Source organism: Martes martes (assembly GCF_963455335.1).
Source record: "Martes martes genome assembly, chromosome: 14".
Lineage (NCBI taxonomy): Eukaryota > Metazoa > Chordata > Mammalia > Carnivora > Mustelidae > Martes > Martes martes.
The window spans coordinates 7,743,562-7,813,775 of NC_137902.1; the positions used below are offsets into that span (position 1 = coordinate 7,743,562).

Below are 70,214 nucleotides of genomic sequence, written 5' to 3' on the forward strand. Positions count from 1 at the left end.
AGGCAAGTGTTCCGGGGGCTTGGACATTAAGTATCTAGCTAATTGCTTCCTTTTACGTGTTTAGACGCAACTTTTAAGGAAATTTGAAAACTTGGGGTGCCTGGGTGGCTCAGTTGGTTAAGTGATGCCTTCGGCTCAGGTCGTGATCTTGGAGTCCTGGGATCGAGTCCTGCATCCGGCTCCCTGCGCAGCGGGGAGTCTGCTTCTCCCTCTGGCCCTCCCCCACCCCCCGCCATGCTCTCAAGCTCTCTCTCTTTCAAATAAATAAATAAAACCTTAAAAAAATTGAAAACCTGACTCTACTTGGGGGAACGGATGTTACCATATATCTAATTTTGTCTCCCCAAATTCCCGACAGCCGAGGCTTCACGTTCAGAGCTCAGCTGCCCAACACGTAACATCCTCCCCCCGGCCCTCCTTGTCAGACTCGAAAGTCACCTTAGGTTTTGGGGCAGCCTGACTGACCTTTCCTTACTTGTGAGATGAGAGCTTCAAACCGGACGGTGTCACAGGTGTCCGGTGCTGTGCTGGTGGCTTCCGTGCCCGACGGGAGGGCAGGTCTTAGAAGGTCCGCCCAGACGTCGGCTCTGGTCTGCCTCCCTCCGCCCGGCCCAGCCCCGGTGACAGAGCAGCTCGGGCTGGACGAGATGCCGCGGTTTCCCTGATGTGAATGGCAATGACCAGCCAGAGAATATCCGTAAAAGATAAGCATCTGAGCTTCATGCTACCTTTGAACAATGTTCCTAATTTCTTCTTTGAAATCCCCTAAGAGGATTTTAAAGAGGCCTGAAGTAGGCTGCTCGCAGGAGTCCTGGCACGTTGGCAGGTCCTGGTGTGAGTGCGGAATATGGTGTTCGGAGTGCTGCTGTCGCGTCGCCGGGGCTGGGGGGGGGGGGGCGGCCGTGGGCCCAGCGACGCTCGGAAAAGGCCAGCCGGTGACTCTGGGATGTGCAAACAGCTCTTCTGCTCCAGCTGCAAAGCCCCTTTGTGGGGTGGCGGGTGGGGGGTGGGGGGCGAATGGGGCAAAAGCAGGAGGCTGAAGCCGAGGTGTGTGCTAACGCAGGCTCTGTGGCCGGAAGGCCCTGGAGCACAGGGGGGCCGGGGGGGGAGCCGCCCTCAGGAGGAGGGTGACCCGCAGTCTAGGGAGGGGGCCGCCCTGTCCGAGCCGAAACGGCCCTGTCTCTTTTCCAGGTAGTGAAGTGAAGGCATTTGGCCGTCCCCAGCATCTCGGGGATTTGTTCCCCATCCTTCAGTTTAGCCTCAGGTTTTACGACGGCAGAAAGTGTGTGAAAACCTCAGAAAAGCTGAGTCAGCCACAGACGGTCCAGCCAGGTCGTAACTGTTTGTCCTCAGAAGGTGGAAGGTTATCCCGGTGCAGGAACATTTAGAAAAAAAAGGTCAGCCCCCATTGCTGCGTGAAAGTGTCGAGTCGTTTCTCCCAGGCGGCGTGGTGAGAGGAGGTGTGGGTGAGGCCTGGGAACAGAGGCAGAGGCAGGGACAGACATGGCCTGGTGGCCAGGGTGGGAGAGAGCCCCGGGTTCGAGCCCCAGGTCGTGTGAAGCGCCCTGGGTTCAACCCCCGTGCCCACCCCTCTGCCGGGGAGCAGAGCCAGTCCCCGCTCACAGGCCCTGCCTGCCCCAGCCCTGTCCCGTGCCACCAAGAATCGTTTAACCCCGAGCTAGTTTCCCGCACCCGTGAAACCCAGTGAGTCCCCCAAATTCATGAGAGGGAGGAGCGCATCGAATCACAGAGGGGACGGGTGTTGTCTCTCTTCTGAAGTAGAGGAGAGGGGCGAGGAGCAGAGGGACCATGGAATTCCGAAAAAAGGAAAGAAAGAAAGACGAAGAAAGGTAATCCGGATTTTTAGTCCACTCTCCGTGCTTGACGTTTTGGAAACCTTTCCAAGCCCTTTACAGGAAGGGAATGAAAACTATCCGGAGGGAGCAGGGTCTTTCTTTCTTTCCTTTTGTTGTGAACGCAGTTGGGATTTGCAGCATTGTGCAGAGAGATGGTGGCGTCCAAGTGTGTGCAGAAATTTGCCTGAAAGGGGATCGTAAGAACTGAAGTTGGGTAAAAACGGAAAAAACAAACCTCTGGCCGCAGATGAGAATCATATAATTTACTAAGACATATCATTTTGTGTGTTCTTAAGCATGAAAGCTAATTTAGAAAAACGAGGGTTGTACTTGACATTGGCGGGAATGAGATGCAGTCGCAGGCCCCAGTGGCCTTGGCTTCTGCTCCCAAGGAACTGGGGCAGTGGGGGCGGCTCTTGGAGGCGTTAGGAACCTGAGGCCGAGGGGGCCCGGGCCAGCCCACGGTCCTGTAGTGGAAGCCTGTGCCCGCTGCCGGCCCAGCAGACACCAGGAAGTGGGTTGACATAAGGACTCATCCTAGAGAGGCAGAATTTCACCGTGCAGAATTTTGAGTTCTATTTTAAATACCACCAGCCCCTGCATTTATTGGGAATTCTCTATTTGCGATGTGCTATATTTTTATATGTGTTTCCTGCCTCCTGCCTTCCTTTCTCATTTTCTTCCTTTAGGAAATAGTGGTACGAGTGAATGAAGAGGCGTTCTAGCTGCTGTGGAGATCCGGTACGTGGTCAGGGTCGGGGCAGCCCAGGAAGCACACGCAGATGGGAGCTGGAAGGGGTTGGATGGATGAGCGTGGGGTCCGATTTGGTATGGTGTCAACGGGGGTCCTCGGCTGACATCTGAAGGGTGACCGGAGTTCATGAGCCAGTGGTGTTGGGGAAGGTGGTAGGTGGCCTGGGGAGCTGGGGAGTGGCAGTGGGATAAACAGTAGAGGGGCAGAGGGGGCACCCAGGGCCTCTGTTTCTCCCTTCGTCTTCCTATAGCATGGTGGGAGAGTGGGTGATGTCCCCCATTTACAGCCCAGTGGCCCAGAGCTCAGAGGTTAGGTGGCCTTCTCAAGTCATCAGCTGGTGTGGTTATTTCAGGATCTGGTGGTGTCCCTGGGCTGCAGGTGCCACCAAGCCCCGTGCTCCCGTGCTCAGCCCCTATGCATTCCTGTGGACTCCAGATCCAGTGCTCGGGCTTCGGTTCCACAGCCTCTCCTGGGCTTTTGCAGGGATGAGGAAAGCATCACGTAGGCACTTGCGTTGTGTAGAAGAAAAATTCTTACTGACTGTGAGCAGCCTCAAGGTCTGAACCACTGTGTGTTTTAGCCAAATATTTATTTTGCTGAAACAGAGACCAGAGCACTTCTTGATAGCGAGTCAGCCATAAGGACTTCGTTAAAGTCAATTTTTTTTTTAAGTTGAGACTTTTTTTTTTTCCTCTCTGCAGACAAGTCCCGACCTTTATAACGAGGCCTGAAGGCTTCCCAGATCTTTATGAAAAAGATTCCACTCTTCTCTGGGTCCTTTGACGAAGTTGCTTTGTTTACAACCTCTGTTGTTGGGGTCGAGAGAACTGAGGGTCCAGAAGCGTCTCGAAGCCCAGCTGGCTGATTTCCTACGCGGTGTAGCTCCCTCCTGTTCCCCTGTCCTGCTTTCCCTGCTTGCAGAGAAGAGGCCTCTCTCCTGGGTGAGCAGCAGCCCCTGTTCGCCAGCCAGACCGGCGGAGAGGTGGCTTGCGAGAAACAGAGATGTTCTAGGAGGACGTGACCTGTGCGATGACACTTCAAGTATTGAAACTCGGAGGGTTTCTGAAAAATAGAGGCCACTCAACACTTTGAGAGTGTCTCCGCTTCATGGAAAAGAGAATTCCTTTTCTGTGGCCTGGCCGTATCCACGTTCCGTGTCTGGTGGGGGGGGGTACTCATCTATAAATAACACCTGCTTGACCTGTTTCTCTCACCGAGTTGGTCCTGTGGATACGAGAGTGGAGGGAGGTTACCTGAAACAGAGTCTGTTTTCTTCAACGTTTAAAGGAGGCTGTGATACCACTAACTTGTGACTTGATTCCTTCTGGGGGTCTCTCCATCCATCTGAAAAGAAGCGCTCGGCTCCGGGGGTCCTGGTGGCACTGGAGTCTTCGTCACCATGTCACCACGGGGAGGGCTCCTGTGCAGGCCTATTTCGGTCTCTTCAGGCCTGGCCCATACGAAGCCTTTGCAGCTTTCCTCCTTCCTGCCTCACAGCCAGACTTGGCTGGGTCTTCACACACAGTCTGGCATCCCTCCCCCCCAGCCGGGATCCCCACGGCAGTGGAGGGAGGGAGAGGAGGAGGGGAAGTGAGGATGGTGGCTCGGTTGCTGCTCCCTGGGCGCTGGGCGCTAGCAGCTAGCATCCCGCGTGGATTATCCCCCTGAGTGCCTGGGGCAGTGTGGTACCTGTGGCCAGTGTCTCCATTCTCCAGGTGAGCAAACTGAAGTCCAGAGGGGAGAGCAGTGTGCCCAGGGACGCACAGTGACCAGATGGGCATGCGTGTATGCTCACATACTTTTTCGTCTTTTTTCTCCGCCACCACATTCTTCTTTCCACGAGGCCCATGTGCCCATTCGATGCCTGTGTGCTCCTGTGATGCTGGGTCCTGGGTCTTCATCATCGAAGTCTCATTTGGCATCAGGAAATAGCACAAGACAGTGTCCTCCAGGGACCCCTGGTGCTCTTTTGGCCAGTACGCCGGCAGGATTATAAATTATAAATGAGCACGCCCGCTCCGGGGTTTCCATAGCAGCGGCGGGAAGGCGGGGTGCACTCCTAGGCACACGTCATTCCGAGATGGGGATGAGTTTTTTTTGTTGTTTTAAATGACAGTGGAGCATTATGGTCGGTCCAGTGGGAGGACGCTATCCATGCAGAGGTAACTTGGGAGATGTCGGGATGAAGTGGAGCTTGCGTGTAACGGCCCGTCGGTGCTGTGCACAAAGCCCTTTGTGCCGCCAGACCCTGCCTTGAGGGGCCCTGTGGCCTCTGTGCCGTCCCTCCAGGCCACCCGAGCTGGGGATGGGGACAAGAGTGCACTCTTTCCCCACAGAAGGGGAAACCAAGGCTCAGAGACGAGAACTTCTATCTTGGGGGTCTTGGCCCGGTCCATTTTCCACCGGTCATGCCATTTTATTCCCTATTTATGATTATTATTTCATCTTTACTATCTTTGTGGTGACAAAAGGATGCTTGCTTTATGTGAGGAGACTCAGAAGGCAGATGGAGACGTGTAAGTGGAGAGCAAATCCTTCCCACAGTGCACCCCCCAGCTGGCGTGTCCGAGTGTGCGTGTGTGGGGACGGGCAATGTCCATTCAGCTTGTGTTTGAACCCAGCTCTGTGTCTTATTTCCTGAGTGATTTAGGATAGGAGATGTCACTGCCCGGAGTCTCGGTTTTCTAATCTGCAAAGTGGGGCAATTACATGTGCCTTTAGCACAACCTCGTCATCAAGGGAGATGGGAGGCAGCACAGTGCCCACCACAGAACAGGTGCCCCGTTCCTGTGGGTTCTCCTCCCCCTGCTCTATGGTAGTCCTTCTCAAACTCACCTCCAGGGCACCCTAAAGGCAGAAGACTGTTCTCAGTGGGGTGCCCCAGCTGGCGCCAAGCAGTGTGCAGACAGCAAGGCAAGCTGTGACTTTGGGCAGATTCTGTAGCACTTAGTGATAAATCTGAGCTTAACTTTACTTAAAAACAATGCTTTTTATGTTGGAAATGTTTACATATTTTGAACATGGAAGCTTCAAATTGTCTTGTAGCTTCCTGCAGCCCTTGGCGCACCTGCCCACACCCTGGGGGCTGGTGTACCCCCATATCCCTGGGGGGCTGGCCCACCTCTCCATATCCCTGGGGGGCTGGTGAACCTCCCCACACCAGTGGGGTCCATACACCCAAGCTAGGGTTGGTGCTGGAGTGGTCCTCGCCTCTCACCACAGCTAGTCAGGGCCAGGCCGGTCGGCCAACAGTGAATGTTCATCGCCTGCAGACAACACCCTGGAGAAATACCATCTCACCTTGTTCTAAAACCCTCCTGCGGACATGGTGAATCCATCAGATGGTTCACTCTTCTCATCAAAAAGAAAGAAATTCCAAAGAAGTGTTTTCAGGAGGTTCTTTGTATTCAAGGGTTAACCAGATTCTTATTTTGCTTATCTTTGGAAATAAAACAATGTTTAAAACTATTCAGATCAGCAAAGCCATCTGGTGGGGAGTACGCAGCTGCTCTCCATTCAATTGTGCCGCCTTTAATTTATTCATTGAAGGGTGCCGCTGTACATCTGCAAAAATCCTTATTTGCACTTGGTTTTGAAAATGTGAGCTATGTGTCTATGCGAGACCTCCCTCTTCTTCGCCCGAACTGAAGGACATCTGGGTTGGTCCTCCCCTCTTCCTGAATTCGGTCCGAGCTGGCGGGAGGGTGCTGGGGGCTCAGCTGGGGCAGAGCCACCTGGCTCCTTTTGGCCCTGAGATGTCATCTCTGTGCCTTATACTTGGAGCTGCTGCTCCTTTTCATTCACTTTGCTGTTTATGTTAAGGGAACACTGTTGAATGGCAGCTAGAACCTGGCACTTGCTGGAACCCTTGAAAGTGTACAAAAAAAAGAGTAATAGTATATCGCATAGCTAGGTTCCTGATTACTGCACCGTGCGCCGTGTCTGCTTTGGGAAGAAGAGGATGAGGGTCTGAGTGGTGCCGGGGTTTGCCTCCAGTCACGTGGCTGATTAAGGGGCTCAGCAAGTGCTCTGCCCAGGCCTACTGATCGCCAGGTCTGCTCTGTCTCTACTCTATGACATATGGAGGAGGAGGGATGGGGCATCACGTTCTCCGGGCCGCAGTTTCCCCACCTGTGAAGTGGAAATGCTAATAGAGCTTTCTTCTTAGATTGTCACGATGTACAAACAGGGTGATTCGAAAAGTTCCAGCCTGGTGTCTGGGCAAAAGGAAGCCCTACTAAGCTGGAGCTCATGTCACTTGTATTGTTGTCACTAAGTGGCTAAAGCTCTGTTCCGGGTATCTGCTGGGAGTTTGCTCCTTCACTCATTAACTTAAAAAAAAGAAACTTAGTGGGTACCCAGCCGGTGCCAGACGCAGTAGATATCGAAGCTTGTGTGGGAGCTCTAGTGCCTGCACTGATTGGAATTTGGGGCTGGACATTCCTGACTCTGCCTTGAAGAGCTTACAGGGAGACAAGGTGGTGGGTGGGTTGGCCGATGGCTGCTCTTACAGAATCTGGCGGCCTTGATTTCTAAGCAGGTTTCTCCCAGAGCCGCTCTCTTACCTGATGGTGTGGTGTGGGAGAGAGGTCATGGGCTTTGCAGCCAAACAGGCTTGCAGTTGCATTTCGGTCCTGCCGCTGGCTAGCCATGGTGGGGTTCTAGGTATGCATTCACCCCAACTGTGCCTCAGTCTCCCCTGTGTAACACAGGGGTCACAGTGCTGACCTCAGAAGATTACCGTCAAGAAGGGAACCCACATCAGGGCACCTGGGTGGCTCAGTTGGTTGAGCGTCTGATCTTGATTTTGGCTCAGGTCGTGATCTCGGGGTTGTGAGGTCGAGCCCCGCATCAGGCTTCGCACTCAGTGCAGAGTCTGCTTGAGATTCTCTCCCTCTCCCTCTGCGTCTCCTCACCCACTCTTTCTGTCTCTTTCAAAAAAAAAAGAAGGGACCTCACGTGGTGCACTCATCCTCGGGTCCCTGAAAACCGTATTTTGGGTCTGCACAAAGGGCGATATTTAAGTTTGCATTTTGAATGCCTTAAGACAGACCGAACTTTGTTTCCTTGAAATTCTTTACCTCGGGCGACTGTCATTGCTTTCTCGCGAAGGGGCATTAGGTGCTCAGGTTTCGCAGCAGGCTGTGGGAGCTTGTCTCCCGTAGGTTCTACCTTAGTAGAAAACCGCTGTCGGTAGATCTATAAGCCTGAGTGGGAAATCTAGTACCTAAACCTAGTGTGGATTTGCATTACCCCTGGCAGTAAGAAAATGAGCCATTGGAAATCGTTTTTCCCCCCAACTGGTTTCAGAAAAAGAAAATTGTCAACCATGTCACAAAGACCTTGCACATCTCGTACACACTGAAGTCATCGTGTGATGGCAGCAGCACGAGCATCAGAGTCTCCTGTCCACCCTTCCCTTCTGAGAACATCCCCTCGTGCTGCGTGTGGCAGAGAGACGGGGGTGTCTGGCTGTGACCCTATTGGAAAGCCACCAGCTCAGAGAATATTAAAAAGATCCCATTCGTTCCCCTCCTCCCCCGGCCTTCAACCGGCAGAGATCCCGTGGGTCCACGTCCCTGTCGTGAGGCCGCCTCTCTGCTCCGCAAACCAGAGCTGGTTCTCCTGGGGTCTGCAGACTCTTGGGGCTGGGGGGGTGGAGTGTGAGGGGCTGGGGACAGCCCTTGAAATGGGATATGTGATTCTGAGTGTGGCCATGTTTTTGGAGATTTTGTTCTAGACTTCGATGGAATGTTCCAGAAGTCTTGGGCTGTATTTCACATGTTTGTTGCCTCAGCAAATGCAGTCGGTGCTTGATAAACATGTGCTTAAGGGCGTGGGCTAAGGAGAAAACACTTCTGTGTCTTTTGAGCTAATTGTGCAGCTTTCTTTTTTTTTCTGCCTAGCATAAAGGAGGTATACCCCAGCTTCTCAGTGCTTGCTACAAGACCACCGGCTTCTTAGCAGCCTTAGAAGACATAAAAATGATGCCAGTGGGTCTGTATCAGGGAAATGGTCCCTTCAAATCCTACACCTGTGAGTGTCTGGGCTGAAAGAGGTCGTGCCGGCTCCAGGTTTTACCTACGAGGAAACAGGCCCAGAGATGCGGTGACTTGCCGTGGGTGACCAGCCAGGTTAGTGCTCAGGACTGGAGGGAGAACGTGCTGGGGAGTACCTGCTCAGGGGCCCCGTGCACTAGCTTGCTGCCTCATTGGGAAGGTGGCACTTTTGTGGCTATAAAATTTCAAAGCACGGAGTGGAGGTTCCAGGCTTTTCCCTTTGATGCGCAAGAACAAAAGGGGCTTCGGTCTGCCTCCCCGCCCCATGGGGCCCTTTCCATTCCTCCCTGCTGCTCTGTGAATGGACCAGCCCCCACCTCCGTCCCCTGCCCCACACTTGGCACCAGGCCAGCCTCTGCAAACCTGGTCCCTATCCCGCCCACCCCCCCCCCCCCCGACTCCCCGTCCTCCCGTGGTGCCCGTCATACTTTGCAGCTGGAGCAGAGGCGCCTGCAGGATGAATAGAGTCTGAATTGAGACCATTTAAGACTCGAGGCCGACAAGGCCGACAAGGTCACTGAAGGAGGTACCTGCCTTTCCCCGCTATGTCCGCCTCCCGCACGTCCAGGGCCCCCTGTCCTGTATCTCTGTGCAAATCTGTTCTTTAGGAGAGAGTTTCTGAAGGGACAGGAAGGGACTGGGAGGAACTTCCAGACTGTCCAAGGCCAAGCTAGGGTGATGGTGGGCAGAGCTCCCTGTTGACGAGGTGCGAGGCGGGGTGGGGGGAGACAGGGGTCAGGGTGCTAGCTCTTTACGAGGAGCTTCGTGTCCTTGGGGAAGTACAGAATCCCATTGGGCCTCGGTTTCCTTGTCTGTGAAATGCAGGCCTGGAGGAGCGGGTACCCGCGGTTTGGATTCCCTTGAGTCCGTCCGGGTGGTGACCTGGGGCCTGACTGCCCTCCGTCCCTCTTGCAGTGTTCCAGGTCTCGCATTGCTTGAAGGACTTCACAGTCAAAGTCCCCAGGAATCCTCCACCTGTTCCTTTCAGCTCTGACCTCCCATCCGTAAAGCCGTTAGCTGAGCCCAGCCCTTTAGACCTTTGGCGATGGGCCTGTTTCTGGAAGACTGACCCTTCATGGTAAGCACTGAACAGGTTATGGATGGAGGATCCTTGTGAAGGGGCTGAGCTTTTCCCAGGTTGCACCTCCCGCTGTCTTAGACTCCCCAGGGCTCCCCATCCTGGTGTCCAGGGCACCCGAAAATCCCAGTCGGGTCTGCTCGTTAGCATCTCATTTCTGCTGTAAAACTGGGCTGTTCCCTCCTCCTTCTCTGTGCTGCCTCTTGCTGCCCTTGCCTCTTCGCATTCATTATTTCAGATTAGTTGCAGACAGGAAGATTGGACACCTGTGCCTAGCATTACGTATACATTGTGAGCAAGTCGGCCTGGAGCGAGGGCCTGAGAGCTTCTCCTAGAACAATATGCAAAGAACACCCGTCCCATACTGGGTCTGCCAGGTGCCAGATGCCGGATGAAGCTTTTTATATCTCCTATGTCATTTCCCCTTCACACCCATGCGAGGTGACACAGATGGTTTTGCTCCCATTTTACAGATGAGGGAATAAAGTCACAGGATGGTCAAGTCACTTGCCTGGGATCATACAGCTGGCAGGGAGAGGAGTTGATGGAAATGCAGGTCTGCCTCACTCCAAAGCCTGTCGACACTTTGGATTGGTCAGAAAACATTTTTGCTACATCCCAACTTTCTACCGAGTTGGGAATCATCTGGCCTCTAGACCAGATGCAAGGGAGGCTGGCTGTATCCTGTGGAGATCTGATCACAGAGGAAACGCCTGTTTCTTCCCTATTTCGTGGGACGTAAGACTAGTTACATACCCTAAGGCTTGGGAAATAGTTATTATTAACAACTATGTTGATAATGAATTTACAATACAGTCAAGTATGCTTTAAAAATAGTTTTTAAAAACTGCCTGTGTTCTCACTGACACACCTTTTGGGCACACCAGGAAGACCCTGCAGGTCGCACAGTTTGAGACCCCTGTTTTAGACAAAGCACGGTTGAGGTGTCTCCATCATCGGGAAAGGGACAACCTGGCAAGGACATCCTAAGGACTAGGCTCTGGGAAGGGCTTTGCTCAAGGAAGCACTGAGGAAATCACAGCGGCCCCAGAGCGAGGCAAGGAGAAAGGTGTCTTTATCAGGAAGTGGGGAGAATGGGGTCAGTTGTCCAGATAACAAAGGAGAACAGCTGCGGTTGTCATAAACCCACATTTTGCCAGAAAGTGGCCTGGTGCATGACATTTGGGCAGTTATGTCTTGTTCGAGAACAGCTGCCATCTGGGTTTCCAGCACTGTTTTGGCATATCTGCTTCTGGCATTAGCCAAGGGGTTCTATTAGGCAAAAGCATTGATTCAGTTGGGTCTGGGTCTTTGGATGTATTGCTTTGGCCTGAATCGCTCATGATTCCCTTTGCTCATATAAACACACTTTTTGGAACTTAAAAAACGTAAAACTATACCGGTTTAACTTGGTAACGCCTAGTGCTTATAACCCGTGGAAGAGTGTATCGGTTAGCTTCTATCACGTACCAAGCCCTCCCGCAAGCGCCGCCAAGCCACCATGTTCTTCCCATGGTGACGGCAGAGGTGCAGAGGGTGAGCGGGTACATGTGATGAGTCTCAAGGCCTGGGCTTGGGACTAGCACGTTGTCACGTCTGCCTCATTCCGTTGGCTGAAGCCGATCTCCACACTCTAGCTAAGGGGTGGAGACTTGTATTCCACAGTTTCGTTGAAGGGGCTGCACAGTCATTCATGTGAAGGAAGGCAGACTACAGGGCAGGTTGATAAAGGAACCAATAATGCAATCTACCGTAAGCAGTAATCAACTGCTCCTCACCAGATAATTCTCGTGGTCTAGGACTATGTCTATATAAAAAGAGCCAACATTTAAAAAAAAGATTTTATTTATTTATTTGAGATAGAGTGAAAATGAGTGAAAGAGAGAGAGCATGAGTGGGGGGTGGAGGTAGGGTAGAGGGAGAGGGAGAAGCAGCTTCTCCACTGAGCAGAGAGTCCAATGTGGGACCTGATCCCAGGACCCTGGGATCATGACCTGAGATGAAGGCAGATGCTTGACCATCTGAGCCACCCAGGGGCCCCCAAAAGAGCTAAGATTTATTGAGCACTTACTATGGGCCACTCTTCTAAGCACTTTATATGAATTGATCCCTTAATGCTCGCAGCAGTGCTCTGCTGTAGGTCCTGCGAGTGTTCCCCATTTACATGCAGGGAAGAAGGATGGGAGGAAGAGAACGACCTGCTCAATGTCAAAGCCGCATCTCGCACCTCTGACACCCAGGCTCCAGTTTTGCTTGTGATCTGTTACTGTCAGGGATTTCTTTTGAGAATCCAGACACCCAGATCACGCTGGGGACTCACCTAAAGTCTCCGGATAGACACCGCGTTGGTGTCCTGGCCCACAGACCTGCTGACTGGCTTCCTTCCACTAGACTATAGCCAGTGAGGATCATTGAGGCTCGTTGTTTTATTCTGGTGATTGACTGCATTGTGATCAAAAGCATAAAACTCCAGCTATAAGGTCGAAACTGGTCATCTGTTGTTTGTACAGGACTCTCCAGGCTTGCGGTTTCTCACTCTCGGGGACAATCTTCTATCTTTGAGTTAAATATGAGACATGTTCCTTCTTATACTTGTTGATGAATGTTCCTTGAAGAAATGTATTTCCATATGCGTAGCCCAAAGAGAAATGTCAGCAGTTAGACATGCTAATCAGAAGAAAGCCTCGTGTTTTAGTAAAGGTCACTTAAGACCCATCAAATTTTTTTTCCCTTAAAACATTCAAGTAAAATAATGTAATTAGCTATTTTTTTTCCTTTCTCCTCCCCGAGGGCAGATGTAAATGGTCTACCTAAATGAAGCTATTTATTTAAATCCATCCAGATTTCTTTTGAAGTTTTGTACATCTTTCTTCTGCTGTATCAGCTCATAGCTACAATAATTTAATAAGTTTTTCCTAGGGTGAAATTGGATGCCCTTTATCGATCTTACACCGAGGGGGCATTCAATTACTTACTCTAAAGTGGTATTTCTGGGTCTCTCAATTACAATTTTGTTATAAATGGCTTGCTAATGATGCTTGGGGTGCATAGGTTAATAGGGGGCATCCTAGCCAGGGCTGGGTAATTGAACGCTTTCTATTTTGGGACCAGTCATCTGATCTCGCACAGGGGTCCGGGTTCCCACACTTGCTGTCTGCCTCTGTCGGGCACAGCGCTGAGCCAGGGCTGGGAAGCGAGCTCACTGAAATGTACACCTGAGTACTCTGGTTTAGTACCCGCATGGGCGCGCCAGGGGTCCTGACTCATCTGAGTCGACTGGCACCAAAGCGGGAACATTGCAGACAGGTAAAGCACAAGGGACGTGTGCTGCTTGTTTTTTTTAAGGGAGAACCACCTGAGTGTTCGGCTCCCGCAGCACTGTTCTCAGGATGGTTTGCGGCATTTGGGAAAGGCCAGTTCAGGAGTATAACAGCAATCCCTTTTCCCTTCAAAACAGTCACATTAATTCAATTTTTCTGCACTGGATTATGTTAGTTAATAGTTATACGTCTTGTAAAGGTCCTTTGGAGAGAATATGTGGCGTGCATGCTTTTTTGCACTTGGACAGACGTCAGCCCGGACTCCTGCCTTCCAGACCCTACAGGATCTGGCTTCTGGTTCCTAGCCCCCATCTGTCCCAAAGCCCAGGGTTCTGTCCTCCTGGGGGTCCCCCTGAGGTTTGCTCCCCAGCTTTTCTCCTTCACAGGGTCTTTACTTCTCCTGAGCCCCACGTGGCTGGCTTCCTTCTCATCATTCAGACGTTACCCCTCTCCCCCAACTACTGTTCTCTGGACATCCTGCTGCCAGACCCCCTTTCCTGTTGGGATGCAAGTCTCACCTGGGGATGGAGGTCAGTGTACAGAGCAGCCCCTGACTACAAGAATGATCTGGGCCTAGTGCTGCATTAGAGAAGGCCTGTCGCCGCGGTTTCCTTGTACTCTCCCTTTGTGTTTCCTTCACAGTCTTCATGGGTGCCTGACATTGTCATGGTCATTGGCTCTTGCCCTGTAGCCCCTAACTCCTGGCGGGGCTATAAGCTCCGGCTGGGGAAAAGCCCCTCTGTCCTGGTTTCTTCTGTACAACTCCCCTCCATTCAGCCAGGGCTTGGTCCGGAACCCTCAAAGCACTGACAAGGGCCACAGCCGCGTATGGGATATGGCCATGGGACTTATTTAATCAATATCGTCAAGGGGTATTTTCATACTAGATACTGGTCATATGTTTCGGTAAAACTTGTAAGGTAATTTTATATTGTTTCCATATGACAACAAACTCCAACTCTCCAGACACCAGCTGAATTGCCCTACAATTCAGTTTAGTTCTGATAGTAACTACCCGGAGCTTGCACAGGCCCCACAAGCTAAGGGTTCAGGATTACCCCACTGCAGATGCTGGTTACAAGCCTCGGGGTCCGAAGGGTACCCAGCTTCTGTCTGATCTAGCTGCCAATTCCAGGGTTCCCACAAGGCCCTCCTTAGGTCTGATAATTCCCTAGACCCATGCCGAGAACTCCGGAAAGTGCCTTATTTACTATTATCAGTTTGTTACAAAGGATACAACTATGGAAGAGCCAGAGGGAAGACACGCCTGGGGCAAGACCTGGGGGGAGGGGCGCGGAGCCACCCTCCCGGCACCTCCACTGAGTTCACCAGCTAGAAAGTTCTCTGAATCCTGTCCTTTCAGGGGTTTTTATAGAGATTCTGTTACATAGGCATGATTAATAAATCATTGGCCTTGACAATTCACTCACTGGCCTCCCTGGAGGTTGGGGAAGTGGGACTCTAAGTTCCAACTGTCTAATGGAGGCTGGGACTTTCTGGCCACCAGCCCCATCCTGAAGCTATGGGGGGGGGGGTCCCACAAGAGTCATCTCATTAGCATAAATTCAGCTGTGGTTGAATGGGGCTTGTTATGAATAACAACAAGATGCTCCTCTCACTCCTTCACTGAGGAAATTCCAAGGGTTTTAGAAGCTATTTGCCGGGAACTGGGGACAAAGACCACATGTTTATTTTGTATTCTGTTCCCCTCTGTCTTCCATTGGCTTTGGGTCTCCATGACCCGACCTCACCTTCGGCACTACCTGCCCTAGGCTTGCCTTTCAGAAGAGATCTGCCCAGCAGAAGAACAAACAAGTGAATGCGTTGTCACCCCAGGTCTCGGCTCCCTGTTCTGTGTTAAGAAGCGAGACTGGAGTAGGTCTGGCTGGAGGGTGCAGCCTGCCCAGGGGTACGAATGATTGGGCTCACCACGTCCCGGAGCCTCGCTGTTGAGCCTGTCAGCTTCCCCGACAACCCAGTTAGTTGGCTTGTAAGAAGAAACCTTTGTTTTTGTTTAGGAATATTTTGCCCATTCTGTTGGGTCCAGATTTTGTACATTCTTGTCTTGGAGCTTCAAAGACTCTGTTTTTTTTCTTTTTTAAAAAATCTAATTAGACTTTCTGCAGCCAGAGGCACAGAAGGGTGTGAACACACTCCCCGCTGAGATCCTGGTTGGAGCCTCCTTTTAGCCCCGCTTGGCCTTGTCTTCAACATGTAAAAAAATGTTTTCTTGGCTTAGCGATAGGATTTTCAAGTAGGGGATCTTGCCCTTTTGTTTCTTTGGTTTGGAAGAATTGTTTGTACCAAGTGATGGGTCAGAGGTGGTTGAGCGAGTGGGAGGCAGGGATTTGAGCCTTGAGGTTGCTGTCACGTCCCTCCAACTTCTCTCAGAGATGAGTGGGCGGCAGAGCCCCGGGTGTTGGCCTGGTTCCAGAACAGTTTGCTCCCGCACACCCCCGCTCCTCTGCTCTTCCCAGAACTGCCTTGACCCCAATCTCGGCCTTCCTTAACTAGCATTTCTCAAGCTGGTTCCTTGTGACATTAGTGAGAATTCCATGGCCAATTATGTTTTGGAAATTTTGCATCTTCTAGTCTTGTCCTGGGGACTCACAGGGCTCATTAGCATATTCAAGGCCCCCAAAAGTCCTGTTGTAAAGAAGTCTGATTGTGTTCATCTTACCTTTTCCTTGAGTAATTTAAGCACAGAGCACATATCAACAAGATGCAGAACATTGAGAGGGAGACGTTTTAGGAAGTGCTACTTGGCTTTTTCTTGGTCAGCGCATTTTGATAAAGCAGGGGCCTTTCTGTCCAAGAGAAGGGAAGGTTCCTGCTGGTGAGTCCTCATTGTTCAGCCTTCCAGCCAATACGAGCAGGCTTTAACGCAGAGTTGGTTAATCCTACCTTCTCTGGGGACCAGTAGGATCGTTTGAGGGCTGTGTGTGTGCGCCAAGTTGGAGGTGAGTCTATGGCCTTTGGGTAACTCTCAAGCCCTAAGGAAAAACAATGGGATGGGATCTCCCATCTTTGATTCCACTTTCAACATTCTTGGCATTCACTGACAATTAAAAATCATAATCTTAACGGTCACTGATGATGCTGTTATGAATGTTGCCTACCTTTTAGGGGATGCAAATAACTATGGGTAGGCATTAAGCAAACTCTTTATGTGTGTTAACTAATTTAATACTGGCTTCAAGCTTGTAAGTGAGGTACTCTTGCCCTGATTTTACTGGGGAGGGAGGCAAAGCTCAGAGACGTTATATGGCCCCCTGGAGGTCCCACAGCTAGTTAGTGGTGGTCTGCCATTATTGGAAATGAAGTCTCCTTTTTTGCTGTTTTTATAGCATCTACAAAGAAGTGTCATCATTTGGGCAACAATACATTTTCTAACCACAGAATTCTGTTAATGTATTTTTAAGAATCATGTTTTCCCCAGGATGATGAAAGTGAAAAATGATTTCAGGGTCTGAGTGTTATGTTACTCAGGGGAATACAGCACGTTGGGTTTAATTGCTTAATAACTTAAAGTCAAATGTTTTTTTTTTTTTTTAATATGATGCACTCTACTGAAGGAGAGAATCATTTTAGTGTTTCTAAATTTTCATTAACTTTTGCCTCCTAAACCGATAATAAAGGTTAGTTCTTGGTTACAGACTATGGGTGCTATTGGGAGAGGGGAAACACATTTTCTCTGCACACTCCTCTCCTCACTGGGCTGTTTCTTGGATATTTTGTGGATTTAAAAGCATGGATACTTAAGTTCATCTCTCAACTTAAAGTCACTGACCGTGCACGCATCTGGGAATGACTACGAAGTCTTGAGATTCAGAGATCGGTACTTAGCTGTGGTGTGTCTGGGCATTAGAGGATCTAGGGGCTGTGCAAAAAAATAAGGTGTTGGACGGGGAGCTCCAAAAGCTCTCCTTTTATCCCACGTGATTTTCTGTGACTTGCTCATGACCCAGCAGAATGACTGAAACCTAGGAGTGGAAAAGAGAGCTTCTCTCCTGGGAAAGTGATCCCAGGGTTATGGCTATCATCACATCATGTAATAAAACCTCTTTTCTTTGTTGTTCAGGTAATCTGACATTTTAAAGATTTTGCTCCCCCCTGAGGAGGAAACATTTTAAAGGAGTGTGGGATGTAGAAGAAGAAATCTTCACGGGGCTCTCCAAGGATGGCGTGCCAACCTGTGCCTCACTGAGACCATGACCCCTTCCGATGTCCTGAGTGTCTCCATGTCCTCCATCGAGAAGTCTTGCACTTCATTTTGTGCCATGGGAAAAACCTGAAGGACAGGCAGACTCGCTCCCACACTTGGGGACTTTTCCAAGCTTGCAGGGCTGCTTACAGAACATGACAGTAGGAGAGCACGTCTTTCTGTCGTCTTTCGGAGTTGAACCAAAGAAGGCCCTTCCTCTTTCTCCAGGGCTTTGGTGCCTGCTCATTTTTATATTCTATTTGTGTCTGTTGCTTGTGCCTTAAGACCATCTCATCTAATCAAAAGACATCCTCAAAGTTTTTCCAGCACAACTTGCACGCATCCAGGCTCCCCAGGGGCTCGCCCATGGCTCTGGGGGCCAGCTGTCCAAGGGCATTACCATGAGGCACTGTATTAATTGCTGCATCCAGTTGTTGCCCAACAACGAGCACAAACAGCAGGTCGGCTGCGGAGGGGGCCCCCTTCACGGTCACCCGGAGTGCCCCGCCTGCAAAGGAGAGAACAAAATTGTGCTCCGTGTAGACGGTAAGCAGATGAACTTGCTTGCTGTCCTCGAGGTGAGGGCCGAGGGGAATGAGAGCTGGGGCAGGTTTCTGCGCTTCAAGAAAGGGAAGCGATGCAGCCTCGTGTTTGGATTGATGATCATGACCTTGGTGATGGCATCTTACATCCTTTCTGGAGCCCACCAAGAGCTTCTGATCTCCTCGCCTTTCCATTACGGAGCCTTCCCCAGCAATCCCAGCTTGATGGATGGCGAAAACCCGAGTGACACGAAAGAACATCACCACCAGCCCTCTGTAAATAATATTTCATATGTGAAAGACTACCCAAGCATTAAATTAATTATTAACAGCATCACCGCCAGGATCGAGTTCACGACCAGGCAGCTCCCAGACAGAGAAGATCTCAAGAAGCAGGAATTGCACGTGAGTAACCTTGTGCTAATCTGGATGGATTGACGGTTGGATTGATTTTTAAAAATAGATGCTTCCTTTTGCTGTCACCATCTTTGGGAAACACGGTGAAGAAAAATGACCAAAAAATTTCTGAGGTGTGCAATGAGGATAGTTTGACAGCCTCACAGATGAGAGGGCACTGGGAGAGGGCTGTCTGTTCACCAGATGTTTACACCAAGGAGGAAATTCGAGGTACTGGATGCGACGCTCGACACACCCAAGGGCCACCCCTTCTCAGAATTCCGTTGCAGGGACTTGACTCGCTGCCATGGTCGTTCAGCTTGTTTTTGTAGATCACCATCATCCTATTTTTATTGTGCCCTAATTAGCATTTTTGTCTCTAATGGTCATTTAAATACACAACTAGTGAAGAGATTCCAACTGTGAAATTTAATTAGATGGCGGTGCGTGCCGGCGTGTGCGTGTAGGCTGGATTTTGAGGAAGCTTTTATCTTGTCTCTCCAGATTTTAGTTTTATTTTGGGCTAAGGAAAAACACGGCCTCGGCCATGCACCACGTTTTGCTTTGTTTCAGTGTTTCGTCCTTGTCAAATAATACGTCACGTGTGAACACCGTAGCGGGGATCAGGGCAGGACCGCGTCGTGGTGAGAACGTGTTTTTGCTAACTTCCCGCCTTCGTCTGTCTCTCCCTCTTTTTCTCTTTCGTTGCAGATGTTTTCAGTAATCCCCAACAAGTTTCTTCCAAATAGCAAGAGCCCCTGTTGGTACGAGGAGTTCACGGGCCGCAACACCTCCGACCCGTACCTGACCAACTCCTACGTGCTCTACTCCAAGCGCTTCCGCTCCACCTTCGACGCCCTGCGCAAGGCCTTCTGGGGCCACCTGTCGCACGCCAGCGGGAAGCACTTCCGCCTCCGCTGCCTGCCGCGCTTCTACATCATCGGGCAGCCCAAGTGCGGCACCACCGACCTCTACGACCGCCTCCGGCTGCACCCGGAAGTCAAGTTCTCCGCCATCAAGGAGCCGCACTGGTGGACCCGGAAGCGCTTTGGTGAGCGCGACGGGCGGGGCCAGCGTGTGGGCGGGGCGAGCCTTCCTGGCCCCGCCTCCTGTCTCTGTCCTCAGTTTTTCAGTTTTTCCTCAGTTTATGCTTGGCCCATATCAGTCTGGCCGGGCCAGGCAGGATGCTCAGGGCCGCCAGGGAGGCAGGGCAGGAGGTGAGGAAACATCCCGAGAGACAGAGAGCAGGCAGTTGGCTAGTTCCGGGCTCCCCACACAAATACGCACGGGGCTGGATGCAACTCCCAGCCACCCAGAGAGCATGTATTGAGTGCCAACTGTGTGCAGGGCAAGGGGAAGGGTGCAGAATGGTGGCTCTTCTTGCCCTGAAGAGCTTTGCTACACCTGCCAGTGGTGAGTGGTAAGTGCCAGGTGCCAGGTGGGCGTTTTTCTGGGGCTGTCCCCACCCCAGCTCTGCATTGTTGTCCCCGGGGCTCCCCACCCCAGAGGGACACTGCAGGAAGAAAGGTTGCCACACGGGGTGAGTTTCAAGCTTCTGGCTGGCTCCTTTGAGAGCTGTGAGTCTTTGGGCCTCATTTTTTGTCCGACCTGCTCTGTCCCCCTGCTTCAAGCTCAGAAGGAAAATCACATGGACATGATTCTGGGCAACCTTGCTCACCAGGGTGACCGTGGACATGACCCCCACGTAGCCTGAGCCACCCCACAGCCCTCGGGTCACTGTTTCCTCTTCTTAACCTTTTCCCTTCTGCCAGGAGACATTCGGTCACTTTGACAAATGCCAAAGCTGGGGCGGGACTCAAGGGCGTGTTTCATGTAAAGGACCGGTTGCTTAGAAGGGAATTTTAAAAGTTTTCCTTCGTAGAGCCTAAGTTGAGACCAAGTCCTGCTTGTTTCCTGACAAATTGACTTAATCAATTTGATGTTTTGATGTTCTTCCTGGAGTGAACGAACAGAAGGGTAAATGTGTCTTTTGTGGTTTGGCGGAGGCAGCTGTGGGAGCCTCGCCGTCACGTAGGGTGCTCTCCCTGCACAGGTCACCATTTGCCCTAATGAGAACCAGCCTCCCACTGGTGGGGACGAGGAAAGCGCAGGGGCGTGGTTTTCGGATCCTTTACTCAGAGTCTCCTTGAACCTCTTGCTCTTGTGCACACGGACATTTTCTCTCCACTTTCTGTTAACCTTGGTAGCTGTGGTTTGGGGGCAGTGTGTTGTTAATAGAGTTGCACGTGAAATTGACCCACTTTTAAGCCAAGGGGCAAATTTCAGCTGCATTGACCAAAGGCAGAATAACTAGTGGGTTCAACCACGTGTCCCAGGATTCTGGGATGATTACCCTTGTTTGGATGGACAGACAAGCTGCTTGATCAAACAGGCCAGAGATAGGAGCTCAGATAAAAACTCTCTTTTCTGGGGAACTTGGAGGGCTAGTCAGTTAAGCATCTGCCTTCGGCTTAGGTCATGATCCCAGGGTCCTAGGATCGAGCCCCACATCAGGCTCCCCACTCAGCAAGGGAGGCTTCTTCTTCCTCTGCCCCTCCCCTGCTCATTCTGTCTCTCTCTCAAATAAATAAAATCTTTTAAAAAAGTAATAATCCTCCCATTCCTTTTTGATACACTGTGTGTGTTGCTGTTCAGCCACTTCACCCCCCTCCCCCGACCAAGTGCACCTGTCAGCCAGCCCCAAGCCTGGCCCTCCGAGCAGGTGCGTTGATCGTTCTCTAACAGGTGTGCCATCCTGGAAGCCGCCACTTGCAGCTGAATGGTGGTCCCCACCCCTTGAGGGAGCAGGTGAGAGGACGGCCAGTTTGCAAACATTCTCACTGCGAGCCCCTTCTCTCAGCTCACATGGGTAGAGCCTCGGCTGCTGCAGCTGGGCCCCTGGGGCCTTGACATCCCTCTTGGCCGCTCCCCAGGAGGCCACCCCCCAGCAGTGGCCACTTCATCCTCAGTAACTCCTGCTTCTTGGTTCTCATAGGGATTGTCCGCCTGAGAGATGGGCTTCGGGACCGCTACCCCGTGGAAGATTACCTGGACCTCTTTGACCTGGCCGCACACCAGATTCATCAAGGCCTGCAGGCCGGCTCTGCGAAGGAGGAGAGCAGGATGACTAGAATCATTATCGGTAGGGTTTCTGGGGGGGTCCCCAGAGGAGCCGCTCTGGCCTGGGGCCAGCTGTGCGTTGTGATTTCTTGGAAAATCTGATGCAGATTGCATCGAATTTCCTAATGAGGGTCAGCTTCCCCCAAGGACTCCTTCATCCCTGGTGCTTTTCAAAGGGAACCATCTAGTACCTTCTCAGCGGGCCTTTAAAATGCCACAGAGCTGTGTACCCTGAGCAATGTCAAATATCATGAAATTGGGAGGCCAGATGCTGGGAGAGGGGGCCCACCCCACTGGGCGCCCTCTGCTCTGGGGCTGGCCCGGCTTTTGCTCTGGCCTGGGGGACAGTTGCAGGATGCCTGTCCCCTTCCTAACCTGGCTCTTAACGCCATGTAAAATGTTTTCATTATTGACATAGTTTCTGTAAAGCAGAAATGTTTAGTGGACTTTTTTAGTTCTGTGGAGGCTTCCTTGTACCTGAAATGGTTTTTTCTAAAAATTGACATTTTTTTAAATTTAAATTAAGCACACATGGCTTGGTTTCTTTTTATGTTGTACTGATCTAAGTTTGGATGGGGGATCATAAGCACAGTTAACCAAGGAGTCATTGATTTACTGCTCTGGCTTTTGGAATCCTTGGCCCCAGGACCCTGGGAAGACAGAGGCCATCTCTCCAGAAACAGATAGCCCTAATGCATTGTTGGTGACTAATTGCTGTTGAAAAAGCTGAGCCGTTGTCAGGTTAATGCCTTTAGACATTCAAAATGAGGTGGCTTGATTAATAATCTTTTTTTTTTCTTTTTTTAGTTAAGAAGAACGTTTTATAAAAAACCTACCTATTTGTCTTGGATTCAGCTTAGGAGAAGACATTTACCCACTTAGACCTTCTGAAAGAGTGAAGTCTGGCCACATAGGTTCCTTAAATTGGTTACCTGAGGCAGTGATCTGCTTTTTAATTTTCCTAAATCTATTACATTTTGATTCTCCAAATTTGATGACCTGTTAGCAACCAAGAGGAATTGTAATCAACCATCTGAAAGATGGCTCTTTGCTTTTGACTCTTCCTGTTCTAGGAGATAGGCTTATATGCCTAAGTCCTGATTTATTTATTGTTTTGTTTTTTTAACGCAAAGAAATGAAATTGTGAGAGCCAGATGAGGTCCCATACCACCCCGGCCCTGGTGTGAATTGGCTACTAGTTACTTTCTTGCACCCTTGGGTCCACACACCCCAGATCACGAGTCTAATTAATATTTGACTGTGACTCCCACACAGCACGCCTCTGGGAGAATCTTGTGTTCTTATGAAAGAGCTGAAAATATGCATCTTAGGGCTAGGAGATTGAGCCCAAGATAATGAATGAAAAAGGAAAGCCTTAGTTTGGTTTTCTAATTTTACTTACTTCTAGATTTAAAAAGGAAAATTAGAGAAAAAATTCACCGCTCTGATATTTACCTAAAGCAGAGTTTGGGAAGTTTTATGTAGAGGAGAGGCGTGGGGAGAGCTGGCAGCTAGCCCCGCCCGTGCCACCAGCCAGCTCTGGGCCATGTGACGAGAGTTGTCTACGTGTTCCTGAGTTCAGCCTGCACATCCGTGCAATGGGCTGGTTGGACCAGCTCCATTCCAGCTCCTCCCGGGCCTAGAATGTGATTCAGCACTGCTTCCGCCTCCTCTGATTAGATCTTTGGGAGAGCAGAGGGATCTTTCTTCTCAGCTCAGGGGTCAGAGAGAGACTTTCCTCAGTGGTCTGGGCTAATGGCTGGGTGACAAAGGATTCGAGGGGCTGGGTTCTTGGGGGTGGGGCTCTAGACACACTGAAAGGTCCCCGCCTCTGCTCTCATGGCACCCGGCTCTGCCCTGTGCACGTGCTCACCTGGGGAGCTGGTTGTGTACGGAGTTGCCGCTTCCGCCTAGATTGTAAGGCTGGAGAGGAGAGGGGATTGTCTGTCTTATTTCCCTCCTTATTTCCCTCCTAGCACAGTGCCAGGCACCTAGTAGACACCAGATGAACGCTTTCTGGATGAATGGATGTGAAATGAACAGAGGATGAGTGGATAGATGTACGGACAGATGGATGGACTGGTGGATGGACAAATGTTTCTATGGTTGTAGAAGTAGTCCATTTATGAGATCTGACAGAACTGTGTCAATTTTGTTTCAGATCCTTCTCTTGTTCTAATATTCTTGTATTCACTGTGGGTAGAATTTTCAGAGGACTTCTGATTGACTTGTCTTTCCTGTATCTTAAGGTATTATTTTTCAAAAAAGAGAAGAAAAGACAGACCAGAACAGAAATGCTCACCTCGATGTGATTGCACGTCCAACAGAATAGACAGGGCCCGGCCAACTCCCTGCTTTATTGTGATGCACTCATCACTGATCAAAGACACTAGTCTTTTGGCTCAGATTTTCCCTGAATAAGTGACTTTGAGATGTATCAAATACCCATGTAAAATGTCGGGAAATTGAATTTGTACATAATTGATCGATTTGCCTTTCTTTCTAAACCTCTGATGAGTCTTCTGAAAAAAAAAAAAAAAGTCAGGGAATTGGTTCAAGTATCTGAGTGAGAGATGTTGAAATGTGTGGATCTTGGTCGCATGACTGCCCTCGAATGTGTATTACATTTCATCCTTCATTCATACAGACCACAATGAGAAAGGGCTGGACCCATTCCCTGTCCACCCAGTCAGCGTGGACTGAGTGCCAGCTGTGTGCAGGGTGATGGGGCGGGAGGGCACGCAGGACACAGCACCTCCAGACGGAGGTCCCGTGAGCCTTCCTGCAAAATCTTCTTCTTGCTTGGTCTCAGAGCATGCCCGGGGCCAGCTGTGCGTTGTGATTTCTTGGAAAATCTGATGCAGGTTACATCGAATTTCCTAATGAGGGTCAGCTTCCCCCAACGACTCCTTCATCCCTGGTGCTTTTCAAAGGGAACCATCTAGTACCTTCTCAGCGGGCCTTTAAAATGCCACAGAGCTGTGCACCCAGAGCAATGCCAAATATCATGAAATTGGGAGGCCAGATGCTGGGCGAGAGTTTTTTTTGTTTTGTTTTGTTTTTAACATATCCTGGAGAGGAGCTGGGAGGAAACAGGTGCTCACTGTTGCCCAAATCACCTGGATTTCCAGACAGAGAGCTCTGGGCGGGAGCCGGGGAGGTCGCGCTGGGGCAGAGAGGCCTTGCCAGCCACCTCCTCCTGAAGTCCCGTCTGCCCTCGGTGGGTCCTGGTTTGGTCCCTCGCACAGGCTGCCCCGTGGGAGCCCCTGACGCGGCGCTGCTCATTCTAGGGGTTCTCTGCTTCCAGGGGAGGCCAGCGCTTCCACTATGTGGGACAACAACGCCTGGACCTTCTTCTACGACAACAGCACGGCCGGGGAGCCGCCCTTCCTGACCCAGGACTTCATCCACGCCTTTCAGCCCGATGCCAAGCTGATCGTCATGCTCAGGGACCCCGTAGAGAGGTGAGCACTTTGGGTTTCTTGTATTTGGGGCGAACAGGCGGTTTTGAAGGACAACTTGCCTTCTCATCGTGAACAAGATCTTCCCTTTTTTTTTTTTTGAAATAAACAAGCTTAACTTGCAACGTGACTGCTATTTCCTATGTAAATGTTATTGTTGGTGCGATCTCCACTGGCTCTAAACAAATAGAGGATTGTTTTCTTAGACCTTCTGACCGTGGTCTGTGCGCCTTCAGCCTCTGGCCAGTTTGACCTGGGGACGTGGGACCCTCCTTGGGGACTGTCAGGGCGTGCGAAACCCGCTTGGAATCGGGGACGTCAGGGTTTGCCGAGGGATTTGGCTCCCGTGATTCCTTACATCCCGACCTGGATGAGGCCTTTAACCCTGTCAACTCTGAGTGTTCCGTCTCCAGCTTTCCTGGAAAGACCGAAAGGAGGAGAGATGATGGGCGGGGCTGCTTTGCCGTAAAAAAGGCACAGCTCGTGTGAGACTGGACGGCGTGGGGGTGGCCGGGTCGGCACTGGCAAAGCTTGAGTCATAATGAAGCCGGTGGGGATGGCGGAAGATGGGGTCTTCCGGGACCTGAAAATCAGGTCGGTCTCTGCGGTACCGTCCCATCAGAGAGGGGAGCCCTCAGGCCACTCCAGGACCCTCAAGTGGCAGTTCCCCACCCACGATGAGCAGTCCAGCTCTGTGACAACACTCCTCCTGCTTTGAAATCAAGTCTGTCTTTTGGGAGCATCTCGCTGGATCCGTTTCTTCCCTGTAGAGCCGCATAGACCCAAGGGTCACTCTCCCCAAGTGGGAGAGGCCACTGGGTATCGAAGCAGACCTGGTCCTCTGTGTCTCCCTTTTCTACCCACCTCTTGTGAGGGGTTGAATCGTGCCGTTCCCAAGGATGCGTTGAAGTTCTAGCCCCGTCCGTGTGATCTTGTTTGAAAACATGGTCTATGCAGGTGGCCTCAGGTCAAGATGAGGTCCTACCGGATTAGGGTGGCCCCAAAGCCGGGGGTTGGTGTCCTTGTGAGAGGAGGACATTCGGACACAGGGAGAGCGTCATGTGATGATGGGGGCAGGATTGGAGGGACATGCCTGCAGGCCAAGGAACGCCTAGGGTTGCCAGCTGGCACTGGGAGCTGGAGACAGGCCTGGAACAGACCCTCCCACGGAACCCCCAGGAGGAACCCCCCACTGCCGACACCCGGATTTCAGACTTGCATTTTTCAGAAGTGCCAGAGACTAAATTCCTGCAGTTGCAGACCATGAGATTGTGGTAGTCTGTGACAGCGGCCCCAGGATCCAAAGGGACCCTGAATACCTTCCTTGGATGGGCACGCATTTCCGGCCGCACGTCCTTGCCAATGGCAACAATAAGACATGTTGTGGGAATCTGAGGGAGTACTGGAAAGCTACAAAGGAGAACTGTTATAAAAAGCACCTATAGTCTCCCGTCTGATAGCTGTTATTTATATCGGGTATGTTTTCTTCCAGACTGCTTACCTGTGCAGCTAAGTGCAGTGTGTGTGTGTGTGTGTGTGTGTGTGAGAGAGAGAGAGAGAGAGAGAGTGTGAGACACACGATAGTAAGCACATACAATCTCACATCACTTCATTTGTTTCACGCCGTTGCCCCCAAAAGGACAGGCCTTCACGTCCCTGCCCTGCTCTTTCTCCTTGAATTTCTCTCTCTGTCCCTTCAGTAGAGCTCTCCAAACGGCCCTTGTGGCTGTGAATGTGATGTGGTCAGAGGGGCTGGATTATCACCCCCATCTCCGTCCCGGCAGCCCTCTTGGTGCTCCGCCACAAGATGTGCCCCAGATGGTTCCGCTCTGGTTCTGTCCCCCTCTCCGCCTCAGGAATCCATCTGGCCCGGTGCTGAGGCAGCCGCCGCCCTCGGCGCAGCTCGCCTCATCCTACCTGCTAGTGCCCGCACTTTGGAGGCAGGAGTTTGGCCCTTCTGCTCACGGAGTGGGTTGGTCCCCCTCAGGCTAAGAACAGTTGACACAAACCAGTGGTGCTCTCGTGTAGACGTGATTATGTAACTGTCAGCCTTGAAAGGAAGGGCTCAGTGACTAAGTGACCCCTCTCCGCCCACTGAGGTGTTTTCACAGCTGCTCTGCCTCCCTCCCCCAGACAGCCCCCAGCTGCAGTTCACAAGGTTGGAACATTCTCTCAAGAGTGCGCTTTCTGCTCACTGAATGTCTTCCTGTCACATCTCCCTGGTTCCTCGTTCTGAGGAAGGTCACTCTGCGCCTCAACCTCAGGGGGCCCAGAGAGTGAAAACTGTGACATTTTGTCACTCCCTGGGCATAGAGCAGTGGGAACTGGTCTCTGGGCTTTCTGGGTGTGTGTCAGTCCTGTTCTAGGCCGCGGGCATGGGGAGCTCACGGCTGGTTGCGAGACAGGAATGGCTGTGGTTCCTATGGTCCGTGGATCCAGCCGGAGCAAGAGGGAAGATACGTGGCCCAGAAGAGGGAATGAGCTTCAGGTAGGGAAAAGTCATTCTGGAGGAGGTAAAGCCAGGCTGGGTTTTGAAGGATGAGTAAGAGTTTGCCAAGTCAACGAAGAAGGAATGTGGTTGAGAGGAAGAAGCATTCTGAACAGGGAGATCAGTGAGGACAAAGGTGAAGACCATGGGCTCTCTTGTTGGAGAGAGGAGTCAACCTCCCTACATGTGTCCCTCTCTTTCTGCAGTCCCGATTCTACCTCTGAGAACACACCCGCCATAGGCGAGCCTTTGAATGGGGAGGGCCATGGTGCTGCCCAGGTTCAGACAGTGAGCCAGAGGCACGACCTACCCAACTTGCCAAAAGCCCGCCTTCCTTTAGAAGGCTCAAAGGCCACAAGATGTCACCAAGTAGTCACCCCTTTGTTTGCCTGCTTGCTTTCTGGGTCAAATACTCCATTTATTATAGGACCCGAAAGTGAAGATTTCTTGCCTTTCTCATCCTCAGTGGAGATAGTTCATCAATTCAGACATTTTTTGAGCCGTGACCACACGCTGGGCATGGTGCTGGGTGCTGTGCACGCACGTATCCATGAAGGCCCACCCAGGGCTTACCCTCTGGGAACGGGCACTTCTACATAGAAGTGAGGCCCTCCCTCCCTCATAGTGGACGTGGTGCCGAGGAGGGGGTGGTGGGGTGCCGTGGTGGCGGCTTGCCTCAGGAGGCTGGGCCGGTTGTTAGGGTGCCTGCTACGTCAGCCATCAACTGCTATGTAGCAAATCGCCCCAAAACTTAGCAGCTTAAAACACTACGCACTCAGGATTGCACCATTTCTGTGGGTCAGAATCTGGCACAGTTTACTGCATCCTCTCCTTCAGGATCTCTCCCAGGCCTGCAGTCAGGGCTTCCGCACGGTGGGGTCTCATCCAAAGGCTGGACCGGGGAAGGCTCTGCTTCCAAGCTCCCGTGCTCTCAAGCTCACTGGCCAAGTTCAGTTCCTCAGTGGCTGTTGGAACGGGGGCCTCCATTCTTTGCCAGCCGTCGGCTAGAGGCTGTCCTCAGCGCCTTGCTTCTGGGCCTTGCCAGCATGTCTGCTTGCTCCTTCAGAGCCAGCCAGGGAGAGAGACAGCGGGCAGGTCAGAAGTCACGACCTTGTGTCATCTCACCACTGGAGTGTCAGCCTATGACCTTGACCACGTTCGGTTGATTTTGAAGCACGTCCTGAGGGCCAGGCCACACTCAAGGCGAGGAGATGGCGGGGCGTGCGTGCTAAGGAACAGGGATGGTTGCCTACCACACCGGCTCCCCATTTCCCTGTCTGATCGTCCAGGAGCCTAAGCCCCAGTGGTGTGACCGGGAGCAGAGAGGCTGCGAGCGCGTCACCGTGTCGAGGCAGAGCCTGCACATGCACGGTTGGCGGGGGGGCGGGGGGCGTTCGTGCACACAATGTCTGTGTGGGTTACTGACAGCAACAGCTGTTCCGTTGCCTTTTAAACATTGATTTAAAAAAGTATGCAACAATAGGAATTTCTTTTTTGAAACCCGTGACTCATGGCCTAACTTAAATGTCTGGCTTATTAGCCATCCCAGCTGGAAAGGATGATAGATACTCAATGTTTAGGTTTTTTGAAGAAACAAACACTTGGAAGCCCCGTCCCCGTTGGTCTAACTGGGTTACGGGCCATCAGCCCGCTTGGGTCGTTCCATGACCTCGCTCTTCTGCAGGGGAAGGCTGCAGGGGTTGCTTTCTGCCCGTGGGATTAGGCTAAACTGTTCTTTCCATCTACAAATTGGCAGGGGTGGGGGTGGAGTTTGTTTCTAGTTTCAGATTCACATTTAACCTTTTTTCTAGAATTGATCCAACGTCGAGGGTTGTTAAAGGGTTGGGATTGCACGCAGAATCAAATCCATCACTTTTAAGTTTCCAGAGAGAGAGGTAAATGGTAACGTTTGTTGTTCCCCCTTCTGGAGGAGAGCAGAGGAAGAGTGGAAGGCGGGTTCTCGTGGCCAGAAGGGCCAGCCAAGTTTCACGCTGCAAGTTTCTCCACGTAAGAGATAACGGTAGCTTAAAAAGTGAAACATTTCTGGGCCAAATTGGCCTAGTTAATTAAAAAGCAGAATTTTTCTTCCTTTAATTCGACTCTAAAGTGGGAAAGACTGTTCTTTTCAGCACATCTCCCGGTAGCTTCCCATCTCTTCGTCTGTGAGTTGTTGACAGAGTTGGCCTCGTAATTCAGAGCCACCGTCATTCACTGGGACAAATGGCTGGAAGGTGCTGACATAGTTCATTCAGGGGACACTTGGAGTGGGGTCACGTGCCATCTGTTAAGGATTTTACTCTGTCTGTATTTTGGGTTTAAGTCTGTGCATCGTCTTACTGCCGGGGAGGGCAATGACCAGCACAGGATGCTGGGTGCTGCTCACGTTTTATGATGATGGTCAGATCGGGAAGGAGAACCGAGCTCAATTAAGAACGAGAACTTGATTTTGACCTGGGCACCTTGAACCTTGACTCCTGGGGCATTGTTTTCTTCATCTGCTTGTAGAAACTGACTTTTTAACAATCCACCGGACTGGGTCAGTAATTAATCTATGATGATGCACGAGGAAAGGAGGGAGTGAAGCACTTAATACAGTGTATCCGTTTGCACGCACTTGGTCATTCGGACAGAGTAACGAGCGATGCTAAACCTTTGGACAGGAATCCCGGTTTCATGGATTTTACTCCATCTGCAAAGTGGGTGGTAGGACGTGTGGGTAATAAGTGGCAAAGCACGGTCACCTTGATAGAATCATAGCCTTGGGGGACCAGATGGTCCCAGCTCTGCCACTGACCTTGGGGCAGCTACTTGACCTCTCTGTGTCTCATTTCCTTCTTGGTGAAATGGGGAGAAATAGTCCTGCTCTTAGGGTTGTAAGAGTAACATGATATATGTAACGTATTTAAACAGTGCTGGACAAATGCAAAACATTATGTAATTGGTAGCTATTATTACTAGGTCACCGTAGTAGTAAATAATAACAATAACGCGAGTGAGCGTGCATTTGCTCACTATACACAGTTATCGGACACCTTTGAAGGGCTGGCAGTGAGACGACCACTGAAGGGCAAAATCCTTGTCTGCCCTCCTGGAGCCTATGTCTAATGCAAGGGGTGGGGACAGCCCTCAATTAAGTGACCTTGGCATTAACTCCAGGCTGCCTCTGTGCTAAGCCCTGTTCAGGCATTGCCTCATTTGCGCTTGGCAAGCCGGTGTGTGGGCTCGGTGGGGCTCAGTCGCCTACCCACGGTCACCTGGTTAGTAGTGACCAGGCTGGGGTTGAGCCCCTGTCGGTTTGACTGAGGACTCAAGCTGTCCTCCCTATCAGAGCCTGGTCCTCGGGATGCAGAGGTGGAGACAGCCGTGTGTGCAGGAGGTTTATGCGGCCCGTCATGGGACAAGCTGGGGCGGGGGTGGGTGCCGACAGCGTGAAGGGGTGGGCGGTGACGCAGTCGCACAGAGGTCTCCCTGACGCCATCAGGAGCCATGTGGCTGGGACCGCCCTTCCGAGATGGCGCCGCCGAGGCCTCTCCCGTCCAGCAGCCACTGTTTACCGTCTGTCCTGGGGAGGCCTGCGCGGAGCAGGTCTTTCCCGCTGACGGCAGACGCTGCGCGGGACGGGACCGTGAGCCACCAGCAGGATGACTCCCCACTTCAGCAAGGCTCTGTGAGCCATAAGGACCCCTGTCTTCCTGGGTGGCTAAGCGTGGACTCCACACCGGTGAGAGCAGGGTACGGATCCCAGGGCGACATCGAGCTCAGATGGCAGGAAGCCGTGCCCACCCAGGCTTCCGAGTCGCTGTAGACCTCTTACCCGTGGCAGGAATTTCTCTCGTAGTTCAGCCTGTGCTGAAAATCTTCTCCAAACAGCTCAACGTCTCTGCGTCCCTGGAAGCACTGATGTCGTGCCGTGGATACTCCCTGCAGCGGGAGAGGGGAGCTGGCACGCCAGCGTCCCGTGATGGGCTCTCTAGCATGTGTTTGCGCCAGGAGTAGGGGGCTGGCTGTTCCCTAGCAGGGGTGGATTGGTTAGTAACATCTTTGACCTTTTTTTTTTTTTTTTAAGATTTTATTTATTCATTAGAGAGAGAGAGCTAGAAAGAGTGAGCACAAACGGGGAGGGGCAGGTAGAGGGAGAGGGGAAAGCAAGATCGACGCGGGGCTCCGTCCCAGGACCCTGGGATCATGACCTGAGCCCAAAGCAGACGCTTAACCAACTGAGCCACCCAGGCGCCCAACATCCATGATCTTAAAGGGAAATTCGGAGAACTCTGGGCAAGGGCTGGAGTTGGGGGGCGGGGGGTGGAAGCCACGGAGCATAGAGGTCGTGAGGCCGGTGGTCGACTCCACGCCCTGCCTCCCTCCCTCCGGCTCCTGCTCTCGCCTTTGTCTTTAAGACCCTGGAGGATGAAGGATCAGCGGCGTCTGCAGGAGACTAGAGTGGCTCTCAGTGGCCTGTTCCCTGGAAATTTGAGGCATTTCGCGTCTCAGAAGCTGTCTGTCTGGGTGTCATTGGTATGTCTTTAATGAGCCCTAAAAGTGGTGTGAGGTTGCGTTCATAGGGCCGAACTGGGAGCCACCCCGGGGCCAGGGAGTCAGCCTCCGCCATCGGAGCGGGAAGGGTGAGCCGGCCAGGGCCGGCCAGGACAGTGCGGGGGAGGCTGCTCAGTCCACTCCAGACCGCCAGGTCACTTCAGGAACCTTGGATTTGTGAGGTTGGCAAGTTAAAGCTGTTTAGGGGGTGGGTGGCCATGGCCGCGCTCCGTGGTGGCGTCCCCCAGCCTGGGATCCAGGCCTGACTTGGCCGCTGCTTTAACCAGGGGTAGCCCAGCAATTCTGGGCGCTTCCTTTTCTTCCCTACCAGAGACACCTGCTGTCAGGATCACCAGGAAACTGTGTGAAAGTACTTTGTGAACCATGCCGGGCTCGTAGACCAAGGGGATTTTTGGTCTCATCTCTGAGAGGATCTACGCTTGGTTCCATGAACGTTGACCAAGGACCAATGACTGGATGCTCTAGAAGAAACAAAGGTGAACCCAGAACCCTACTCCTGCTCAAGGGGAAGGGACGACCCAGCCCCAACACGAGCCCCGTGGGCTGGAGGTGCTGCGTCCACGTGGACATGTTTAGGCCCAATCCTGGATTTTCTTCTCTGGCAGAAAACGAGCCTCAGCAGTGTCACCTACGTGTACGGCTTCGGGTGACTCTCGACTTTTCCTCCAAGGGAACCAGCCTAGCCAGTCCTGCTTGGTTGTTCCTCGTGATGGGAAGGTCACAGCTTATGATTCAGTGAGACAGAAGGGCCTCCTTCCTGGCCACGTCAAATGGCCTTTATTTCCCTGTAGGAAAAATGTACGTAATCCTTATTGATGGCACCATATCAGAGGTCAGGAACTTATTGATTTGAATGTGGATGCTGGCAAATGGAGAATGATGAAGGGATGCTCTGGGTTTCATTTTTGTAATCACCCTTCAGGTAGCTGCAGAAAGGCAGAGATGTCACGGGGTTGGGGGCTGAAGTGGAGGACGAGAGCGTGCCCTCATTTTGGGGGCTCCTGGCTGAGGAACTAGGGCCGTTGCCACGTGTGTCATTGAGAAGCCGGCTGGCGGGGGCTCTGGGTGCACAGCGACGTCTGGGCCAGCACAGCCCGCGCTGAGCCCCGCCCCCCAGGAGCCGTCAGCTGCTCCCCACCGCCCCCCACCTTGGGGTCTGCCCCCAGTCGTTTCTCACAGCCCAGCTCTCCCAGATGTCTGGTGCGTGGAGCAGTAGCTGGGAGGGATGGCACCGCGCAGGCTCTCGAGACGCAGCTGATGCAGTCGAAACTTCCCTGTGCCTTGTGGGCCTGGGATCGCCGTGACCTCTCCCGTGAGCGACTTTCTGGGGGTGATGCGGGTCTTCTGGAATTGGCTGGTGGTGGGGCTTGTGCAGCTTTGTGTGTCTGCTAAAAACGACTGAATTGTTGGTGTGTGGATGACTTCTCCATTTTAAAATGGTACGAACAAAACCATGACAAGAGGAGAACAAACCAGCCTCCCTGAACTAGAGACATTGGAGCTGGAACCTGCCTGGGTCTCCTGGTCACAGGAAGGCCGACCGACAAGCACGTCGTCACTGAGGAGCTAAAACCCTTAAAATCCAATGAGCTGTTGCTGCAGCCAAGGACTGTCCACTTAGGCAGGTGCTCAGAGGTCGCTCCGGGAGCTCTGAGATTCTAGCAAATACCTGAACACCTGTTTGTCGCTGCCATCATTTTCTGGATGCCCAGTGTGGTGCTCCATAACCACGTCGGCTTTCCCAGGGCAGCGAAGCTCATCATGTTGATCCTGAGCATTTGTTTGCTGCTCTGTGACACGTCGTGATTGCTTTCTGTTTGCTGCCACTTATTAACTGGTTCTCAGCATTCCGAATCCCCGTGCACTTCTGACATTCAAAACATCAAAATAAAACCCCAAACCCTCTGGCTCCAGTGCCTCGCACCCTGCTCTCGTCACCTGTTGGTTTGGCACCGTCCCTAAACTCTGAGACCAGGGGCCGGGGCTGCGTAACCTTGCGAGGCTCCCTGATCTCTCCCAAAACCAGTCTTGTCCTCCTGAGACAGGGTGAGGACACTCAGCTTGTGTCCGGGGGCGGGGGGGGATGCAGGTCGTGAACACAGAACGAGGACGTGCACGCAGTGCCCAGTGCAGGGCCTGGTGAGGGGCGGCCGGACCAGGGCTGGAAGCCATGAGGACGGAGGCAGCTAAAGGCCGCATCTCTTGTGCGAGCCTGGCCCACGAGACCAGCCCACGGAGTAGGGGCTGCCCCCGTGGTTGCGGCGCTCGGTCCCCCCACCTCTGCTCACATAGGTTCGGAGTGACACCCTCTCAGTGTCGTTGAAGAGAATGACCGCTGGCCTTGGTATCACCGTCTCGATCTTCAGTGGTGGCCCCAACAGCCACTCGTCTGTCCCCCTGAGAGAGATGTGGTCCCTTCCAGAGGCACCAAGTCGAGGGAGCCACCCCCCTGTACACACATTCTCCCCAACTCCCCCTCGCAGCGGTGCTGGCTCGCAGGACCCCCATAGTGCCCAGGCAGGAGCCGAGCACACCTCCATGAGGGCCGACTCGCCTCATGGGGGCTGACCCTAGCAGCCTTTTCAAATAAGCCTAGCACAGAAATAAGCCTTTTCAAATAAGCCTAGCACAGAAGGCCTGGAATGTATTTGGACTTACATTGGGAATTGTTCTTGGAAACAGTCCTGGCCAAATGTAACACCCATCTGTTTGGGATGGTCGAGGAGGAAGAAAATGAGGTGGTTCAGCAAAAGGGGGCTTGGCAGCCCCTAAGCCGCAGGGGGCTGGCTGGGCGTCAGGGTCAGCCGGCTCGCACTCAGCCCCGCCAGCCTTGACTGCCCCTGCCTCCGGGGCCGCTCGCTTCATGCTGGACTGTCCCAGCTGGAGACTTTTTCCCTTGCCTCAAACCAGTTCCCGAACCTTCTACCCACTGGTCAGGCAGTCCTTCAGGAGCAGCGTTCAGGTCTGCTTCCAGCCCAGGACAGCCTTGTAGCCACTGAAACCTGTTCTTCCTTCTGGGTCTTGCTTCTTCGGATGGAACGGCTCCTTCCCCCCGCCCCCCACAATTCAGTACCTAGCACTGAAGCAGGCAAGCATCCTTTGGGGTCCTGACCTGTCAGGGTGGAGCAGAGTGATACCCTTCCTCATTCTCCATGCCATACCTTGGTTAATACATCCTGAGATTTGCGTACGTGTCCGGGCAGCTCTGTGATGGTTCATTACGAGCTTAGGTCCGCCAGCACCTGCTGTGTGTTTTCCCTGTTGGCTTCTCCCCCCATGTCATCATTCTACAGTTGACTCGAAAGACCAGAATGTGGATGTTTAGATTTATCTCTTGTTACCTGAGGGTGCCTGTTCCAGCTTTTGGATCCTTATTCTTGATGCATTTGCTGCCCTTTTCAACATTTTTCTTAATGGCTTTAAACTATCCAAGTGGCGTTCAGTCATCCTTGGTCACTACCTGGTCCTTTCTCCCCCGAGAGTAGCTACAGGGAAATCATAGCTTTCAGTATTGCTTCTGTTCTTATGAAGCATGAGTCTCATTCTTCAGGGGTGTAAACAGTGCTCCCCTGAGAGTGAGAGCTCGTGCTTTTCCTCTGCCTTCCTTCTTGCGTCTCTGTGGGAAAGTGACATGTGCCCCCATCCAGCTGCACGCTCAGGACTCTGCCAGGGTCTCAGGGCAAGAGAGGGGTGCTGGCAGAAATGACCCCTCAGTCTTCCTGGCAATGGGGGCGGGGGTTAGGACCTGCATGCATTGCCTGGGGCTATTGCAACAAATTCCCATAAAGCTGGTGGCTTCAAGCAACAGAAATGTATTCTCTGGCAGTTCTGGGCTAGCTGTCTAAAGGCCAGGTGTCAGCAGGGTAGTTTCCTTTTGGGGCTTCTGTGGAAGGGACTGTCCTAGGCCTGTGTCCAGCTGCTGCTGGTGGCTCACAGCCCTGGGTGGTCCCTAGCTTGTGGTATCACACCATCCTCTCCCTCCTTCTTCACGTGGCCTTCTCCCCAGTGTCTCTGTCTCCTTTGTCAGGACACTAGTCACTGGATTTACAACCAACCCTATATCCATGATGGTCTCATCTCAGGATCTTCAATGTAATCTCATTTGCAAAGACCCTATTTCCAAATAAGATCCCATTCACAGGTACTGGGGATGTATTTTGGGGGATCTACAGAATCTACATAGGAGGGATGGCCGTTCCTTGTGATGAATAAAGTCTCTGCTCGGATGTTTTTGGCAAAGTGAAGCATAACGACATCGGCTTATAGATATACGTCCTGGCGCGCGTGTGGGCTCCGGGGAATCCCGAGGCCACTGCACATTCTGTGGGCAGATCTGGGGTTCCTGGAGAGTCTGAGGGACCAGGGACAGCCCCCCTCTGCTCTATTGAGAAAGTAAGCCTGGCCTGGTTGTGATAGGCTTTGACCCTGACTCCCAGAAGTGGGGGTCCTGAGTTCATTTCACTTCACCTCAAACATGAAAACCCGTAGTCCTCTCCACCCTCCTGCCCCCTCCCAGGGCTGGTCTGGCCTGGTTGGAACATCAGGCACGTTCCAGTCTGCGCCCTGCGATTACTTCCTGATCTCTAAAGAATTGTATGGAATCAGCAGATTCTTCATGAAGTTACTTGGTGTTTAAAATTGAGGCAGGTTTCGGGGTTCTTGTTTTATTCATGAGCCAAACATCCACAAGAAACGTTATAACTACAGAATCAACTCTTCGTACGGAAAGCTTGACCCAGTGGTTGAGTTTTTAGATAGCAGTTTATGCGATAGAATTCTGGTTCCCATAAAGAATGCGGGTAGTCCTGTAGGAGTCCTGCGGAAGAACTTTGGTCTCGGATTTCCTGTTAAACACAGATTTTGATGACAGTTTCAAAGGTGTCTGTACTTTTCCTGGACAGAGTTTCTTGGCCTAGGCCGTAATATCAGCGGGACTGATAAATAAGGTGTGAGCCGGGAAGGGCACCCCATCAGACTCACGGCCACGCGGCACATGTGGCAGGTACAACTGAATTGCTCTTTGAGGTCCGTGCAAATCTGATTTGGGCTTTTACCCATCAGCCTCGAGGTTAGACTATGACCGGCCTGCAGCAGTGGGTGCCGCGACGGACAGACAGGTGGTGTTGGGGGACACTGTAACAGATGGATGTAGTATTATCCTGCGTGATGTGCTTGGATGGGCATGGATCTGGGCGCAGGAACTCACCAGTCACTGAGCATCACTAATGATGATCTGGAAACAGGGCCTTTTGAAGAATTCAACCAAACAGGTAGAAGTCTGTGCAACTCCCATTCCGGGGTGTGTGTCGATTCTAGGCCATCTGTGGGCAGATTCCAGGCATCTCCAGACTTCTCATAGGTGTCCTCTGGGGACACCGGCTGTGGATGGATTCTAAAGGGTCGTGTCAAAGGCCTCGTGCCAAATGTCCAAGGTGAAGGAGCTCCGGCCCCCACGAAGCCACGCTTGTTGTCGGTGCATCTGGATACCCTCCCGTCAGAGGGAGGGGCGCGGGAGGAACATTTGCAGCTGGCGTCTGCCGTGGGGTCCTGTGGTTTCCGACCAGCGGGTGTGCCGCGTTCCGGGGTCGGACCCTAGCGCAGGGAGTAGTGGGCAGGACAGATGTGTGGACAGATGTGTGCCGCTCAGACACTCGGTACAGAGGAAGAGGCGCTGACTTGCCTCCATGGGCATGAGTGCAGCCGTGTTGGAGAAGTCGGGGGGTAGGAAGTGTGGCATCACAGGAGGGAGAACGTGAGTCCTTGGAGCCAGGGGGCCGCCCCACATCAGCCCCGCGTTCCCACAAGCAGGCCGAGGACAGTGTGTGAGGGGAGGGTGCAGCGGGGAGGTCCCGTCAGAGCGGGCATCGGAAAGGCACCAGGCAGAAATGAAGAAGGGATTTTTGAAAAACAAAAAGATGAAGAGCTTAGCCTCTTGGCAAGCAGCGCAGGAAAAGGTGTGGGCATTCATAACGCAGTTCCATCAAAGAAAGGGGTTACTGGGTGACGGTGGGATCCCGGTTCTGTCCGGCTGCCGTGTACCGTCTCGCCCGCTGCTGTGGGTGCTCGGAATCCTCCGAAGGAGGTGACCGGAAAAGTGCCACCACGGTAGGTCTGTGACCTGACTCCATCGGATGCAATCTGACGCCTCGTGTGTTTTCGAAAGTATAAAACGTGTGGATATGTGCTTGAGTAGGCCCAGGAAATTTCCGGCAGGGCATTTCAGCAACCGATAACGAAAGTCCCCTTTGGGGAGCAGGACTCCCAGTTACGGCCACTGGAGACATGGGCAGGAGGACGTCCCACAGGAGCTGTGTTTATTATGCTGTTGTAACTCATCTCGTCTTGCTGGTTGTTCATGTGATGTAGGAAAAGAAATACCCTGTGCTTAAAAAAAGCTACCTGTAATGGAGAGTCCAGTAAAATATATTTGCAGAGGATTTATTGAAGGAAGGAAGGTTAGAAGGAAAGAGAAAGAAAGCAAGCAAGCAAGCAGACGCTTATCCTGCCACTTGTTCAAGGCTGGAAGGCAGGCTTTATTCAGGACCAGTTGTGGGGGGTCGGGACACAGTGTGGGGACAAAGACTGGCCTCAACTCAGGCACAGCAGGGAAAGGTGGGGACTTATAGCCAAGGAGGAGGGGTTGGGGGTTTGGAAATTACTGAGGACGCATCAGGGTAAGAAGGTCGGTGCTTTGACAAACCCAACCTAGCAGGATTCTGGCTGAAGGTGGGCTGGGGGGATCAGACATCTCCTGGGTGTCAGTGGGGGACCAGGAACACACCACCCAATGAGGGTGATCAGGTATCAGAGGATGATCAGATATCAGAGGGTGGGGAATTTTGGCTAAACCAACCTCGCTGGATTCTTGCTGAAATTGGGCAATTTAGGAATGGACGTGGTCATCTACAAGGTGAGACCTAGCTGGGAAGAGGTTTAGAGGAGCCCCAGTAAAGCTCGGTCAAGGAGCGGCACCGCCGGGTCCATAGGAAAACATGGCACATCCGTGCGGAGGGATCCATGTGAACAGACCCGTGAACATGGACAAACAGGGTTACAGTGACTACACGCACGTGTGCGAGTGTTTTTATATTGGGTTAAAAAATAGGTCCCTACCAATCTAGAAAGATAACATCTCATATATATTTTTTTTTTTTAATGTTTGGAATGTCTGTGGAATGGGCAGGAGTTTCACGAGGAGCTGTAATGTAAAAGCGACAGATGCTCTCGTTGCTTCAGTTGGAGGAGAGAGAGAATGGGAGGAGCATAACATTTCCATGGCCTGTCTTCGCTCTCGTACAGTCTCTAAGCTCACTGGGACAGGCAAAGCAGGGCTGCACACTCAAGAGGCTAGAAAGAGGGCACCTGGGTGGCTCCGTCGTTAAGCATCTGCCTTCAGCTCAGGTCGTGATCCCAGGGTCCTGGGATCGAGTCTCGCAGTGGGCTCCCTGCTCAGTGGGAGGCCTGCTTCTCCCTCTCCCACTCCCCCTGCTTGTGTTCCCTCTCTTGCTGTGTCTCTCTCTGTCAAATAAATACATAAAATCTTAAAAAAAAAAAAAAAAAAGAGGCTGGAAAGAATAAAGTACCGGTGGCTTGTTTGGGACCAGTATAGATGAGTCTGAGTCCAGGAGAGCCTGGGTGGCCCTGGCAGGGGTGGGGAGGTGTGAGAGGGTACAGGAAAGTGGCCTATCCGCAAGGGAACAACGAGAAGCGGCAGGGTCCTGATGCACGCGACGAGGTCATGTGACTGCATGTTGATTGTCATTGTCACGCAAGGAGCGTGATTTCCCAGTCCTGGGCCGTAAAAATATCCCTTTATTTTATTCACAGGTTGTACTCTGACTATCTCTACTTCGCAAGTTCGAATAAATCTGCCGATGACTTCCACGAAAAAGTGACAGAAGCTCTGCAGCTGTTTGAAAATTGCATGCTCGATTATTCCTTGCGTGCCTGCGTCTACAACAACACGCTCAACAATGCCATGCCTGTGCGTATCCTGGAAGCCCGCCCCCCCTCCCCCGAGCACAGGCACCTCGGTGCTTATTATGCAGGCGGCATGGTAGATGGGATGGGAGCACAGAGACACAGAGAAGCATTTGAATATGCAGATGCCTCTCCCCGTGCCTCTGAGCGGTGGCTAATGCACAGGCAAATACGCGGACGTAAAAACTGTAAAAGGGATGGGCCCTTCGAGCGGGCATCAGACGTCCTTCCCTGCTGATCTCCCCAGTACAATACTCTCTCCTCCCTCTGAGGGAATGAGGGTGCATTTAGGAAGATTACCATGTAGTGAGGCTCAGAAAATGCACCCTGCAATTAGGATTGGCAGACGCGGGGACCCAGCTCTCAAACGGCCTTGAGCGTGTTCTCCAGTGGTGGATGGTTCTGGTGGTTTAAAATATTGCCAACCGGTGACTTAAGTATTTCTTTAGCGGGGCCTAAACTGAAAAATGTTTTCCCTTGATTTCTCTTTAATTTTCTCTTGTTCACCTTCTGGATGATAGCTGTATGTTTGTGCCTTCTTTTATGCAAAAGAAGCTGCTGGTGGTGAATTCAGCACACTTTGGTTCAGGGTGGTTTTCTGCCGCACAGCTCCCGGGTCATGTGAGTGCCTTTGCAGTAGATTGGTGTGGCAGGAAAGCCTTCCACGGTGAGGCCAGTGCCGCTCCTGCCCCGGGGTGTGCTGCTCTGCGGAGCGCATCATGTGGTAAGGCAGACAGGTGTGCTGGAGGTGGAGGCCGGGAACCCCCTGGGTGTAGGGAGTCCAAGGTCAGGGGGTTTCACTCCTTCTTTCTTGTTATCAAGGCCGTCCTCTCTGGAAGGCAGGGTACTAGTCCTGGCAGGATGCATCGGGCAGCGAGTTGGATTGACGCTCTCCTGCCGGAGTTTTTAGTTTGTCAGAGAAGCTGCTCACAAGGGCACAGGTCCGCACAGAATCTGGCCAGGGGTGTAGGGTAGAGGAGTCGTCTGTGGAGTCAGACGGTGCAGTTCCCAGCCTGGGTGTTTATTAGCCGCGTGACTTTGAACAGGTGTTTTAGCTTCTCTGAGACTCAGTGGCTTCCTCATCAAACGGAGTAATACCGTTGCTTCACCCGGCAGCTGAAAGGATCAGAGCAACCGTTCGTTCACATGGAGGGCAGAAATAAATAATGCTTTTCTTCCACCCATCGTAGAGTCATTGGTTGGGGCCCCATAAATTAGACTGACAAAAGACAGATGCGCAAGGGAAAAAAAAAAAAAAACACAAGTTGATTAACGTGTGTGTTGCAAATACACTTGTCTCTGATGAGTAACTCAGAGGCATGGTTAGAACTCAGGCTTATATAACATCTTAACAGGAGAACGATACATTTGTAGTGAGGTGACCAGACAAAGGGAAGGGATTTTGAGCTTCTAGGGCAGCAAATGGTGGGAAGGCAAATAAACGTATGAGGGAGGTAAGGGCAAGTTTTACTGAGGCTTGTTATGTCAGATCCTTGGTGCTGTCTTAAGGCTGGCAGAGGTCTAGAGTTGTCTCCAGTGACAAACTTTGGTCCATCCTGGTGGAGAGGGGAGGAAGGGCCCCCTTACAAATTAACGTACTGCTTGTAGGCCAACAGGGTGAGGGCAGAGAGCTCTTCTTATATCTGTGTTTCTTAGTTGCCTTCAGCTCAAAATAATCCTGATACCAAAGTGGCATATTTCAGGCAGCGTATTCTATTCTGCCATCCTTCACGCGCATTCACCGTCTTGCTGTGTCTGGGCCTGGCACCTGGGCTGGGACTGCCGCTGTGGCAGGACAGGCACGTCCCCGGGTCCCAGGTCAGCCCCAGCTCTAGCAGGGTGAGTGACGTAGAGGCTGGGGTAGGAGCAGAGGCTACCTGGACACAGAGCATCAGGGGGACTTCCCAGGAGAGGTGATGTTTGAGCTGAGGTCTAAAGGATGAGTCGTCCAGCGCCATGGAGATAGATGTGCAGGAGAGGGGAGCAGGCTGTACAAAGGCCGAGGGGTGAGCTTGGAGGGTGTTTGCTGCAGCCGCCACGGTACGTGGTTGTGTGGACGGTGGGGTGATGGGAAAAGGGAAGCATGAGCCTGCATCCCCGGGGACCCAGTGAACCTTGGAAGTCTGGACACATCCTGAGGGAGACGGGTCCCCAGGGAGGGCTTAAGGAGAGGATCACTGTAGAAGTTTTGCATTTGAGAAAGATGCCCCCGTGTCCTGGGTCCCCAGGGGTGGGAGGAGGGGTTGTCTCCCAGAGACAGGGAGGCCAGGGTGGGGAGGAATGGGATTTCTGGAAAAGAATTGGTGGCAGAGACAGGGTATGAAAAAATGGAGGTTTCTAGAAGCAATTAGGAGGAATAGTGGAAAGGATGTGTAGGTGGATTGGATGAACCGGTGAGATCAAAGGGGGAAACCGTGTGTTTTCTGGCTGGGGTGCCAAGTATAGTTTTTGCTTCAAAATGGCTCTGACTCTTAGCTGTTGCTTTTTATCATGATTATTTATGACCGCAAGGGTCATCCATGCAGGGCCTGCTGGAGAGAAGAGCCACTTTCTGGAGATATTTCCTAAAAATTCAAGGGTGTGGCATGAAATGGGGACTGGCCTCACTTACAGCTGAGGCTCGATTCGTCTCCAAAGGCATATCTTGGGTGCCCATCCCGTGCTTAGTACCGTGCCCGATGCTGGAGGAAACCCAAGCCAGGGCACGGCCTGGAAGAGAGGGAGGGCACGAGGCAGGATAGGGAGAGCTGAGGTGACTTCCCCAGCTAGCATGGTTCAGAGAAGGTGCTGGACCCATCCTCTCCCCGAGCTGGGTAGCACGCTTGTCAGGAGACAGACTGATTACTCAGAGTCCAGTAATTTGGAACAAAGAGAGGCCCACGGGGGCTGCACGGCCCGGCAGCAGCAAGAAGTGTGGGCCGGGAAGGGAAGCCCCAGTCCAGGTGGATTCTTGGTTTTATTATTGTATCGTAGAATGTCAAGTATGCGGAAGCATGGAGGGAAAAACAACTCAAGAGACCATCACATGAGGGGCCGCGGGGAGCTGTGTATGTGACTGTTAGCACGGATCCTAGCGAGGCGTTAACGAGGGCGCTGGAGAGGTTGGGAGAACGGACCTCAACGGGCCCAGCCATCTTATCTGCCGTCGTCGCTGTCTTCAGCGCGGACCGAGGGCGGGAGGACTTGGCTTTTGCCACTCGCATAGAGCTGTTGCCATTAACGCACGCTCCCATTCTTATTGTCTCTTTACCTGCTGAGGTCTCGCTCTCCCACATCCCTGGCTGTGTGGCTACTGAGCTCTGTCTTCAGGAGATGATCGGGCAGATACTCTGAAAGGGAGGCGGAGGCGTGGGCTTTCCCTCCCGGCCTTGGGCGAGGAAGCGCTTACGCCGGCTGGGTTTGGATGGGCAAGGCCAGGCAGGGCCGGGTGGAGCTTCTGACTGGGGACGTGGCTCATTTCAGGGGCTTCATGTTGTGCGTCTCTCATGGAGTAGTGAACGTCTGAAGTAAACGTGGTGAAAAGAATGAACATCCATGCCGCCGGGCACTCTGTGTCCCCCGGAGCTGGCCGGGCCTCCAGCCCCTCGGCATCCTTGCCGGGGAGAACAGGACGGTGGGATCCAACCTTTGTTCACTCCCGACACTGCACCAGGCACCCTCTTGAGCTCTTGTGGTACTCCGTGTTCTGCCCTCCACGCTGCCCTGAAACCTGTGCCCATTTTACAGATGAGGACACTGAGGCCCCCCAGACATTAACTCTCCCACCCAGGCACTTAGGTCTGGTAACAGGCTTCCTGTTCGTCCCAGGTCCTGTGGCCTTGCAGACTCATGGCGTTTCCACCGTAGCTGGTTAGCTCCCAAGGTCTAAACCGGCCTTTCGCGCTTAGTCTCAGTTTGGCTGAGGATGACGAGGTGGTGGCTTAGCGGTCAGAGAGAGATGCCCAGGGACAGGTGGGTAGACAGGACAGGGGTGGCGGGTGTCACGGGTCACAGACTGGCCTTACTCTTCAGCCCCTGGCCAGCTCCTGCAGGAAGGGCCGGTGGCTCCAGACGTTGGATTCTTCAGCAGCTCAGCTCCACATCCCCCGTGAGGTCCAGGCTCCAGGCGGCCAGGGGCCAGGTTGGTGACATAGCAGCATGTCTCCATTGGCTCGTGGGCCACCTGGTGTGCCGTGTGCACGTGACTATTTGCAGAATGAACGAATGAACAAGCGAGGAGTTTTCCACACTAGCGGATAGCAGACGGGCTGGGTGGGGAGTCCCACCTGAACCCCTGATTGGGAGTGGAGAGGCGCGGCATAGTGCCTGTCTGGGAAGAGCCTGTATCCACCTCTCCTTGGCTCTGTCCCTGTGTGGGGGGAAAAGCCCTGGTGGCAGGGGCCCTGGCACCAGCTCCTCCTGCTGGTGGGTGCTCCGAGCTGATCTCGGCCAGTCCCTACCCCTCCCTGGGCTTACCTTTCTCCATCAAGAGTTGGCTGGGCAGATCACCTCAAAGGCTTTTCTTAGTTCTGAGATTTTGTCATTTTTTTAAAAAGATTTTATTTATTTATTTGTCAGAGAGAGAGCGAGCACAAGCAGGCAGAGAGGCAGGCAGAGAAAGAGAGGCTCCCCGCTGAGCAAGGAGCCCGATGCGGGGCTCGATCCCAGGACCCTGGGATCATGAACTGAGCTGAAGGCAGTTGCTTAACCAATGAGCCACCCAGGCGTCCCGAGATTTTGTCATTTTAAATCTGTCAGACATTTCCCCTAAATACCCTTTTTATCTTCATTCCATTTGGATTCTCTGGCCTCTGCAGGGGAAGGCGAAGAAGAACCCCGCGGGGGCCTGTCCTAGGTGTGTCTTAATGGCGTCCCGCACGCACCAGAACGTGTCACTCGGGGCGGCCAGGGCTTCCTGGAGTGGTAAGGGGGCGGGGTGGGCCCGAAGCGGGGTGTCTAGGGGACCGGGGAGCCTGCCGCTGTGGGAGCCGGCCCACCTGCCTTCCTCTGCAGCCCCCTCCCCCGCCAGGGCCTTCACCGCCGGGGAGGGAAGACCCTGCCACAGGAGGGCCTCGGCCAGCAGGTCTTCGTCCTCCCCGGAGCGGCGGTGCGGGCTCTGCCCTCGATGGGCACAAGCAGGCTTGCAGAGAAATAGTCTGTCACACGTGGCCAGGTCAGGTGTGGGTTCCTGGTGATGCTACAGGGCCCCACCTTGTCACAAACACCAGCTTCTTTCATTCTAGAAAGTTCTCAGGTCCCCAAGGTAGGTTCTCTGGAAGAGATGACCCTCGGGAGGCCGGTCCTCCCTGAGGGGGATTGGCCATGGGCCTGACAGAAAGTGGAAATGCTCTGGGAGGCCGACGACTCGAGAAGACCTGCTCATCATGGTTTGTCTGTGTTGGAGGCGACGCACACAGGATCTCTGAGGCCGGCACACACCCAGGTTCTCTCTGGCTTTGGCCCGGCTTGGGGTCTTCGTTGCGGGCTGGTGCACAAGGAAGCGACATCCTGGGAGCTGGCGGCACCTGATGGGTTTTGGAGACAGCTTATCCCCTCTCACTGTTCTTCCTCTGCATCCTCCCACAGGATTGGAAAAATAACAAAGTGGGAGAAGAATAGCGGGAGAGGAATCGAGTCAGTCGGAGCCCGGCCGGCCTCGTGCGGCAGGGATGATGGAGGAGCTTCGGGAGCCGAGGCTCAGAGGGGGCGGCTGGGGGCCGAGCACAAGCCAGACCAAGAGCTTGCCACGCCGGGACCGTGGGAGGGCAGGGCGTGGGGACGGTGTTCACTGGTGGCAGCTGAGGGCTGGCTGCTCGGAGACTAGGTGGGAGCACCAGTGAGGAGGCCGTGACCGCGGGGCCTGATCGGAGCGGCTGGCGTGAAGCAAGGCTGAGGCCGTGGAGGGAAACAGCTGGGAAGGCCGCCGAGGCAGAGCAGTAGCCAGGAAGTGGGGCAGGGTCCGGAGGGCTTGGGGAGGGCAGGGAGCAGGAGGAGGTACGCAGGAGAAGGGGCGGCAGGGTGGAGGGGGAGAGGGCTGTTCCCTCCGCAACTGTGAAGTTCACGGGAATATGCCAAGACCGCTCTCCTTTCTGATGTGTTTGTAAGTCGGGGGTCCCCAAAACCACTTCTGGGGTTCAGTCCCTGGAAGGAGTCATGGGCACACTGAAGACTGGTACTCGTGGCTACAGCAGGGAGGGGTACCCACTAAAACCCGTGCAGGGAAGAAGCACGTGGTCTGCACCAAGCATTCCAGCCAGGGAAGCCCAGCCAAGCCTCGATGGCCACACTGTGTCCTGGGGCACAGTCACCTACAGTCTTTACTGCCCAGCCCCTACCACAGGTCAGACTGATCCTGTGTCGCCAAGAGCCCCTGTCGTCACTCATGCTGTTTACTGTCAGGTGGCCCGATGTCCCAGGCGAGCAAAGATACTTATCAGGCAGGATATCCTAGGTGACCCAGAGGTCACCTCCCAGGAGCCAAGGACAGGGGCCAGACTTCCCTCTGGGTAGGGTTAATTCTTCAGCGTGTAATCTTGCCAGGTAGGTGTGAGCAAAGGCACAGGCGCATGGGGGCCCCGGACCCGTGACTGCCTAGGACAGGCTGTGTTTGGCTAGCCACACAGCCACCTGGTCACGGGGTTCGGGTGGCCCCAGGCGCTCGGCCGTTCCCTCACCTGGCTTGTGCCTGAGGCATTTTCATGGCCATCGCATGCTGGGTGTAGGAGCAGGAGCGGCCAGGTGACTGTGCAGAGAACGCTGGCCTGTTCTGTGTGTGGGCTCGGCCTCCTGCTTCCTCTGAGCCTTCCCTCCGAAGTGTGTCCCGCGGCCAGCTACGGGGTCGTCATGAGGATTCCGTGTGGCCCGGAGCAGGGGGCATTTGTGTGGGGAGCTCAGAACCCTGCGTGAGGACCCAAGAACGCACGGGGCTCACAATCCGTCCTTGGAAGGCAGCTTCCCTCGGATAACTCTTGGCGTTGGCTCATACCCGCGCCGGAGCACTGTGGGGAAAGCGGAGGGGGGCAGGACCCTCACGTAACGCCTGCCTCCTCCTTTGGTTCTAGGTGAGGCTCCAGGTCGGTCTGTACGCCGTGTACCTTCTGGACTGGCTCGCCGTCTTTAACAAAGAACAGTTTCTCATCCTCCGCCTGGAAGACCACGCGTCCAACGTCAAGTCCACCATGCACAGGGTCTTCCAGTTCCTCAACCTCGGTAGGAATGTCACGCGGGAGAGCGTGGGGCTGGCACAGGCCGTGGACCCCGCGCGGCCGAGGTGCTCACTGAGTCACGCGCAGACTCCGTGCGCCGGGCCGGGCCGGGCCTAGCTAGCTCAGTAGCTGTTTGCCAAGTGCAGGGCCTGCAGCTGGGGTAGAGGGGGTCCCTCATCGGGGGGCTCTCCGTCCAGCAGAGGGAGACGGGAAAGCCACAGCTCAGGTCATCGAGTAACTGGTAGAACGAAGTGGGGAAAGGGTAGCACCCTTACTGTAGGTTCACGCACGTGGCTTGGGGTCCCAGCTGCTGAAGGATGGAATGGGAGGCTTCCGGGAAGGCATGGTCTGTGATCTGAGCCTTGAGGACGGGTGAGAGGTCAGCGTGTGGCCGGAACAGTCCTGCAGAGACCACAAGGCTCAGAGGAGGGAATGGACAGGTCATCGCATCGTCCCAGGTTTTGAGGGACCCCTGGAGTCGGGGCCTCGTAGTTGAGTGGCACGTCTAGGAAGGTTAGCTGCTCCTGGCCATGGTGGTCGCCGGCAGGGTGGGAGCGTGGACATGGAGCGCTGCCCGTGTGGATGGGCACCTGCGAACCACTCGCTGAAGATCTAGAGCAGAGCGCACGTTCTTCCCCAGGGCTCGCCCCATGGCCCCAGCTAATAATCTGGCCCGGGAATTCTGTTGTTGGGATATTTCTTGAAGTACGTTGGCCCACCACCGGTCTTGGAGCCCTTCTGTCCTGGGTGAGCTGGTGGCATGAGGGAGGTGGTCACTTTCCCCTGTGAAGGCCCAGAACCATTTTTCTTTGATTTGACCCCTGGTAGATTCTGTTGCATTGATGAGCTTGTATTTAGTCCCTGAGACAGGAAAGGCCAATTCTGTTCTTTCTATTATGCACACCCCAAGGACATTAGAATAGGGTCTTCTGTGTAAAGGCTCAGGACTTTGGCCAAATCCCGAGGGTTGGTTAAGCCACAGAGAGGCCTGTGGTCTAGAGGGCTGGGTTTAGAGGTGGCTTGTTTCCAGGCCTCTCTCCCCTCACCGATCCCCTTGCGGCAGGTGGACCCCGGACCCCTTGCGGGGTCTCTGGGCACAGGTGGCCTCCTCCCGGCCCCCGTGGCCACCATCCAGCACGATACACAAGGTGAAATATGGCACAGCCACGGGCCTTTCACATCAGCAGCCTGAAGCAGAATTCGGGCAGGCTGGTTAGCAGGAAAATCTAAGTAGAGGGACCGTGCCGGGGGGGTCAGACAGTTATCCAGGGACAGGCTGACGGCCACGAGAGCCAGCCCTTTGTGGCTCTGTGGCCACGAAAGCAGTAGGGGAGGCTCGGGTGAGGCTGCATCCCCCGGTTCTCGCCGCACGTCGGAGGGCAGGGGTGCAGCCCCTGGCCGGAGAGTCCCTGCTTCTTCAGGAGGGCCCTTCCGCATTCCGCCCTCAGTGGCTCTGGGATGGGTCCAGCCGGAGAGTTTTCATCCCCCAGCGCTTCGGGGGAGCTCCTGTCTCAGCATGAAGCAGGGCTGGGGTTTGCAGGGTTCCTTCCTGCCGCGCCTCCGGCCTCACGGGAGCGTTTCTGTGTTCCAGGGCCCTTGGGGGAGAAACAGGAGACCCTGATGACAAAGAGCCCTGCGTCCAACGCGCGGCGTCCCGAGGACCGGAACCTGGGGCCCATGTGGCCGGTCACCCAGAGGATCCTGCAGGACTTCTACGGGCCCTTCAACACCAGGCTGGCCCAGGTGCTCGCCGACGAGGCCTTCGCCTGGAGGAAGACCTGAGGCCGAGCTCCTGCAGCGGGAATGTGTCTTTGGGGTGGGCAGGGGGGCCCTTTCACTCATAGCCTGGAGAAGACCCTGGGATTCCTCTTCCCCTCCCTAGGCACGTGTGTAGTATAAGCATTTGTTGTGTGGGATAACCTGGCGACTGACCCTCACGGAGCTCCTCCGTCCGAAGCCACTGGAAACCCCGCTTGGGAAACCATTCCCTCCCGCACCAGAGCGGCCAGGCTGCAGGGATGAGGCGGGCGGCGCCGGGCGAGGGGCCATGGGGGAGGCACGGCGGGGGGACTGACCATGCTGGGAGCCCCATTGAGCACGCCGAATGTCATATCACCACGCCGGAGGTCATGTCACCAGGCCGGAGGCTGTGTCGCCATGCCAAAGGTCACATCACCATGCCGGAGGTCACACTACCACGTCGAAGGTCACGTCACCACGGTAGAGGTCACACTGCCACAGTAGAGGTCATACCACCACAGTAGAGTCACACCGTCATGTCCCCATGCTAGAGGTCACATCAGAGCAGTGCCAACATTTGCACTTGGTTCAGTTGTGAACACTGTTCGGGTCAGTACCTTCATTTGGGCAGAGAATGGATGCTCTTTCCTTTTTTTCCGTTTACTCCGAAGTCCGCCTTTATTCTCTTCAGTTGTAAACCCCGTTCACTTCACTTTTGTGAGAGAGAACACAGTCGATTTTTGGCAGCACATTTGTTTCTCAGACCATCTCCCATTCTGTCCTTGCATTACTGAGGTTTAACTAGAAAATGAATGTTTGAAACCACTTTCTGCATTGTTGAAATCATAGCTCTCTTTTCTGCCTCTTTACGTGTTTCCTCTAGGGTTTATTCAGTTTATAATCAGATCACAAATTTAGTTTATAGTTGGGAAGTTTTCGCTGTTAATGCCAGACTGAGCAACTTCCAGGAATTGAACTCTTTGTGGGAAGTCTGGGTATCTTGGGCCTTCCGCACGCACTCAAGGTCACCGCCAGGCCTGGAGCGTGTTTCAAGTTTTAGTTCTGGCCACAGACACACTCTGTTGCTCTGTCTTCCCCCCCAGGAATGAGCTCATTATCCACATTCTCCACCACATGCGGCCAGAGGCCCTCACTATGTTCACAGACTACAGGATGCTCGTGTTCTGTTTCAGAAACACAGTGAGTGAGCTGTACGTGCGCCGAGCATAGTATGCTGGGATTCTTAATGGAACTTTCTGGGCCACTTGGCAGCTTGGTTTACCAATGGATGCACTAAAGGTCTCGTCATGTCTTGGAAGTGATGGGGAGAGATTGAAGAGGACCCTGGATCCCACTTGGCACACAGCCCCAGGCATGACCTCCCTGAAGCTTTGGCCTGGTGTGTTTTCAAGGGAGGTCTCCTGCGAACCAGAGCTCTCTGGTCAAGGTCGCTCAATGCCAAAGTCAGAAAGTGCAGCTGCCTTCTTGTCCGGCCATGGCAGACACGCGGATTTGCTCTGCTCTCCAGCCCTGGCGCCGCCGTCGAGGCGGGATGAGCGGGCCGTCGGCACTGGATGGCCAAGCTGTTCCTGCACCCGAAGGGGCCGTGTGTCCTCTAGACCCGCTGTGTGGGACAGTCCCCCGTTTGCCTCGCAGCCGGCACATGGAGCGGAGCCCGCCGGGGAGTCTGGCCCGAGCCCAGCGGGGGTGGGGGGCTCTCACGGTAGCGTGCGTGTGTGTGCGTGTGTATTTATTTGCAGGAGGGGGTGTGCGTGTGCGTGTGCGTGTGCGTGGGTGCCTTTCCTGGGTGGGCTCCCTTCCGGGTCCGTTGCCGATGAGATGCCTCCGCCCCAGACACAACCTTCTCGTGGATTCGTTTCTCTGCCGACGGACTCGTCTCGTCCAGTCCACGTTTCGCTCTTCCACTCCAGCCTCAACGACGACGACGACGACGACGACAGATTTTCCTACGCACTCCTATGCATGTGAACAACATGTAGTGTAATTCTGCTTCTTACAGAAGTATTACCGGAGGTATGATTTCCAATGTTATTTGGTTTATCCTGCAAATCTTTCTATACGCGCAGGCCCAGCCCTTTGTGCCAATCCGTGCCATCCGGTTTCTCCCACGGGGCCTTTCTCCGGAGGTCTTATCTGTCGCCTCTGCTTTCTCACGTCCGGGCCTGGTTCTCGGTGGCGGCCCTCGAGCCTGTCGTCCCAAACCAAAGTGAAAGGGAGCATTTCTCATGACCTGGTATTGAAGTGACTTTGTGTCCCCAAAGTTGCATATTGGGCCGTGTTCAGTTGTACGCCTCTGGTAGCAGAAGGTATGTCAAGTGAGCCCAGTCACGCTGTACTTGTGTTCATATTTCACATTAAATGTGGACCCCTGTGACCCGTCGCGGGAGTGCCTGCCATTCCTCGCCCTCCTGATCGCCTGTGGCGGGTTCTCTGTGGCATCTGCCGCGTACAAATGAGTCTCAGAGATCATTTGGGGTCTCACCTGCGGGCTCCGCGCCCTGGGTGAGGGCACCTCCTGCGTACGGTGACGCGAGAGAGAAGGTCACAGAAGGGAGGGCCCTGATGTGACCGGTGACCCCCCGCTGAGCAGCCTGCCGTGGGTGCATTGGGGTGCCAGGGCCCACCCCCAGACAAGCCTCACGTGGGCGTCAGCCTGTGCACGTGAAGGTGGGGTGACCGACCCCAGGCCCTGCTCCTCCCAGTTGCTACTTCCCTCATTTCTGGGCCTGGGCCCAGGGGCAGTTAGTTGGAGACTCCCGGTGTCATTGGCTGTGTGTCACTGTCACTAGACCCTCTAGGTCCCCTGGCTGCACTGGGCTGGAGGAGATGGGATGGTCTCCAGTTTGGGGTTCTGGAGGCCTGGGCTCTCCTGGGAGTGTGGCCCATGGCTTGGTCCCCCAGGTCTGAAAAGATCCTCTGGGGAGAGTCTCTCTCCCAGCGCTGCCCCCCAGAGTGGTGTGTTGTGTGAAGGGGGCCAGTGAGTCCAGACCTGGAAAGCGGAGGACCCCAACTCTCGATGAGGGAGCCAGGAGCATCTTGGCTCTGCAGAGAAAATGGGCCTGATTGGAGAAAGGGGGGCGGGTGGCCAACGAGGGGCAGGAGGGATAGGTGAGTCCGGAGGTTGGTTGAGTCCCTGTCCCGGGAGCCTTTCCAGAAACCCTCTCCTGTGTGGACACCCACCCTACTCGGGAACCAGCTTGCAGGGAACCTACTGATGGAGACTGTCTACATCTTCGTGTAAATCTCCCTTTGGAGTGACCTCTTCCCAGAGGCCCCTGTTTGGGAACTGAAGCAAAGGCAGTGCTCTGGACGAGTTTCTGGCCTCAGCGAGCAGGGAGGGAGAGGCTGGCGGGTGTTGTTCTGTTGCTCCAGAAATCTCACCCCATGGGTAGCTCCCCTGCCTGTGGGTGAGGCAGAGCCTGTTAAGACTCATAGGAAGAATCACCTTCTCAGAACCTTCTAGGCCAGGCTCCTGCCAAGCAGCCAGGAGAGGGCAGGCCCACGGGCGGGGACCCAGCAGCCCGAGCCGCAGTGGCCCTGGGGACCTGGGTTAGCCACTCTCCACTCTTACTGGGAGCACATTATGCCAAACTTAGCCCCTTAAAACAACACAAGTGGGTTATTGGGAGGTGCTGGAGATCAGAAATCCACAATCAGGCTCATGGGGCTGGGGCCAAGGTGTGGACTTTTCTCCTTCTGAAGATGGTGGGGAGGGGGGGTCTGCTTCTCTGGCTTTTCCAGCCTGTGGAGGTCCCCCCTTCCCATTGTTGGTGGCCACTGACCCCGTCCTCAGTGTAGCATCTTCACATCTCTCTGACTCTAGTTCTGTGGTCATGTCACCCTTCTCTTGACTGTCCCCCTCTCCCCCCCCTCAGAAAGACTCTGGTGACTACTCTGGGCCTACCCAGATGAGGCAGGATCTTCTCCCCATCTCAGGGGCACGTCTGTGAAGGCCTTCTGGCCACGTGAGGTGACTTATTTGCAGGGATTAGGGTGTGGACGCCTTTGGGGGGTGACTGTTCAGCTGCCCACAGGAGGGGGTCCAGCCAGCCAGTCAGGCCATCAAGGGAGTCGTGCCCCTGGCCTGTCCCTTGCAGGGGTCCCCTGGCGGGCCTAAAGAGATGTGAGTGGGCTGGCGGCTGCCCAGCAGAGCACCGAGCTTCGTGACAGGTCCGTCCCAAGATGGTGGTGCGTCTTTCTGTCCAGCGGGGTCCTGCGGCTGGGGTGAGTGGGGCAGGGGGAGGCCACGCAGGGCCAAAGACACACTTTTTTCCCAAGGTCACATCGCAAGTCATTCTTCTGTGTGTTTCTCCAAGTGAGCCCAGGGCGCCCTGGCCCCGGATAGAACTATTTCTCCCTCTCTGAGCAGAAGTGATTTCTGAGTGCTTGCAAGTTTTTTTTTTTTTTTTCCTTTACAGTTACTCTCTCGGTTCCCTAGGAGACCACAGCGGCCACGTGGGCAGTTGTGAGTTTCTGAAGTTCAGCTGTTTCTGAGTTAGTCATACTTCAAGGGGAGCAGCTTCTGAAGGCTACAAAAATAGTTTGCACGGTTTCTGGTCCCTGAGAGAGCCCGGGGGGCCGTGACCTCTGTGGTTTCATGCTCCGGACGCGGCCCGGGGAGGCTGACCTCCAGACTCTCTCTCCTTGGCCGTGCTTCCTGGCCCCACGCTGGGCTCGAGTCCATGACCTCTACTTTGTCCCTGCTCCCGAAGCCCCGCCGGGACAGTCGGGACCCCGTCCCCAGCCATCCTGCCCTACCGCCCCCCTGCCGCCCTCCATCCCCTCCTCTGCTGACCTGCTCCGGTACCAGGGCTCTAGGGCTGTGTCTGCCCTGGGCTCTGCGGGCCGTGCACATCGCCCCCCCCTTCACCCCGAGCCCCAGGCCAGGGCTGAATGCTGAGGTAGAACCTGCGTCTCTTTGCGTGGCTGGGGTGACACCTGGCCCTCCTGAGAGCGGCTGCACCCTCATGCCACGGGCCCCTGACAGGACTCAGGCCCGCCCTCACGCCCTTCACCATTGCACTTAGTGCTGGGCAAGGAGCTATTGGTCCATTCACTGCCGGAGAGTGTTTGCTGGCCACCCCGGGTGGGGGGCACAGAGGGGAATATGAGGGGGCCCCCCCTCCCACAGTGGAGGATTCCTTACTGGGGGCACAGCATGCGGAGAGCAGGGAGGCACTGGTGCTCCTGTGGCTTTGTGGCATGCACCCTCGCTCTGCCTGCTCTGAAAGGCCCCTTAAAGTGGGCTCTAGAAGCAGGGAGGTCTACTGGAGGCTGACTCCTGGGCCTCCCTGAGACGCATGGCTTTCCCAAGACCACATGGTGATGGACAGCGGGGACCCAGTGAGGCCAGGAAAGGCCGGGTCTGGGGTATCATGATGGGAAAGCATCCAGCTTCTCCCCAGGTCGCAAGCCATTCCTCACCATTCTGCCACCAAAAGTGATGGGCTGACTGGCACCCATCGGACTCGGCCTCCAAAGAGGGACAGTGTGGGATGGGGACAATGAAAAGAATGTAACTTTGTTCTGCCAACAGGTCTGGCCGTGGAGTCACCTGACCTCCCACCTACAGGCTGAGGGAGGCCTGGGGACTGGCTCGAGGGACCAGCAGAGTCATCAGAAGTGGGCTGCCCACCCCCGGGCTCAGCCCCGCACCGGTGTCTCAAAGGCACCCAGGGACACACATTGGCTAGGAAGTGTGCACAGAATCAAAATTTAATTTTTCAGCCAATGTTTCTTGAACATCCGGTCGGTGCAAGGCCCTGGGCCGGACGTTGGGGTGGCCTGCGCTGGGGGCCGCTTCTTTGCTCATTTGCCGATTCCTTCACCCGTTCATTCACCAAGTGTTTTTGGGAGTGCTGCCGCCCGCCCGGCCCTGGAGGCTCCCAGGAGAGCAGACCCAGTCCCTGCCCGCGTGGACCCGGGATCTCGTGCCGCAGATCTATATGGACCAGAGCATCACCCAAGCGATCCCGAACTGCGGCAGCCCCGGGTGCCGCCTGCTCCTGCCGTGACCCCCTTTCCTCCCGAGGCCACTCCATTCCCTGTGGGGCCTCCCCCTCTGTGGCAGAGACCCAGCCTCCCCCAGCGGGCACGGGCCCCAAGGCCAGCAGCTCTGAGCTCACGGGAGCTGGCAAAATGGAAGAGATCACACAGGTTCCTGTTTAACAGTAGAAGAAACCCATTTCCACAGATACCTCCTGACCGGGTTCTGCGTACGGTAATTCAGTATTAGAACACCCCTGTTTTGGTAATACAGGTCCACTTGTGAGAAGGTGGAATTCTTCTGGGGGTGAGTAAACTTCCACTTAGCGAGCTTCAAAGCGAATGCCCCGTATCCCGCCCCCTGCGGAACCTCATCCGTAAAGACCGTTCCTCGCTCATCTCCGGGCCCCGCGGCCCTCCTGAAGTGCTCGCCCTTGGGAGGTGCTAGACTCCAGCCCCCAGAGCAGTCTCTTCCTGGCTCCGCCTCTTCTTTCTGACCTTGAAGTATTGGGGGGTGTCCTAGGCTCAGTCCTCAGCCCTCTTAGCTAGCTTCACCCCTGCCCGTGGAACCAACAGCCATCTCTGCACCGATGACCCCCAGACCTCAGCCCTGTGCTCCGGACTGGGCCGAGTCTCGCTGGCAACCCAGAGCCCTTGGGGTGTGAACCCGCCCCACTGGGCTGTCTCCCCGCTGGGTCCCACCCCAGTCTCAGTGGCCAGCCCGTGTAGACCAAATCTTCATGCTCCTGTCCAGTCCCTGCCGAGTCTCCCACTGACGCTGGAGCCCACCTGGCCTGCACTCCAGCTCTTAACAATCTGTCCCGCACAGAAGGTTCTGCCCCTTGGCCACCTCCTTCAGGTCCTCCCTCGTGCCCACCTTCCCAGACCAGCTTGTCTAAACAGCCACTCCCTACCCCTCCCTGAGCCGCTGTCTCTTGCTCCTCTCCTCTTGCCCACTTCCCAGAAGCCACCGTTCTGCTGCCTCTGCCTCCCAATCCTGACCACTCCTCACCACCAGCCCTGTATTAATCATGGTTTCAGTTTCTGTATTTCATGATGCTTTGACTTCTTGAGAACTCATTGAACCCCCGGGGTGCAGCTATGTCCTAGAGATGGCAAACAACTCCCTTTGGCGTGAGCCTCTGATGTGCAACGCAGCCAATCCAAGCTCCCTACTCCAGACCACCTTCTTTGTGGGTCACCCTGGGGCCGGGTGCCAGACAACCAGGACAGCCCTTAGCCCAGAGTCCAGCCAGGTCATCAAACTGGCCGGTCCCAGCCCTGCGTAGCCTGGTCACCCTCTGTACCCATTTCTTCCCTGGAAACCACAATAGAGACTCTTGGCTCCTGGCCCTCCCTGCTTGTCCCCCACGTGGCCCTGTGTGGCATGGTGTGCCCCCTCCTCTGGGGAGCTGTGAGTGACAGACTGTGTCTTCAGGGGCACTTGTCTCCTGGTCTGTGGGCCTCATTCTGTCTGAATAATAATGAAACCTACATAAAAGGGCCCCCGGTGACATAGTTGGTTGCACATCAACTCTTGGTTTTGGCTCAGGTCACCATCTCAGGGTCCTGGGATCCAGCCAGAACCTGCTAGTTTCTCCCTCTCCCTCTGCCCCTCCCTGTTCTTGCTCTCTCAAGTAAATAAACCTTTTTTTAAAAACCACCTACATGTAAAAAATCCCACCTCCAATGGTGGGACCCCCTCAGTCTTCCTGCCCCCCCCCCCGCATTGCAGCTCTTTCCCTGAAATCTGCAGCCAAATCGACCTTTTGCAACATCCCTCCAACCATGTCCCTCTCTGCCTGGAAACCCTCCTCAGGCTCCCAGCTTGCTTCGTATAAAATGTGGGAGCCCTGCCAATACGCCCGGGGCCCTCCCTGACCCACCCTGCTGACTGGCCCCTGAGATCCCAGCCACCCCTACTCACCTGGCCCCCTTCCGGTCCAGCGCTGACCTCACTGCTACCCCTCAGGCACGCCGAAACTTGCCCTGCCCTGCCCCCCACCCCCTCCACCACCAAATGCCCTTTCTGTCCCCGGACCAGGGCTCGCCCTTCCGGGCCTTGGCAAGGCTGCCGACTTCACCTCCTGGACATCGGTGTTGGGAGGGGATGGGCTGGCTGGGCGGGGTCCACATTCTGGCAGCATCTGTAACTACAGATTAAACAGGCAAGTTGGATCAGTGGGAAATCCTACCAGACCATATAAACATTTTTAAATATTTTGTTTTTGCTTACAGTAAGTAAGGTGTGTTGGGTTGTGTGTCTTTAGTAAAAGGGCCAGAGCCTCTCCTGCATGCGTAGTGTTGCAGATAGGAGCTCGGGCGGGGGCTTCCAGAAGACGCGCGCCGATGAATCAGTGCTGGTTTCCGGTTTGGGCTCCCCAAGGGGCGCGGGACCTGGGAAGCGGCTGCCAGGCAGTCTGCGGGCAGAGTCCTTCCTCACTTCTGTGCTTGTTCTCAGATTAGCTCCCTCGTCTGTGCCAGGACTTCCTGCAAGCTTCCGGGCCGCCGTTCGGAGAGCAGCTTGTGTTTTGTTCTTGCACATGTTTAGTCCACAGCAGGGGTTCCCCAGGGGGCCGGGTGCTGGGGACCCTCGAAATCCTTTCGGGAGGTGCCCCTGTCCAAACTGGTGGCATGGTCCTACCAAGATGTCCTTTGCCCTCACGCGCTCTGAGTCCTTCTCGAATGTCCAAGTGACACTGACTGGCGGCCCCGGCCCGGCCTGCCGCTGCTGCTCGTGCACGCGTGGAATTTACAAATCCGTCCGCGTGCGTGTCCAGTGCAGTGAACAGTGATGGACGGAGACCGCGTCCCCAGACTGTCTTGGGAATCTTCAGTAATTTTTAAGAGTATAAACGAGTCTTAATCCGACACAGTTTGAGAAGGGCTGCTTTTTCTGTTTAATGAAATTGTGTGTTTCTGAGGTCAGGCCTGGATTCGGAAACAAACATGACCGGTTGATGGTAAACAAAACCTCCCGAAGAGCCCTGGAGCTCTCAGGCCCAGGAGCCCTGAGCATTGGCCAGGATGGGAGACTCAGAGTCTGTCCACTGGGGAGGCGGGGGAGGTGGCGGTGGCCAGAGGAATCCGGGCACCAGCTGTTCAGTGAGCATGTGCTGAGCACCAGGCCCTATGCCAAGGGCATCTTCCAGCGGCCCCTGGCATCCTCACCTCTGCCCCAGAAGGGAGGTCGTGTCGTCATCCTGGCCTACCATCATTCGGATGGGGGAACCGAGGTAGGAGAGGGGCCTAGGAACGAGCCCCAGGGCCCCCAGCCACGAAGCAGCAGAGGTGGTCCTGGGTCTTGGCCTGCTGGTCTCCGGGACCTGGGCCCTCACCTGCCCACCTCGGTTCAAGTCCCTGAACTTTAAATTTCCGAAGATGTGGGTGGAGGGGGGTGGTCCCATGGCTCTCCTGAGTCTGGGCTGGGAGGCTGATGCAGGCATTGGGGTTGGGGTCAGGCCCTGGGGGCATCTTCAAGGTCATTTCCTTGCGGAAACAGTTGAATGGATCCACACGACAGCCCCCCTCCTCTCTACGTGCCTCCTGCCCTCTGGTGCCCAGCTCTGGGGACACTGAGGCAGAGACTCCACCCTGGCCTCCTGCCCTGTCTTCCTGCATTCCCTCCTGGGTCCTGCCTCTACCTGGACAGGGGCAAGTGAGCTGAGCGTGCTGCAGGCCTCCAGAGGAGCCCCTGACTTCTTGGGAGGGTGAGCAGGTGGGCCTGCCTGCTCCATGCACCCCGCCCACCTCGGCCTGCCGCTTTCTCCAGGCCCCAGAATCCTGGGCTGTCCCCGCAACCAGCTCCGAGGTTAGGCAGAGGCCCCCTGTGGCGGGCAGTAGCTCCTTCCGCTGTGAGTTCGAGTCATGACTGAGGAATGGGGAGCGGCCGCCTTCCTCCTCAGGGCTGGCCTCCAGAGCTGTGAGGGGCAGCCAGACAGCCCAAGTTAGGCCCCACCGTCGCCATGGAGAACATTTGTTTACTCCTACCTCCAAATGAGATAATCTGGAGAACTGCCATTTTCTGTACTTTCAACATAATGGAATTCAGGAAAATTCCAAAGCCAAGCCAGCCCCCAATTCTAAAGGCAGAGAGACCTAGGCAGCCTGCATAGACTTCAGGATGTGGGCAAACTTCTCTGTCTGGCCTCTAATCTCCTTCCCCGAAGAGCATATATCTCACCGATCCACATTTTCTCCTTCCCTGCCTTCGCCCAGGGTGTTACTCCACCAGCAGTGCTCCCCTCCCCACTGTTCAACTGAGTCAGCATCTTACTCCACCCCGAGGACAAGTTCAAGTGTTGCCTCCTCCTCCACGACGGCCTCCTGGATTCCACCCTCCCTCCCACCTGCATGAAGAGGTCTCCCCCATACTGGTCCCTCTCCCACCTAGTGTGGCATTCATGGCTTTCTACCTGACTGTGGTCATTTGTGTGTTCCGATTCCCATCCGGACAGCGAAGTCTGGGGACCCCCAACCCCCATAACCAGCCGTGGAGTGAGGGAGGCAGCAGGTGCCTGGAGAGAAAACCGAACTGGGAGCTGGACGATACTGGGCAAGCTGCTAACTTCTCTGAGCCTCAGTTTCTCCAGCTGCTGACCAGGATCGGGGTCTGGAGGACTTCAGGGGGCCTTTCAGATCTGCTAGTCTTTTTTTGCTTTTTAAAAACCTGCCGCTCTCCCCACAACACAACTTCCTTAGGCGTTTTGCAGAGGCGGTGTGTAGAAGGAGGTGGAGAAAGGGTTGAGGGTGGGGGCTGGCAGCCGGCTCCCCAACCTTCCAGGCTTCTGGGGACAGCTCACCTGGGGAGCAAGAGGCCCTGAAATGCAGCCCCGCGCTGCCCCCATGTGGCCTGCATGGGCACCGCAGCCAGGAAGCCTGTTTCTGCAAACCTTTGAGAAGACTGCCCTGGCGTGTCCCTCCCCCACCTGGACCCCCCACTGTCGTCCCACTCACCCCTTAGCTAGGCCAAGGAGCTTGCGGGAACCCAGAGTAACCCCAGTAACAGGGCGTCCAGGGGTGGAAGGACTCAAGGTCTCAGTCCAGCCAATTATGAAATTGTCCTGAAGGCACCTGATGTCAGAGAAAGGGGTGGTTCTGGGCATCCCTGCCTGCTTCTTGGCTTCCAGGCTTTTAGGCATGATCATACCCAAAGTATCCACAGGGAAAGGGAGGCTGGGAGAGGGCCAGTCTCAGATCCAAGGTTCTTTGAAGGCCGGCCAGACTCCCCATCCAGTGCTCCCTCCACTCCATCTGGCACCTCTAGGACACAGCTCCTGATGGGCTGAGCTAAGACCCTTCCAGCCTCTTTGAACCTGGCAGTGGTCCAGACACCTCCTCTCCAGCCCCTCCCCGCCTTGGTCCTTCCACCTGGGATGCCTCCCCTTCCCATCCCTCACGTCCAACCCACCCTTGCAGGTACCCAGTCCTGGGCCAGCCTGTGCCTGCCAAGGAGGGCCCCGAGGGAGCCGTCCCCTACCCCAGCAGGCTCAGAGTGTATGGTGGGGGTGGAGGTTCCCAGGAGGGCCCGGGCTTGCAGCTTCTGCCCACAGATGCGAGGAACCCCATCCTGCCCTTCCTGTCCCACTTTCACCTGTTGCCTCCTCCCCTGCCCCCGCTCCTGGCTGTCCTCCGCTCCTCCCCGTCCCCCGAGAAAGCCCTGCCTGGCTGCAGGCCCCACCTCCTGTGTCTGTGACCCCTTGACCCCAGCAGGCAGACTCTGCCACCCCTGGCCTAGACCCGATCCTCCCTAGATGGGGAGGGAGGAGCTCAGTGGGTCCAGGGGGCTGTGGGGCTCCCACCCCTGGCTTCCTTTCCCTGGGCCTCCCTGGGCTAGCTGAGCACCTGGCTGCCTCAATTTAGATACGCTGGGGTCTGGAACCTCCATGTGACATCAGGATCTCATCCGGCTTGACCCAGTCGCGCAGGGGCAGACCTGCCCTGCCCTCTGTCCCCTGTGCCTTTGAGTTCTTTCTGCTCCTTCCTCCCACTCCCTCCCTTCTTCCCCTCCCTCCTCACTTGCGGGACTGGGCATGGCTGGGCTGGACTGAGCACAGCTGGGTTAGACTGGGCACAGCTGGGCTGGGTTGCACTAGGGTTCTAAAGGGCAGATCATGGCTCAGATAAGTCCCCGTGCCCCACATCACCAGGACCTTCAAAGCCACAGTCCAGCCACCACAGGAAATGATGCCAGTTTACTAGCATCTGCTGAGTGACGCTTTTCCTCTGGCCCCTCGGGCTCCGGAGCTTTCACACAATCCCAGCAGCTCCAAGCTTCTCCCTTGCCAGCTGGGGGCCGCTCTTTCCGGAGCACTCGAGCTTCTGGGCTGGGTATCAGAGGAGAGAACTCACCCCTGCCTCCTTTGAGAAGTGAGCAGAGAACAGTCGGCTGATGTTGTGGCCAGAGTCTACCTGGGGCAGGTAGCCTAGCAAGCGCCTGCAAGGAGACCCGTAGCCGGGATGCACCTGTCAGTCATTTCACTGCAATCCTACCTGTCTCTGGCCTGGCCCTCCTCAGCCCCTTCCCCATTCTTTCCTCCCTTCCAGATTCTAGCTGCACCCCGTAATCTATCTGCGCTAAAATTGGTGAAATATCCTTACATTTATCTCCCTGCTCACCAAGTCCTTCTGCTTTTCTAAACCACCAATTCTGTGAGCTCAGCTATTGGTTTTAGGCTTTAAAGGACTTTTTTTTTTGGATCATTTTCAGTTGCGGGACTTCAGCGTGGTTCATTTCCAAATCTCGTTTTTGTCACAGAATCTTGTTCCTTCCATATGGTTTTTATTTCTTCTTTACATAATCATTTTAAACATGCTTTAAGTCTGATTTATGATCTCAACTGAACTATTCTGTTATTTTAATGTGATTTATAAATGATTTAAATTTATATATGATTTAAACATGATCTGTAGTTTCACACATTATCAAATGTAAGTCGTAAGTTTAAGTATGACTGATAATTTCATTTCAACTGTTCTGTTACTGCAAGTGCTTGGAGACCTAATCCTGTTTATCTGCTGACTTTGCCTCAATGAGAATTGTTTCCTTGTGCAGTTTGTGATTTCCAGAAATGATTGTGAATCTTTCTTCAGCTGGTGTTACCGGTTTTTGCTACCGGAGCCTAACGTGCTCTGTGGTGGAAAATGTCTCCAGGAAAGCATTTGTCTTTGCTTTGGCCTGGATCCAAGGGGTCACATTTCTGAAACCAAATTTTGCAATGACTTTTTTTTTTTTTTTTTTGGTTTGGGATATATTGAAACTTTCCATCGGACTGGGGTGGAGTAGGTTTGGAGGTTCAATTTCTTTTTTTTTAAGATTTTATTTATTTGACAGACAGAGATCTCAAGTAGGCACAGAGAGACAGGCAGAGAGAGAGAGAGGAGGAAGCGGGCTTCCCGCCGAGCAGAGAGCCCGATGCGGGGCTCGATCCTAGAACCCTGGGATCATGACCCGAGCCGAAGGCAGAGGCTTTAACCCACTGAGCCACCCAGGTGCCCCTGGAGGTTCAATTTCAAATGGGAGCCTTTTTCCACCTTCACCTTTTCTGAGCAGAGTCGAGCTTTTTCCTGAGATTTATCTCTGGTTTCCCTAGTCTCTCCTAGAGGGAAGAGCCAGGCTCCCAGGGTCCTGGCTTCGTTCAGAGTTCTCAGTTCCCCTCCATCTCTTGTACATCAGAGCTCTGTGTCCTCCCCTACGAGCATTAAGTTAACCCAGCCTCAGGGAGGTCCCCTCTACTTGCCAAATGAGATGCAATGCGATTCACGAATTGCTTAATAAAGCCAATTAGATCTTCATAAATAAATAAATAGCCCCAGCCCTAAGGACACATACTTGCATCTCATGCCTCCCTGGGTTTGGATGGTCTTGGCTCATGAATGATCCCTTTGGCTTGTAGTTCCTACTTTATGTCTGGCTGGAAAAGTACTCCCTTACCTTCTCTCAAGTTTACCTCTGATTTACAAAGAACTTCACATAGATTTGGGGGCAGGGATGATCAGCAGGGCAGAGATGGAAATTTTGGAATTGACCATCTGTTACTAATTCCTAGACTAATTCCACGGTGATCAGAGGACTGACTTCCGGTGAATGATGTAAATCTCTTAAAAGGCATTGATGTTTGCTTTATGACTCAACATACAATTCATTTTATTAAATGTGCACTTAAACAGGTGTTTTCTGTCATTGTTGGATACGATGTTAATTAGGTCAAGCTAATTATGCTGTTCAGACTTCTCTCCTTACTGCTTTTTTATGTCTGTTGAGAGGACTGTGCTAATGTCTGCTAATATGATTGTGGGGTTGTCTCTTCATCCTTTTTGTTTGGTGCTTATCTGGCATAATTCAGTGTTATTATCTTTTGCTCTTATTTGAGTCTCTTGTAACTAATTTATACTCGAGTTCTTAAAAATCTGATACGAAAATTTTAGTCTTACTTGGAGTATTTAGTCCATTTACATTTAATGTGATTATTGATATATTGGGATTTTTTTTAAGCTACACTTTTACCATTTATTTTCTATTTGTTGTACCTATTTCATGTTGCTTTTCCACACCTTTGTTTTCATGTTTTCTTTTTTTTTTTTAAAGATTTTATTTATTTATTTGACAGACAGAGATCACAAGTAGGCAGAGAGGTAGGCAGAGGGAGAGGAGGAAGCAGGCTCCCTGCTGAGCTGAGAGCCCGATGCGGGGCTCAATCCCAGGACCCTGGGATCATGACCTGAGCCGAAGGCAGAGGCTTTAACCCACTGAGCCACCCAGGCACCCCCTTTCATGCTTTCTTTAAGGGTTAATAGTTTTATCAACATGTTTTCCCCATATAAACTGGGTGCTAAACTATACTTTTATTTGTATTTTCATAATTGTCCTGGATATTACAATATATATCTCCTACTTATTACTGTCTAATACAACTTAAGACTTTTATCTCTTCCACTCAATGTGAAGATCTTAGTACACTATATTTTCCCCACCCTTTTCTGTTATTGTGAAGCATTTTAATTCTAACTATGTTTTAAATCAGAATGCTGTGTGCACCGTGGGGGGCCCTGAAAGTCTCAGGGCAAAGGGTGGGGTTACAGGAAAAGTGAGGAAAGGGAGCATCAATGCACTTGGTCTGTTTCAGGGAGGAGAAGACACATAAACTACCCAGTTAGCCAGGAGGGCAGACAAAGCAGAATTCATCTGCCTCTACCCAGCAGGATGACCTGGAGACAATGAACTGATGGGATCCTTCTAATTCCATAAAACACTGTGACTGGGCTGCTAGTTAGGAAGGCCACCACATTCTGGGGGACAGGGTAATGTCACAAAGTTGGAAGGTGGCAAGTCTCTGGCTTGTAACTTCAAGCACAGTGGTCTAATGCTAATTAGAATTAAAAAATTCCAAAAGCTGTGCAAAAGTGTTTTCCATCATGAACAGTAGCATCCTTTCCAGCTAAGACAAAGCCACATGGCCTGGAGCAGAGCTTGAGTGGGGAACAGGGGCTCACAGACTGAGCGCCCCAGCTTCTCCAAATGCATCAGCCAAAGGGCTGAAAACGAAAGGTGGCAGCAGCGTCCGAGCAGTCACAAGGTGTGTGGCACTCGGGAGAAGCACAATTGAGAATTTGCCAAAAACCCAGCAAGAGTGCTGGGGGCCACGGCTGTGCTCCACCGGCCGCAGTGACCTTGCCCTTCAAGGTGCTGAACTGGCCTGGTGCCAGAAGCTGCCTGGAGCTCGGCTGGCCCCCAAATTAGGAATTTATAAGCAACTCTGGGTTTACAAGAATCAAAAGCACATTCCTGCCCCCTCCCCCCGCAGAGTATGTCAAGATCCAGAAATAGCCACAAAAGGAGAGAAGGAATTCAACAAAACCTCTGGGGAGTGGCCGTCGGGGTGACTAGAGGTGGGGCTGTCTGTACCAGGGTGACCCACTGGGACTTCTCTTGTTTCAGTGCTGAAAGTCTTGCTTTCTGGAAACCCACAACCCTTTGGTCCTGGTCTCCCCAGTTGGCCAGGTGGGCTGGAATTGCAGTGTGTGCCAGAAGGTAAGGCCCGAATTCTGTCCCTCTGCTGAGTTCTACTCGCTTGAGCTGTGGTGAGGCCTCTGTGCAGACCCCGCAGCTGGGGTGCCCTGCAGTGTCTGTGGGGCCAGCCTGGTCCCTGAGAAGTACAGGAGAGAGAGGTCCCCTTTTTGTTGCCCGCCATTTCCAGTCTCACACCTGGAGGAAAATCTGTGTGGCCTCAAGTGATACATTCAGAGGGACAGGAACGTTATGGGAAGCATCCATAAACACAGAGCAGCAGGGAGATGGGCTGGGGGTCTGCAGCCAAGACCCCTCCCTGGGTGCAGGTGATGGGGGGGACCCCGGCACACCCACTGCACCCAGGGCCAACCGCCCCACCCCCACCACTTTGGCTCCAGTGTGCCTGCGTGGTGGATGGACTGGGGGGATGGGGAAGACCCCTTCCTCTTGACTGCCCCGCCCCCCACCCTGCTTCCTACACTGGGAATTGGAAGACATTTGCTAAAAATACTAAAATAGCACACAAACGATCTGACCATCTCTATTGCGCAGAGAAGATGAAGAAGGATACTGTCCCCTAAGCTGGACGCCCTCGGCGGGAAACTGACCTCAGGGCTCTAGGAAGCAGCCAGCGGGTACAGAGTGACCCGGGCCTCCAGGGAGGAGCTGAGGATCCCGGAGCCTCTTCCCCGGGGAGTGCTCTTCCCCGGGGAGTGGGACTCCTGGGCCCGTGCCTCCTTCCCTGCCTGGCCAGGGGTTTGCAGTGAGGCCAAGAGCAAAGTCATTTCCACTCCCCCCACCTCCAGAGGTCGACTCGCCTTGCCGCTGTGCCTTGTAGTACTTGTCGGCATTTTTCAGCCTTTTCCTAACAACCTGCGAGCTCGAGCTCCATGGAATTGGCTCAGGAATCAGGACTCAAGCAAAGCGCTCACCTTCCCCTTAGATCCCTTTGGAATGGTCCTGCTGCTTAAAAGGAAGTCTCAGAGTCGCTCCTCTCACAAATCACATTCATAATCAATACTTAATATACTGCAGGACATTTTAAAAAGTACACAGAGCCAGGCAGAGTTGGTTTTTCAGGCTTTCCTGGGCTCCCTGCCTAGAACTCTCAGCCAGGAATGGATGGGGGAGGAAGGAGGAGGAGGAGAGTCAAACCCTCGCTCGGTGCGCGTGTGCACACGTGTGTGAGTGTCTTGCGCTCTGCAAGGTGCAGGAAGGGTGTTCCTTTCCTGTACGGTCCCCTGGAACAGCAGAGAGCGTCTGGGTCCCCGTTCCCCGGGGTCATGGGGCCCCGCATCCCCTTCGGTGTGTCCGCAGAAGGGCAGCAGGGTACCCGGGGCGGAAGAGTCCCGTTGGGGGGCTGGCCAGCAGCATTCAGATCCTGAATGCCCATCAGGGGCTGACGGTTCTAGGGCTGGGAGCGTAGCCCGAGCAAGATGAGCGTCTGTCCTCAAGGCGCTCAGGGCACCTCCTGGAGAGGCTGGACACCACAGAACCAGTCCAGGTCCTTTCCGGGTCGGTCTGGGCCACGGAAAGCAGGAGACAGCATAGTGCGGGGGTGCGGGGGTGTGGCTGCCAGGGTGCCACCTGGACAGGAAGCCAGGGCAGGAAACGGGCATGGGCAGGGGTGGCCACGCCGAGGGCAAGAGAGGAGGGGGCATCACCTCAGCTCACTCCTCTGGTCGGACTGCTGGGCCGAGCTGGGACTGTCACATCCGGCAGCCTATCTGCCTTTACCGCTGGGAGGAGCGGGGAGCCCTCCCACGCCCGACCTTGCCGAGCTTCCCCAGCTCTGGACACCTGCTGCCCACCTCCCCGCTGCCTTAGGGCCTGATGCCTGCGTCCTCCCCGAGGCCTGGGCCCCCGGCCAGGAGCCGTCCTCGGCTCGGCTCTCTCACCGCACTCTGTTGACTGGGATTCTGCACATACGTCCTTCCGCTAAATCCACCCTCTGACCGCCCTCAGCGCCTCTCCACGGCTGCTCTCCAAATGCACGCCTCCCCCCTCCTCCTGGCGGGCGGCTGGACGATGGTGTCTGCGCCCTCGGCCCTCACCCTGGGCTCCTGGTGGGCAGCAGCCAGAGGAGGCATTCTGAGTGTGAGTTGGAGGGCGCCACTCTGCTCAAACCCTGCTCAGACTCCCCCCTGCTCAGATGGACGCCAATCCCTCCCACAGCTCCCAAGGCCCTACCTGGCCTGCTCTCATCCTCTGTGACCTGGTTCCTGCCATGTCCCCTCGCTCCTTCGTCCCAGCCCCACATGACCCTCTCCATTCCTCAAACCTGAGGCCTGCCCCCACCTCGGGATCTCTGCACTGGGAAGCTCCCGTCTGGGATGCTCGCATCACCTGGCAAGGAAACCAGCCTGACCCTCGAGATCTTCTTCTTTTTTCTCATTGTGCTTTTCGTCTTCTATACAATTATCATTTACACTTGAAGTTGGCTTATTATTTTCTCATCTCCCCCCAAATAGCTCCAGGGACATAGGGAGCTCTGACATTTTGCTCCGTGATAATCTCCTATTGCAAGTTCCCAGATCAGTGCCTGGCCTGTAGTTCAGGCTCCATAGATGCTGCTGGATGTTGGGTGAACTTGAGCCCTGGAAGGCCACGGAAGGAACTTGAATTTTTTTTCTGGCCACTGCAATCGGCAACGGGAGGGTTTAAGCAGAGGTGATGGGAGCTGACTTATGTTTTAGGAAGAAGCCCCCGCCCCCGGCCTGCCATGTGGAAGATGGACTGGAGTGGAGGTGGGACACCCAGGAGCAGGCAGGGATCCTGGTCTCTTTCACTCCCGGGTGGGTCCTAGAGCAGCGCCGTCCCCACAGGACTTTCCGTCAGGGTGGAGATGTTCTGTACCCATGCTGTCCGGGACGGTGGCCACTGGCTGGCCACCTGTGGCCACTGAGCACTGCAGCCTGGCTTTCGTGTGATTGAGAAACTGGATTTTACATTTCACTTTATTTTAATTCATTGAAATTCAAATTAGGACGTGGGGCTAGACGCTCTGTGTGAACACTGCAGTTCTAGAATCGTGGGTAAGGGTAGGAACATGGAGGAGGCCACACTTGGGCTGCATTCCGGAGAGGGACCCGAGAGACTGGGATTCCCAGGCTGGAGGGAGAGAGGCTTTGGCCTGAGCATCAGACGGGGAGGGCTTAGCAGAGGGGTGTGGATGGGAACGGCACTCTGTTCTCATGCGCGGGTATGGAGCGCAGGGAGAGGGCTGGTCCACACAGAGAAATGGGAGTCGTCTACAGGGAGACACGCTTTAATCCAGAGACTGGAGGGAGAAAGCAGGGCTGGAGCGGAGAGGCTGGTCCTCCCTGACACCTGCCCCCGGGGTCTAGATCCTACTCATTGCTCTTAGGGGGAGGGGGGCTGCGTTCCCAAGGTAAGTCCGGCATCACAGAGCTAATGCTTATCCTGCCGCCTGGGTGGTGGTCTGTCCCATGCCTCCTTGTTGCAGTTGGTGGCCCACGGAGCAGAGCCCGGGGGCCTGGCTGAGGGAGAGCCAAGCCTGATTTCCTCCTACAAAATACTCCAGGAAAATAGCTGATGAGAAGCCAGTCGGACCGGAGGCTGGGATTTTATTGGTGATTAAGTTGGGGTCACGGAGAGACGCAAATCGGCTGGATTTCTGTGCCTCCGTCGCTGTCCTGTGGGATCCAAGAGCACGTCTGTGGCAGCCGATGAAAGCTTGGAAGGGGTCTATGCTGACTGACACAGTGAGATGAGCAGAAGGGAAACGCCTCATTAAAACATGGTTTTCTTCGTGTTGTTCTCTCAACCCTCTTCAATGCCTGTTCTTTAATGTCGAGGGTTTCCGATAAGCTGAGTCAAATGTTTTAGGCATTTTGATCTTGAATGGTGAGTTCCAAGTGGCCTCTGGACTCTGACCCATCCCTTGTTAAGGACCTCCTGGCAGCCAGCTGGCCCAGGGGCTCTAACTCTGAACGCAGAGCAGCACTCGACCGTGTGAATGGCCCCTGGTGTGTGGGGATGGGGTGACCTGGAGCCCAGGCCTTTTACCCCAGCCCTCCACACCCTCTCCCTGCCCCTGGCTGGGAACATACATGCTGCTCACACATGTTGTGCAGTTCAAGCTGAGATTTCATTGACAAGCAGGAAACAAACTCACCGTTCTCGGTCCACGTAAGGTGGTACAGGGACACGCGGTACTCTGTGACTGACTTGGTGAATTGTCACTCCAGGTTAGGAGCGGGGACCTGAAAGGGACACCCAAGTCGCCAAATTCCCAAAATGTGGATTCCACTTTCCGGTCCCTCGACAGGCCCAGCAGAGGGCAGGCTGGCCCTGGGAATGCGCTGGAGGGCAGGACAACTGGGAGGCGCCCGCTTCCCAAGCAAGAGCCCGGAAGCCTAAATCCGTGACTCCCTCCAAAGGCTCTCTCCCCGCTGGGCCCTGCCTGGACCCAGGTTACACCCCATCAAAGAGGAGACCTCTGGGAGTCCCAGCCCGGTCCCTCTCCCTTCCTCCAGGGCCCTGCCCGGCTCCATCAATAGGAATGTCCTGGTTCACATGTCTCCTGGGGGCTTGGGGTCGGGGTCCTGAGAGAGTGCTGGCTCCCTCTCTCCTTCCTGCTGCTTTTTTAGGGCCTTCGCACTTGCTGCCAGCTCTGGGCCTATTGAGCTCACACAGCAGCCCTGGGTCACTCCGTGGCCTGCCTCAGCTGCCCCCTTTCCTGCCCGGACAGTCCGGCGGAGAGGTGAGGAGCCTGCACACTAGACGGGCCTGGGCTCTCCCAGGCCGTGCGACGTGACCTTGTTTTCTCATCTCTAAAATGGAACTCAACGGGTTATACTGGAGAACTGTTGAGCAGAGTGTGTGTGATATCATCTGAGATAGAGAGGTACCTGATAGCTGAGAGGGGACAGATGGAGTTGATACACACGATTTTCTTATGCCGTGGGACGCTTTGTTTTTCCACTTGAAACTTTCAGTGACCTCAGTGTCCTGAGGCCGGGTGTCCACGGCCAAGCAGGGGCGTCCGCTCACCCGTCAGAAACCCGCTTGCCGCTGAGCTCTGTCAGCCCGCGGAGCCGCTTGCCCTCCTGGATCTCTCGGCTTCTGCATCCCACGCCTCCTCGTGCTCTATTTTCTTTGAAAGAGACGTGAGACTGCAAAGCCCTGAGGAAGAAAAGGGGATTGAGTTTTCCTGCTCTTTCTCTGAAATCCTTAGAGGCTGAGTTTCAGGGCCAGGCTGGAGAAGTAAGGAAACTCTGAAATTCTGTATGGGTCTGGATCATTCCAGAAGCCCCCAGAGACACACAGGACTGCAGAGACCTACCTCGAGCTGGAAAGCCTTCTCACGGCCCTCCCTGGTGGCCTGGGCACAGGTGGCAGACACTGAGCCCGGGCTCGCATGGGGCCGGAGGAGGCCAGGGCGGGGATGGGAGGGGGGCATGGGGCAGAGGACACAGCACGGCCCAGGGCATGCTCATG

General features: G+C 54.1%; 1 protein-coding gene across 1 annotated transcript; it reads left to right on the plus strand.

Annotated features, from left to right (window-relative positions):
* Nucleotides 1-17,672: 17,672 nt before the first annotated feature.
* Nucleotides 17,673-51,129, plus strand: CHST15 (carbohydrate sulfotransferase 15; the record flags this gene model as incomplete). Its single annotated transcript, XM_080822697.1, has 7 exons — nt 17,673-18,218; nt 18,921-19,260; nt 21,205-21,351; nt 24,637-24,793; nt 39,660-39,816; nt 46,853-47,000; nt 48,588-51,129. The coding sequence occupies 7 exons, from the start codon at nt 17,673-17,675 to the stop codon at nt 48,776-48,778; spliced, it is 1,686 nt and encodes a 561-aa protein (XP_080678823.1). The 3' UTR covers nt 48,779-51,129.
* Nucleotides 51,130-70,214: the final 19,085 nt, after the last annotated feature.